This window comes from Impatiens glandulifera, chromosome 9 (assembly GCF_907164915.1).
Source record: "Impatiens glandulifera chromosome 9, dImpGla2.1, whole genome shotgun sequence".
In the NCBI taxonomy this organism is placed as follows: domain Eukaryota; kingdom Viridiplantae; phylum Streptophyta; class Magnoliopsida; order Ericales; family Balsaminaceae; genus Impatiens; species Impatiens glandulifera.
The window spans coordinates 27,200,188-27,268,611 of NC_061870.1; the positions used below are offsets into that span (position 1 = coordinate 27,200,188).

The window sequence follows — 68,424 nt, forward strand, 5'->3', positions numbered from 1 at the left end:
ACTTTTTTTAGAACGTTAGTTCCACTTCTGTTATGAAGTGCGACTAATCGCCGCGAGTTAAGCATTTAGCCCGCAAATACATTTAATCATTTAATTAGGCGTAGAACTTGTTGTTTGACGAGCTCGAACCCAAGATCTTAGGAAGATAGGAATATCTACATTTTGTTACTGCTATGCCAGAAAAAAGGAAAGAAATGTGACCACAAATAGATTAAAAACATAACCCACAAACAATAACTTATTTTTTGTGGTATTATTAAAAATGGACATTTTAGATATAAATAGACTTCATGAAATTAGGATATAATAAAAAAATATTATTTAAAAAATAAAAATAAATTTTAATAATAATTTAATTGACATAATTGTTAAATTATGCTTAGTGTTACAGTTATACAAAATAAGATTTTGTCTGATTTTATACCCGTTTACTTATTATCTATGTAATATTGTAAATAAAAAATTCATAAAATCAATAGTCAAAACCTAAAATTCGATAATTAAATTAGTGACATTAATTTTGTTTTTTTATGATAAATTAACCACGTTTAAAACTTAAAACCGTTAACACAAAATTTCGTTTTTGTATAATTTTTATAATAAAAATTTTAAATTGTAAGACTTGAAAGAAAATATCAATAATCTCAATTGTCACATAATAAATAGCCTCAATTTGAGAATTCGACCTAATCTATATATATATAATGATGCTTAATTTTTAAAGTGTCCGGATTGCCGGGTCGAGAGCTGTGGTTAATTTGGATATTTATGTGAGAATAAATGGATACTTGGGCCGGATTGTGGGCTGACCCGCCCATAAACTTAAAACGGCTAAAAATAAATTTAAAAATGTTATTTGTAGGTTTCGAACTTGCAACCTAACAAAACAAGTAAAACCCTTTAACTAACTAGGCTAACAACAATTTATATTTAAGATTCAACACCAAATTTGATGAACGCGAGATATTTTAACAATAAAAGTTCAAATTTTTAATTAACTAATATATATATATATATATAATGATGCTTAATTTTTAAAGTGTCCGGATTGCCGGGTCGAGAGTTGTGGTTAATTTGGATATTTATGTGAGAGTAAATGGATACTTGGGTCGAAACTTGAGTTGACCCGCCCATAAACTTAAAACGGTTAAAAATAAATTAAAAATGTTATTTGTAGGTTTCGAACTTGCAACCTAACAAAACAAGTACAACATTTAACCAAATGTGATTGAGATGTGGTTTGTCGAGGGATAATAGACCGGTATCATTTGAAAGTGGTTAAAGAAATATGAATCAAATATTTAATTGACCAAAGTGTGAGGTCACAATGCTAATTATTAAAAAATATGAATTAAATATTTGATTGACAAAGTGAAAGTGTAAAGTCACGTAATGAGAGATTCATTCGGAAAAAATATGTGATGAAAAATGTGAGAAAATAATTTGTTTTATCGAAGTGAATAAAATGTGGAATGAGGGCGTTATATTTTTTATTTTAATAATTTTAAAAATTGAATAAATATTATTATAATTTTTTTAATTTATTTTATTTTTATCTTTATCCGTGTGCATCTTACGAAAATTTTCCTAGTTTAATTAATAATGTTAATTTGTGTGTTTGTTAAAATTCAAATTTATTAAAGAATTTTGAAAGGATTGAATTAATTGTAGTTTGAATTCAACCCTCAACAAGCTTTGCTTCATAATCTTTTTTATTATTTTTTTTTATTTCAGCATTTTTAAGTTAATCCAAAAATATTCTTTGATATAGAATTGACGCAGCCTCTTCAGCAGCAACCTCCAACGGTACATTTCCTGTGAAGCACCCTCTACTAATATTATTAATTAGGAGATTTTATAAATTTAAATTCTATTTTATTCTTATCATGAATGGCCTAGACTCAATTATATTTTTTTATTACTTTAAAATCTATTTATTCCTGTTAAATAGGCATGGTCTTATTTATTAACTCTTTCAAATATTTTTATTAGTTAGATTTTTTTATTTTGTTTTTAAACTTGAATTCTTCCACAAATCTTTGTTTTACTTTTATTCATTGTTTTGAAAATCGTTTGGATCATCAACCCGGTCTTTTGGTGTACTTCGATCTAAATGTTGAATCGGATTTTTTTAAAAATAAATTTAAATATATTAATACATAAATTGTATATATAAATCAATTAGGCATATAAAAAATAATCAAATAAATACTAATTAAACTCAATAATTGTCAATTAAATTTATATTATACTAAATATTCATAATTCTCTACAATCAAATTAAAAAATATCCATAATTCTTTACCATCAAAATAGCAATCACACCAAATATCTATAATTCCTTACAATCAAAACAACAATAACACCAATTTTTCATAATTCCCTACAATCAAAAGTTCAAAACAACAATCACACCAAATATGCTCGAGTAGAATTGTATATTCTCAGGCTGCATCCAACTTAGATGATCTGACATTTGGAATAACGATTGATTGTGTTGTTGAAGTTTCAGCTTCTGATTCAGGACGAGTAGTTCCTGAGTTAGACATTCCTAAAAAGTTAAACAATTACCTATCAATAGTTAAACAAACAAATTAATAAATAATTAATTTGAAAGACAACTATAGATTATTAATAAATTGAAGCCAATCAGTAAACCAGTAAGCATATATCCGGCTTAGATCTCTCATCTAGATTACTAATTAATAATTAATATACATCTGACTTAAATCTGTCATCTAGATTACTAAATTAATTGAAGCCACTCAGCAATCAACAAATAAGCAAATCAGTAAACCCAAACATATCAAATTGAAGAACCCTAATTCTATTGTAACTAAATTGAAAAACCCTAGTTGAAGAATCCTAATTCTCATCAGTTATTCTCTTCTAAACCCAAACACATCAGTCCTATATTGATTTGTTTGCTGCTCATAAATGATAAATTAACACATTATCGGAAATACTACAAAAAATGATAAACTTACCGATGAGTTCCAATTGAAGAACACCGTAAATCTGACGAACAACCATAGATCTGAAGAACAGCCAAAGATCGAAAGAATAGTCGTACATCTAAAGTAAGTTAAGGAAACGATTAGAGATATGAGGAACAACTGTCTTTCTTCTTTCGAGCCTGATGAAACTCTCTGTTTAAAAGAATTTATATAATAACTTTTCCAACGGAAAAAAAACGGTTTGAGTTTTAGGTTGAATCGTCCGATCGGACCGGATTTTGATCGATTTAAAAGGTGACCGTTTTGAAGACAAAATTTGAACCGCTCAATAAACTGTTTCAAGGTTGGACGCGTAATTTAAAACATTGCTTTTATCTTTAAAACTTAGTCCTAGAAAGTCTCTTATAATTTAAAATTATACCAATATAAAACTCCTAAGCAATTGTAGAAGAAGAACTCCATCACCCAAAGTCTCTTCCTTGTCAAAATCCATTAACAACTTAAAGAATATTAGAAGAATGTGTATATTAAAAAAACAAATAAATAATTTTATGTATAATAAAACTGAAAATTAAAATTAAAATATTGAATATTAAATTTTAAATATTTAGAAATAAAAAATTAAATTAAAAAAAATTAAACTTTATGTAATATATATTTAAATTAGTTTGAAAATATGTAAAACTATTATATAAACCATTACATCAAAACTATTATACTTTTGTATATTAATTATATTAACTAATAAACTCAATATATTAAAATATATAATTTAATATATAAAAAAATAAAAAAATACTAATATTTTTTTAAATATATATATATATATATATATATATATATATATATATATATGTGAGAGTGACTAATTATATATATTAATTATATTAACTAATAATCTTAATATATTAAAATAATAATATATAATTTAATATATTAAATAAAAAATAATTAAAATAAATATATAAACTTTATCGGAAGGATATAGAAAAAAGTTGTTATAGATTTGAAAGAGTATCTATTAGTTATGATCCGAAAATGCCATGTTTTTAAACATTAAGATTAGATGGAATTAATTATGTCATTAATCAAAAAAAAAATGTCCTCTACCTTACCTTTATTTGGATTTGAGTTACCATTTTAATGATGCTGATATGGAAGCTCTTTATTTAGCTTAAAACCTTGAAACCTTACAAATCTCAAAATGTCAGTAGATTACTAACGAGGGAATGGATGTTTTGAGTGGTCTCCCTCAATTGAAATATTTGTTGATTGTCCAATGTATGGGATCTTAAAAATTCGATGTGTTGGGTGTTTATGATTGTCTTAAAATATTGTTGAGTTTTAGGGAGATGAATTGGCTTGGATGCATTGATGATGTCTTTTCTATAATCTATAGTAAGTTGTTTAAACATTATGAAAGACAAAACATTATAAATCCTTCTTTCATCTTCTTAAGTAAAAAATATATTATATAGTTTCTCAATTCAATTATATGGACAATATTCAGTTTCAGTATTTTTGATTGGATACTTAAATTAATTGATTAGCCTAAAATTCTAGAATTAATAACATATAAATAAAATAATGGTATTTAGTCTCAAAAGATGGTGTTATTTTCTCTAAATCTCCAAATAACTAGGCCAAAATAATTCAATGATTTTTAAAAGAAAACAATAACAATGAAACCAAAGAATTTGAAGAGGAGTTATATCATCAATGTCAATATGATCTATGTTTAATTGATGAAAGTTTTTGTTAGTGTTTGCATATATATTATATACATAATCCTTGCACATTGAATGCAATACCTCCTAACTTTTAAATGGATTATTCTCTCCACTTGTTCATTGTTTGATATGATTTTAGTAGGATTTTCAAGGTTTCTTTTTTATTCTAATTTTCACTTGCAATGTCTTTGAGGTGGAATATGCTACTAATTGGCAATGGTTGTAGTTTGTTTAGAAAAATATTTACTGTAATAATTCTCCCTTAAATTTAAAATTTTTGTAGTAAAATCAAATTAAGATATATATTTAGTCATTTTAGGTTAGACTTTTGTCACATTAATTATCCTTGATTTAGTTGTAGTTGTTGGTCGACCCTCAACCAGTTATTTATCCAAACTTGGAAATTGTTTGAAAACACTTCCTTAATAGTGTGTGGGTTTGCTAGGCCAACTCCACTTCCAAGTACTTTCCTAAAAAACCATATGGTCATGTTTGAAAACATTTTTAAATTTTTTTTATCCAATTTAAATAGGACTCACTCAAAATACACATTTAATTTATTAGAGGAGAAGATAGTAATGAAAAATATATATATATTATTTCTATATTTCTATATTAATTTATTAAAAAATATATATTTAAAATAAAAATAAAAGAATATATATATCATTATCATAAATAAAAAATTATTTATAATATTCATATATTAATTATATGAGGATAACCATTATTTATTATTAAATATTTTCATTATTATGGTAAAGACAAAAATTACTACTCTAGTTATGATTAGCTATGATGATAACCATTTACAAGATAATATTCATAAGGAAGTGAGTGTATTTAGACATTTTTTTTAGTTTTTAAATTGTGACAACCTATCCAATTAACAATTTATAACTCTGTCTATTACTAATTAATATTAAAAATTTCAAATATAATAAAAAATTAATTAATATTGATTGTATTATTCAATTCTAATTAAATATATTTAATTTTAAATAAATGAAATATATTATTAAAATATAAAGAATATAATAAATATAAAATTAATATACATATTAACCAAACTTTTAAATTAAAAACAGAATTTAAAAATAATTAATTTTCAGTTATACTTGTTTCAGGCTCTTTCATTTAGTCTATTTCAAACTATTTAGAAGAAAAGAAATTACAAGTGAAATAATTTATCTATTTTTTTTTTCTGAATTTGAAAACGTTTTATATCTAATTCTAATGTGAACATATTTTGAATTTAAGAATAAATAAAAATAAAATGAGAAAAGAGTATTCAAATTCATAGTTACGCGCCCCGGAACAAGTCAAAATAAGGCAACCCGGATCGGGTCGCGTGAAACCGGCGGTTACACACGTTAAGACCAAATATAAAACAAACCCTTCTTCTTCCTTAATCTCATCCATTACCCTAATCCGCTTCAAATTGTCTGAAAATCTCTCTTTCTTCTTCTTCTTCATTCATTCTGTATAATAATTTGATCTGAAAGATGTTTCGCGTGAGCAATAACCTAGTGGGTATCTTAAACTTCATCACCTTCCTCCTCTCAATCCCAATCCTCTGGGCCGGAATATGGCTAAGCAAGCAAGGCGTCACCGAATGCGAACGTTTCCTAGACAAACCCGTAATAGCACTTGGAATCTTTCTAATGCTCATTTCTTTAGCAGGTCTAATCGGCTCCTGTTGCCGCGTCACCTGGTTACTCTGGGTTTACCTTCTCGTCATGTTCTTACTCATTGTCATCCTCTTTTGTTTCACAATCTTCGCTTTCGCTGTCACCAACAAAGGTGCCGGCGAGAATCTCTCCGGAAAGGGTTACAAAGAGTATCGTCTTGGCGACTACTCAAACTGGCTTCAGAAACGCGTTAACAACCCTAAGAATTGGAACAAAATTCAGAGTTGTTTACGGGACAGCAATGTTTGTAAGAGTTTGATTGGATCTCAAACCCCTGCGGATCAGTTCTTTATGGAACACTTATCTTCTGTACAGTCGGGTTGCTGTAAACCGTCGAATGACTGTAATTTTGAATATGTAAGTCCTACGAATTGGAATCAGACGGGGAATTCAACAATGGATAGCAATCCTGATTGTAAAGTGTGGAGGAATGATCAGAGTTTATTGTGTTATGGTTGCGAGTCTTGTAAGGCGGGGTTGTTGGATAATCTGAAGCGGGATTGGAAGAAGGTGGCGGTGGTGAATATTGTGTTCATTGTCTTCCTTATCATTGTTTACTCAATTGGGTGTTGTGCTTTTAGGAATAACAGGAAGGATAATTACAATTATCAGGGTAGAATATAGAACATTGTGAACTTGTATCTTTTGTTTCTTGTTGTTGTGTTCATTCATTTGTTTATCTTGTATAGCTATTAGCTTCTATTTTATCTTAGGATGACTTTGACGATTATATGTTATTTTTCTTCATTATGAAATCATATTATTTTATTTTACATGTTACAAAATGATATAAAGATGGTGTAAAAGATATATTTGCGAATCGTTTTTAAGTAAGTAAAATTGGATTGTTCGGTGTGAATCGGACTCAAAGATAATATATCCGATTTTAAAAGTATGACAAAATAAAAAGTGCGATCATTCTATCATAGCATTCTTCGTTTAAAAATAAAAAAAATATAAGTCATTATGTACATATATGTTACCTAAAGAGTGTAAAGAGCGAAACAAAACTTTAGGTTCTAATAGTGTAAACCGTTTAAATTAGAAAACAATAAAATGATTTCTAATAAATTGTTAGATTATGTTACCAACAAATTTTACTTTTTATCCCTCTTCGATGAATATTTCCCAGTTTCTTTGAGTGGTCTTGAGTTCGAGTTCGTCAAACGACAAGTTCTGCATGGTTAAATGATTAAGTGTATTTGTGGACTATATGTTTAACCCCTTTATGACCACATTTTTTGTCCCTCTTCTAGCCTAGTGACAACAAGAGATAGATATCTCGAACCTCCTTGAGAGGTCTTGAGTTCGAGCCCATCATGCGACAAGTTCTACGTCTGGTGAAATGATTAAGTGTTTGAGGGTTATGTGTTTAACCCTCTTGTGGCCACATTTTAACCCCACCAAGCCCCAAGGTAGCCTAGTGGTAAGAGTCGCCTTAAGAGACCAAAATGTTACGGGTTCGATTTTATCTTGAAGAGTTTTAAGTTTAAGCAGGAGACATGATTGTGATGTGTCATGCTAGTTCTCCTTCAATTTAAAAAAAAATAAATCTTTTTTTAAGAAAACCAAAATTCTATCTTTTATTTATTTATTTATAAAATAAATAAATAAATTAGTTATTCGTGATGACCCAACACATAAACACTTAGATTAAGTTAAAATATAAAATTTAAAATTCATCTCATATTTAAAATATGTCTAAATTTGGTTTCTAAATAGTTCAAATCTTGAATATTAAGAGATTAAAACCTAACTTTTTAATTAGACACTTATTTTTCACTATTCTAATTTTGGAGTTAGATATATTTTAATAAATTCGAAATTATTGTTTTTTAAAATTCATATACGAACTTATTGTACGGATTATTAAATAAATAATTACTTTTTTGGAGACGTTACATTTATCGGACTCCAAAAATAATTAATTTCGGGCTATAAAATAAAAAAATAGAATAGTTAATGAGATAGATTTAAATAATTTAATCTATTATATTTATTTCGTATTTTTATTAAATAAATAATTATTTTTGGAGATATTCTTGTGTCGATAGTACTGTAAAAATAATTAATTTATAACTAAATAAATCAAAATATATAAAATAAGTGATAAGTTTATATAAATGAATTTATTTGTTATTAATATCATTGTTTGGTATAGAAAAGAAAAAAATATCATCGAAAATGTCGTCGCGACGAAGACTCCACCAGGACCAACGGTAGAGCCCATCGGGCCAAGTCAAAGGTCAGCCGCCCAGGTGAACAACTGAGATACCCAAGCGTTATCCCAAACCTAGTCCTAGGACGTGACTGAGCGACCAAGGCCCTGCCGAGAGGCCCAAGCTCATACCATCTCCTTCCTAAAGTCATTAAAAACTCATAATTTGAAGAAAATATTTAATTTAATAAAATTGTGTTCTAGGGTCATGTTCAATGACAATGGTTCAAAAACATATATGTTGGTGTATGTTATACAAATGGGGTGTTTGTTGTTCTTAAATACGTCATTTAAATTGAATATAAAAAATAAAAACTAAAAATAAAAACTAAAAATAAATTATTCAAAGATATTCATGTTAATCTTTCATTTTTTTTAATGATTGATGTTAGTGTCGACATTCATTTTCATTCTCCAAATTTATATTTTTAAAAATAATTCCAAAGCCTATAAAAGTATTTTTAAAATCATATACGGGCTCGTTGCACGAGAATAATGTCGTATCGATTAAATTCCAAAATAATTTTTATCGGATCATTTTTAATAAATAAAGTGTTACAAATAAAGTGAATAACAAATTGATAAATATGATAAATTTAAATAATTTAATCTATTATTAAACATCATTAAAAATAACTTATTTAAAAAATTTACAAATCTGTTGTTAGAGAAACTAATATTATAAACAAATAAAAAAAATACTATTAGTTATATAATACAAGAAAATAAAATATTGTCCATAAATATTTTAGTATTGAAAATAAGTTTAAATATCAAAACTAATATTCATTGGGTCAAAAAGATCCGTGAAACCTTGAAAAACATTATAGGAGACTTATACAATAAGCTTCTTTATTACCAATTGATTAAATAAAAAGGCTAAATACCCTTATTTAAATCTTAAATTTACCAAGGTACTGTACTAGGTACTTAAGATTTATTTATTTTCTTAATAAATCTATAATATTTTATTTTGGATAAAATTATTATCACTTAAAGTATTTTAGTAAAGTATAAACGAAAATATTGTGTATTTCAAATAGTAAAGAATGATAACTTAAAAAAATAAAACTTAAATTCATAATTTTGTTGATCATGTTAATTAGGGGTGTTGGATATTTGGTTTAAATCGAATATTCGACAAAATTCGAATAAATCAAATTATATTTTTGGTTTCAAATCGAGTTCTAAACTGATTCGAATTCAAATACGGTTTGATTTTGAGTTTATGTTTCAATTCGAAAACTAAACCGAACAGAATTCATTTTTATTATATATTATATAATTTATTACATATTATATATTAATTTATTATGGTTCTCATATTAAATCCTTAATATTCAGCCTAATAATTTAATAAATCCATAATTCCTCATTTTTTTTCTTTTCTCTAGTCCTCTACATTTCTGACCTTTGTGGTCCTTTCAGTTGTCCACTTCTTCTTTAACTTTAAGAATATCAAAATTCTTCACATATTAAGTTATTTCACTAATAATATCACAATTGTCTCCACCGCCATATATTGTCGTCGTCAACATTGTTTTACTTTTGTCGTTCAATTGTCGAATATGGATGGTGAGTCACTATGCTTAGTTTGCATTATTTATATTTTTTTTATAATTTAAGTAGATAAGATCTTTTTAACAACTTATTTATTTTGTTAATTTTTTTAAGAATTTTTTTTTATCTAATAGGTAGGTGATGTTCAATATTTAGTCTGAATCGAATTTGAATTGATTTAAATCGGTTCAGTTTTTAAATTTACTCAAAAAAAAATAAATTTGAAGAACTTGAAAGAAAAATCAAACCAATGAATACCCCTAAATTGTTAGTCATCTTTAAACTGAAGTACAAAATAAATAAAAAGAAATGATTGGGAGATTAAATTTGAGAGAGAAAATTATGTGATCGCAATTTGATTAGCCAAAAATTTAACAAAATTTATCTCTCTTCTCTCTCCTCACATTTTATCATTTTTCCAACCAGTGATTTAGTGACACATCATTTCCTCCATCAAATTTCCTCCATCAAATTTCCTTCCTCTATCACTTCTCTATATCCTCATAAATAAAATATTATCTCCCTCAAATTTCCTCCCCTATCACTCCTTTATATCCTCATAAATAAAATCTTTGCCTTGTCAATGCAGTTTTTTTTTCAATACCACTATGATTGGGCAAATTATACTTAGTGAGTTGTTGTTCCATACTTAAATTCCGAGCCAAACCCAATCCACAGAAATAAATGGGCCTCTTCTCCATTATTTGTTTTTCCTGAAGTTTGATTACATATGGCAATTCTTGAACTTGACTTCTTTGGGCCATATCTATTTTCCTAATAATATCGTCCTTGTATTTGTTCTCTCTTATAAAAGGGACTATTTGTTTAAAACAAATAGGAAAATATAAATAACTTACACTTATATCATGATTTAGATGAAGAAATAAGAGAGATTTGGATGAAATGTTAGTTAATATTAGTACAGTTTTTTTTTTTTATCGGGTCTCTTATTTGATTTAAGAAATTTTAAATAAAAATCGAATTTGTAACTTGTAATTTTGTAAATCATTATCGTCAATTAATGGATTGACGATAATTAATTATAATGGTTAAAATATAGTTACTCAAACAACTTTTAATATATATAATTTTTAAAAGATTATGAATTACCAAACTCTTTAAGTTGTGACCATAAACATAAAATTTATTTATGGAACTCAACCATCCTAGTGTCACTAATTATAGAGTTTTTTAAACAAAGATGATTATTTCTTCATAGATTTAATATAATTCAGAATAATGTGTGAGGTACATCACCATTACTCATCACACAATATTTTTTTAATAGTATATTCAATTTTCTCAAATATTTGTTTGTACAATTATGGACCACACTAAAGTTTATGATGGAAGAGGTCTTTTTCCTGTTTTGGACATAAAGTTTGTGCACATATATATATATAATAATTTTTTAGATTTTTTTATTAGTTCAGGTGGAAAAATAATTATAAAATTGAGAGTGAATGTTATAATTTCTTACATGATCAAGTTTTAGGTCATGTCTAAGCAAGAGAGTAATGAAGGAGGATATAATACATATTTTCTTATTGTCTCTCACCATGGCAACATGAATGTGACTACTAACATGGGACTGATGAAAAACATGATGAATAATATCATAAGTGTAGATAAGAAGATATTGATTACAAATTTAGAATCGAAACAGTCACATTTTTTTTTGCAATGTTTAATAAAAAAATATCAAATTCTTTTAAAAAAAGAACTGCTTGTGATCAGTTCATGTGGTCGAGAAAAGCTCGAAGAAAAAAAAAGATGATGATGAAATGATGATGAGATGATGATAATCAGATCTAGCAAAGAGTTGGAGGAGGAGGGGACACGATCATGAAAACCCTCAAGCAAATGTCTCTTTAATCATGTAGAAAATATTAATGGCGGCTAGTAAGGATGGAGGCAATTGTATTGAGGAGAATGAGACATCACAATATTAATCCCTAGAGAACATATGGGCATGGAGAAAATAGACCCTTCATGTATAATATTGTGTCTAAGGAAATTACAATCACAAGGCCCTACCTACACTTTCATGTGTCCTAAATAATTAGCAAATGCGGTCTTGGTTGCTAGTTGACAACCCTTGTTCTCTAACTGACCCACATTACCCTACCCTTCTTTCTTGTGCCTTGTTTGGTTAATACATATATATATATATATATATATATACATAAATGTGGTTTATTATTCCGTCCCTTCATTTTGGTTAGGTGGCTTGTCATGAATTGCACGCATTGACAAATGATTTATCTCGGAATTGTCAATTATGATGGTGGAAATCTGATGCGATAGAATCCAACCCGCACTAATAAAAGAAAAAAAAGATACCCAACATACGAAAGAAAACATAAAACATATCTGATAAAAGGAAAAGAAAATTTTAATCAGCCTAACTTGACAAAAGCAAGCAATAAAAATATGACGTTTCAAATGTTGTACTAAATATACATGTGTTTTCATATCAATGAAGATTTAATTAAATTAGTAATGAAGAACTCTATATAAATCTAGTAAGTACAATTGTATATTAAAATTAGGCATGAATAATTAAAGATATTTGCCACTAGCTAGCTAGAAGTTCGGTTAGTGTGACATGCACGTGGACATCATGTTCATAATAAGAGATCTAGTTATGGGGGTTTGAAGAAATTGTGCATTTACAAATATATATATATTTATAATTAATCATTATTCATTTAATTAATAACATTTTATTTGTAAATAGATCACATCTTGCCAGTAGTGTTTGACTCGTGCACTTCTTCTTTGTCTTTTATATTGTTAAAATTGGTTGTGTCGTAATTTGCTCAAAATATTATGATTCACAGAATTTATTTGTACCGTACTAACTTGTGTTTATGAATTTATTCGTGTCGTATTGTCATTGTGTTCAAATGCTATTCAAAATGTATAATATATATATATATATATTAAATTTTAGATAAATATGATTATTACTTTATTTATTTCAATTATTTAATTTTAAAATTTAAAATTAATTAATAGGTTAAATATCTAAATACAAATTTTAACATATAATTTTATAAATAATAATTTGTTTAAAATTATTTGTAAAATTTATAAATAATTAACTCAATTAAATTTAATACAACTATTTAAAATATTTTTTTTTTGTTAGAGAAAAAAAATTTACTTAAATATAATATATTTTTCAAATCATTACTAATATATATTCAAAATTAATAATCTAATTAGATTAATATAATTTTATTGAGATATCTTTTCTTAAATGATATTTACCAATTTAATATTTAAAAAATATTTATTTATTAATAGAAATTAAGTAATTAAATAATATGTATTATAATTATAAATATATATTATTATATTATCATATATTTATTTATTAATGTATTAATAATAATTTAAATATTTAAAATTAATATTAAGAACAAAATTACAAATCAATTTAATTTATATATTCAAAATAAATAAAACAATAAATAACTTAAATTAATAAAAGTCACGTTTACATTTAAATAAAGGAGAGAGTTGAGCCATGTAAGAAACAAAATATAGCTTAAATATTTCAACTAATCATAAATTCACAATCCCTAAAAAAACTCTAGTATAATAGTGGTACCATGACATGCCATTTTCTACATAAATTTCACACAAATTAATATTTTAACATTTTTCTCAATCACTAAAAAATAATAATATATAAAATTAATTTGGACACAAATATTTGGTGTCTGGCCAGCCAAACCTCTTCATCACATGCAACTGCTCCCCTTAATTTCTCATATATGTCTATTATCATCATCTGCCAACCAGTAACATCCAGCAACATGTCTTCCACTAAACGACATCGTTCAGTGTTAATTGGATTTTGACCGTAAAATAAATAAATAATTTAATTTTATGAATTAAAAAATGTAGATATTTTAAAAGGAAAGAAGAAAAAATGTTTGGATTATTAATCTAATCATTCACTGAAGTACTCTAAAATCAACGGTACAAAATAAGATTAATAATAATAATATTAATTATTAAGATTTCGGTGCATTTAAAAAAATAAATTACAATATTATCTTTGTTTTGTGTTTAAACAATTTTTTTTGTCATTAACTTTTACCAAATATTTGCTTGGAAAAAAGCTCACTTAGACGTATGTACTTGTAAAACTAGCTCACTTAAACGTATGTACTAATAAAAGGTCATTTAAACGTACCTACTATTAAAAATTGGCTCATTTAGCCTCTTTTAATAATCATAGTTAATTTTTATTTTTAAATTTATATATTTATTAATTAAATATTAATATATTTTTTCTCTCTTCTTTTTCATTAATTAAACTAGGTAATTTATTTTATTCTTAAATGTTTTATTATTTTAATATTAATTTCTCTTTTACATTTCATTTTTTTTTATTAGTTTTTATTTTTTATATTTCTTAAATTCTCATTCTTTTTTAAAATTTAAAAATTTATTTATGAATTTTATGTTTTACTGTAATATTTTTTTGAAGGTTTTTTTTTATTTAATTTAATATAATAAAAATGAAAAAATATTTTTTTTATTTAGTTTAATATAAATAAAAATGAAATTAATAATTTTTTATTTAATTTTTATTCACGACTTATATTAGTAGTAAAGAAATTGTTTTGTCTAATATTTGATTATTACTCTTCTAGTGTTATGAATGAGTTTTTATTATTATTTAATTCTTAATTTTTAATTAATTTATTTTTGTGTTAAAAGGATTTTTATTTTTGAAAGAATTTTCATTGTTATATTCAATTATTAGGATTAAACAATTTAAAAATAATTAATGTAAATATAAAAAATATATATATATAAAAAAAGAAAAAATATAGAGTTAAAATAATTAACGATGAATGTTCATATATATATATATATATATATAAAATTAAATTAAAATAATCAATCATAAAAATACTCATATAATAAAAAATTATAAATAAAAAAAATAAAGAGTTCATTTATTAGTAATAAATGAAATATTAAATGAAAAAGGAAGAGAAAAAAATATATTAATATTTAATTAATAAATATATAAATTAAAAATAAAAGTTAACTATGGTTACTAAAAGAGACTAAATGAGCCAATTTTTGATAGTATGTACGTTTAAATGACATTTTATTAGTACATACGTTTAAGTGAGCTAGTTGTACAAGTACATACGTCTAAGTGAGCTTTTTTCCTATTTGTTTTATTAACTTACTTAATTGGTAAACAAATTATATATCTGCCATAAACTAACTGCTAGTGTAATGAATGTTACGTACATCACTCTGACACAATAAAATAAAGTAATTCTTTTTAGTCCATGCAATATGATATAAATGATAGTAGTTAAGTATAACGATAAAATTAATAATAAAAAAATACGAGTGTTTACTTTGTTACCAAACACACCTAAAACCCAATGAAATTAACAATTTTAGAGCAATTATAGGAACATAAACAAAAATGTTCACCAACGAATAAACATAACATAAAATCTAACATTAAAATAAGGTATACTATAGTTTCGAATATCCCCGTTTATTGTATTATAACGTTAAACTTATTTTTTTTTGGTATGAATATATATATTCTCTTATATATATCCATAAACAAAGCACAATTCGAACTCTTTAATTAAGAAAATGAGAAAAGATTAGAAAAATAAAGTTAAAAAGGCTAAAATCAAACAAAAAGTGATGGGAAATTTACCCTATATAGTGTTAGTTGAGATAGGTTTAGGCAGGGAGGGACATGACCACTGGGTCGACTGCATGATCACGACGTAGTACTACTCCACTCAATATATGCATACTTTTTTTTAAGGTTGAATTGAGAATATTCAAACATATTATTCTAAGGACAAGACTTTGATGTTATTACCACTAAGATATGAATCTCCACCGTTGATCTAACAAATTGAGTTAGGATGCGTTTGAAAATAAAAAATAAAATAAACTTAAAAAAATAACATAAAAATTATGTATAATCGTCATTATTTTTTTCCATTTCTTTAAGAATAAAAAATCAAACAATAAATTAAATTGAAAAAAATTAAAAAATTAGAACGTCATATTATATTTTTGGGTGGACTCCCTAACATAGATCCGACCCTTATTAAATATTTAAAAATAATAATAATTCGTTATTTGAATATAAACAAAACTAAATTGTGAAATAAAAAATACTCATAGATTATATAAAAGATAATATTAGAGATAATTTAATTCAATTATTTTAAGAGTCAATGTGTTTTTTTAGGAGCCAACTACGATTAGAATAAAATCTATAACTAGCATGTATCCAGTGCATTTGCATGAGTAATAATATAAAAAATCGTGAAAAAAATATTACGGTAAAAATGTTTATGAGCGGGTCAACCCATAATCCGACCCAAGTATTCATTTACTCTCACATATATATCCAAATTAATCACAACTCTCGACCCGACAATCCGAACACTTTAAAAATTAAGCATCATTATATATATATATATATATATATATATATATATATATTAGTTAGTTAAAAAGTTGAACTTATATTGTTAAAATGTCATGCGTTTATCAAATTTGGTGTTAAATTTAAAATATAAAGTGTTATTAGCCTGGTTGGTTAAAGGGTTATATTTGTTTTATTATGTTGCAAGTTCGAACTATACCTATTACATTTTTAATTTTATTTTTAACCGTTTTAAGTTTATGGGCGGGTCAACTCTGACCCAAGTATCCATTTACTCTCACATATATATCCAAATTAACCACAGCTCTCGACCCGGCAATCCGGACACTTTAAAAATTAAGCATCATTATATATATATATATATATATATATATTACAATATTGGTATAGTATAGTGTTTTAATATGGTGTTCTTTTACATTTTTACTGTTGGTATAAATTATACCCCTACCCTATATAATTTATACCTCATATCTGGTATAAAATAGTAACTATTCCTCTTAGGTACAACACTATCTTGTATAGTTTAATTTTTAATTTCTTTATATTTTTTATTAATATTATATATAACCTATTATTGTATAATATATTAAATATTTTATTTAATTTAGTTTTAATATTATTATTATTATATATAATCATTTTTAATATATATATTTTTTTAAATAGTCAATATTTTAATTAAAAAATATTTATTTATTTTTATAACGATAATTTTATTAATTATTATTTTCTATATTTACTTATTATTATAAATAATATTTTTATTTTAGTTTATTTTACTAAAATTATTATTAATATTTAAATTAAATAAACATAATTTATCGTTTATATTATAATTAATTTTTTATATTTTAATTAAAATTACATTAATTGTTAAATAATAACAAAACAATAATTTATAATAATAAACAATATTATTTATAATACAAATAAATAAATAAAATAATAATATTAATAATAATTTTAAATTAATATTTATTATTTATACAACTTATACTACGTTCTTATACCAAACACAAAATTATAAACCATATACAACTTATACCATTTTTTATAATTCTTACCAATCATCAATAACCTATACTATTTATACTACCCTATATTATTTATACCTCGTTACAATTTATACCTATATACAACTTATATTCTATATAATTTATACCACTTACCAAACACTACCTTATGGTATTAAGTTTTAAAAAAATATATTATTTATTAAGAATATAATATATAATCAAAAGTTAATTAAAGAAGAAATTATAATATTTTGAATCTTCTGTCCTTAAATATTTTAAAACTTTTTTTATATATTAAGTATGTCAAAACTTGTTTTAAAAAATTAACAGAACGGTTGAGAGTAAGAAAAAATGAGACTTAACACTTGTGAAGGATACGACCAATAACTTTTTTTTTTTCTGAAAAATATTATATGTCACTCGAGATTACCATCTTTCTACCCAAGCAATAATGATTGTTGCCCTTGTTAATTTGTTCTCCTAGTAGAAGGCAAGAAGGTATAAACCAAGCTTATGTGGACTAATTACGGTGTTTTTATCTTCTTCGGTACTAATAAAACTAAACTAGTTCACATATCAACATGTACTCTTTATGAATGGTAGATTAATGAACAATCTTATTCATTTAACATAGAGATCATAGACGGGATGCTTGATCTAAAATCCTACTTAAAAACACTTTTGAAAATTTAAGCATTTTTAAACGGAATTTTAAATCATTATCTAAATTCTTAATCTCAAAATTTTTATAATAAATTGATAAGACCGTCATAATTTACCTACCGTTCATAAAAGACTATGTTGATGTGTGAACTAGTTAGTCCTTTTGTACCGAAAGAAATAAGAGCTTCATGTGTTGCAACTCTAATTAGTCAAAAACAAGTGGTTAGATCTCTGACAAATGATTAATGACAAACCATCCATTACTAGGTTAGAAAGATGGATGCTTTTCTATTTTATTTCTCTCAATAATTTCAAAAGTTATATTTCTATTTTTTCATTTAAGTATTTAAGGTATGAAGATCCAAAATATTATAATTCCTTTTTAATTAACTTTAAATTATATATTAATTTATTTTATAAATTTATAATATATATTCTTTAAGATTTTAACACTATAATTAAAAATTATTTATATATTATTTGTTTTATAAATAAATAATATATTTTTTTTAAAATATTCTATATTAACTACATTAATTATATATTATTTTATTTCATAAATAAATATTATTATTAATAATATCAAATATATTAATAATTAATCATATCTGTGATGTAATCCGTCAACTTTTAATGTGTAATCAGTATAATTCAATTATAATAGTTATATGTTTTAACCTATTTACAGGGCCGGCCCTGGGGTAAGCCCTCGGACTAAAGCAGCCCACTCCCTAAGGCAGCCAATTTATTAAAAATATTAAAATATTAAAATATATTTATTGTAATTTTAAACATAAATGATAATAGCTTGGTGGTTCAAGTTATACGTTTAAAGCTATAATGTGGTTATACCTAAAACAAACCTATTAATCGTAGTTGAATCCCTTCCATTCTTTTTTTTATTTAATATTTATACATTGAAATAATTTGAGTAAAAGAGTTTTACACCATAGATCACATATTTCAGAATGAAGTGGGTCATGATTCATGACTATTGCATGACGTCCTGCAAACTTATTCTAGAGAACAATATTCTAGAGAACAAACTAAATTTGCTATGATATTATTTATTTATTTATTTTTGTCAATAGTTCAATTGTTTATATACCAAAAGGGTCAATGAGTTTCCAATTTCCAATTTCCAATTTCCAAATAAAATAAAAAACAGAATCATCCCTCTATGAAGAAAAGGGCAAATGGGAAAGGGACAAAATGAATGAATTAGTTAAAAGTGTTAATGGGTCAATCTTTTCCCTTTAATTAATTGTTGTTATCTTAATTAGTAATTGAATGGCGTCTTCAACTTCAAGGACCCACAATGAAATTATTATTTATTATTTTTCAATATTTATTTTAATTTAATGGCTTCAAATGATTTGGCTTCACATGGCACATGTAGCTCCAAAAGTCACATGGAACTAACTAAGTTGTTTATCTAATTGCATATAAAAAAAGCTTATATACTTCTTTTTTCTTTTGCTAATTCTTTTGAAAGAACAAATTAAACAATACTCATGACTCTTATTAATTGATTACCTAATATCTGACCGATCAGTGTTAATTGCATTACTTTATATAGCTAATCACTGTTAATTGCATTACTTTATATAGCTAATCACTGTTAATTGAAAAATGACTTAAAATGTACACATTCCTTTTTTTTGGAGGAGAAATATTTACATTCTATGTACATGAAACCTAACTGTCAAATATTGCGCTTTTGAAAAACAAAATTAGTTTAAATAATTTTGTTTACGACCTAGTTTTAGAGCTACGATAAAAACACGGGAAGTAGACTCAAACCTATAACCATGATGACATGAGTTAATGTGCATTACCACTAAGTTATGATTCTTCACAATTGTCGATGCATCTGAATATCAATCTTTTTTATAGTCTTTAGGCTCAGAAAACTCTACAAGAATAAGTTTAATTGGATTTCCGAGTTCTGTGCTCTATAAAATAATTTTTGTAATTAGATAGGATAGGTTATGGAGTTGATTTTGTGTGGTGTTTATATTTGCTTTAATTTCAATTTCCCATATATATATATATATATATAATTGAATATGATCTATTTTTTTATTAGATCTGATCTTGACAGTGCCTTTAAGTGTTGATTTTCAACGGAATTCTTTTTTGAGTAATGGGCATATTAATTTTGAATAGCCGTTAACTTTGAAAATATTGCCAGTTGGATCAATTAACAAGTATTATCGATTCTTTATTTTTCTTGTTTTTGTTCAGAAATTAAATAAATAAAATGCATAGGAATGTACATCACTAATTCAAACATGTAATTTAAGCCTTCATTTAAGCATACCAATTAATGAAAGTATATCATTAACATAAATAGTATTTTTTTTTAATTTACAAAAACTAATAACATTCCACAATCATGACCTCATTTCAATGGAGATTCTTGAAGTGAGTCTCTTAGACAAATAAATAACAAAGTCTTAAAAAGTATTAATGTTATGTTACCCCAACTTAATTCATTGATTTCAATTATACTATTAGGTTTTTTAATAGAGAAATTATTTATAAGACAACTTTCAAATCAAGCTAATATTAATAATAATATATATTAAAAAGCAATATGACATTTCATCAAGGATGATCGTTCCATTTTTATGTCAAATACATTAATCTACCTGTTATAATTAATAATGAAAACATCATTGAGCTTTAATTTGTCTCTTTTCTAAGACTAATATTATGTATATATTTATTCTATTAAAATACAAAATTTTCAATTATATTTTTGCCTTTTTCTATTTAATAAAAAAATAAAATAATGTTTCTCGATCAAAATAATAATTTATATAGGCTAAATAAAATTAATAAAAGTTTATGATAAGAAGGAAGAGATGAGTCAGATGACTGTTAGCCTACTTTAAAACATGTGATCAAATATCAATAAATTTTATTTAAAATAAATAAATAAATTGAATGTTAAATTTAATAAATGAATTTACAAGACTTACTTATAAAATAATGGTAAAGATGAAGGGCTAGTTTTATTAATAATAATTACAAACACGTTTTGATAATAAAAAACAAATAAACTAAATCAAACTAATTTTGATGATTTAAAACTTAGAAGAATTATAAGTAAGAATATCAATAAAAAAATTTTAACTACTTAGAATAATTTAAGTTTACATAGACATCATCCTAAAATATCAATAAAGGCTGAAATTATGAGTTTAAAAAAACAAAATAGATTTGTTTTAAAAAAAAGTCATAAACAGGATAACAATGTGATTAAATGGTGGATGATATGCTTTTATCATTTCCACATATTCTACTTTAATGATTTTTTTACTACATTTATGTCCAGTACAGTTAGAATTCGTGTTATACCAATATTTTTTAAAAAAAAGATAAAAGTTATTTTGTGATAAAAATATATAATGAATTTGTTAATATTATATATATTAAAAATTTAAATTATTTTAAATATATAAACTTAATTTTTTTATAAAATATAAAAATAAATAAATATATTTATGATCTTATTAAAGAAGTAAATTATAATCCCTCCCGCGGTTTTCAATCCGAATTATTCCGTTAGGGATTGATTTTTTTCGATTTGACCGGTGATTGACCAAGAATGGAACATGAATGATATTTGTGTTCTTGTCCCGATTTCACCCCGAACATTAATAAACAAAATTAAATATATAACATCATTAATATATTTATTTATTCATCATATTTTATAAAAATTAAAAATTTATAATAATAAAAATTAAAATTTTTATAATAATATAAAATTTCAATATATTACTATATATAATATTAAAAACATCGTTTATATCATTTTATCAAAGAATTTTTTTTATTTATTTTTTAAATATGGTATAACGGTGCCTCGGATTTTCCAAAACCTAATGGATGAGAATGGTAGTAAAAAAAATTCCGAAGTAAAACGTGGCAGAAATGGTAAATGTAGTCTCTACCCCTTTTTTGAAAATATGGTACAACGGTGCCTCGAATTTTCCAAAACCTAATGGGATGAGAATGGTAGTAAAAAAAACTCCGAAATAAAATGTGGCAAAAATGGTAAACGTAGTCTCCACCCCTTTGTCATCCCTACATGTTGTATATTTATTTGTGTTTTATTAGTGTTCGAGACAGAATCGGATTTAGATCGGAACGAAAACACAAATATCATTCTCCCTCTATCACTAATCAACCATTGATCAAACTAAGAAAAAATCGTCCATAACAGGATATTTTCTATAGAAAATCGCAATATAAATTATAATTCCCTATCACCCTAATTATAAATAAAAAAATGAGAAAAAAATCAATGCTAATTAAAAGTAACAGTAACAGTCATTGGTCAGGGGTGGTAAAAAAAGTGTTATGGTTAACACGTGCAATTGTGGAGGGTTGTGGGCCTGTGGGGTTTCAATGTCGATGATAGTGATGAGAGTAGAGAGATGATCGTGGATGGATGAAGGAAGAAGAGAACTAGCTAGCTAGGGTCAGTCATCAACTCATCATGGAAGAGAAGAAAAGAGAATCTCTCTTCCTCTCCTAACTTCACAATAATAATAATAATAAGATTGAAAGAAAGAAAGAGAATCAGCCATCAACAAAAGCGGAGCAAATGATATGATTGATTCCATTCCAGCTCCTTCCAAGTTCTCTTTTGCTTCTTTTCTCTCCGAGGATTCTTCTGAAATTTCTTCGAACCCTCTTCTCTGCATAACCCAAGATGCAAGAATCTGAAATCGCATTTCTTATTTCTCCAACATTCTCTTAAAAGCTTTTTAGCACAAACCCTTCCCCTTATACTCGTGCAACTTTCTCTTTTCCACGCAAAATCTAAAGATACCCATATATCCCCTCATGAAATTCTCTGCAAAATGAGCGAACTTTTCTGTCCATCAACTCCATCAGACAGAGCGATAGAGCAGGTTCTTTTCATTTACTTACTCTCAACTTTTTACAATTCTCTACTACCATGTTCTTCATAGACCTGCATGCTTGTAATTAATTCTTGATTCGCAACTACTGGATTTGGGGATAATTTCTCCATCTTAGATATCAATAGATGAAAACCCAACATGGAAATCAGTACTTTGTGGTTGTGGGTTTAGTTATTTACACATTGTGTTCAATCTAGGCGAGTAGATGGTGATGTTGATCAACCGGTAATTGCTTTTATTGGCAATTTTGTGAATTAATCTTCTAATAATATCTACTGAAATGTTGATTCATGTCAAATACTTAACATATAGGCTCTGATTGAGATGGCTAATGGTTTGTTCATGTTACTCATGGTTGATTGATGCAAGCTTAGTTATCTTTATGTTAAGGTAATCTTGTTTTTTTGTTTTGTTTGTTAAGGCACTTGTGACATTGAAGAAGGGTGCTCATCTTCTGAAGTTTCGACGAAGAGGAAAACCTAAATTCTGTCCATTCAGGCTGTCCGCGGTATGATCTTGAAAAACAACTACTGTATAGTTAATTTTATGTTTCCAGATATGGCTATTGCAGGACAAAATGATCTCTGTCTTTAATATGAGTAAATGTTGCAGATGAAACGTCCAATTACAATTGATTTTCGCACGATAACTGTACTGTTTGAGCTTATGAGATAAACCTGAGATGTCATTGTCTTTAGGCTCTTCTCTTGAGATTAATTACTATTATGAAAACAAATGGGAGTATGGGACCACTACTTATTCAAGTTCTTTTATTTGGATGTTTGATATCTCTTCAATTCTTGATATTTTTTTATAAAATGGATAAAGTAATAGATGACGACGATGTTCACTTCCATTCTTATCGATAAAGAAATATTGTTTTGGCTAAACTTCGGCTGTCTTTTTCAGGATGAGAAATTCTTGATCTGGTACTCGGGCCAGGAGGAAAAACAATTGAGATTAAGCTCAGTTACAGAGATCATTGGTGGACAGAGGACTGTAAGAAATTCAGACTCTTCAAGCAAATGATTAGTTAGTTCTTATATATCTTTTGGTGATGTATGTAAATTTGTATGGTTCAGACAAATTTTCAAAGACAACTTCAACCCGACAAAGAATCTCATTCCTTTTCAATAATATACGAGAATGGTCAATGCTCTCTTGATTTGGTAAATAACTGTACATTATTTATGTTTTTCTTGTATCAGACGATCATTTGATGTTTTTCCTTTCTTGGTATTCTGTTGTCCTAAAATAGATATGTAAGGACAAGGCTCAAACCGACGCTTGGTGTTTAGGATTGCAAGCTTTACTATCCAGACTACATCAATCCAGACGGTTGTGTACTTTAAAGAACGAAAGAGGATCGCAATCTTCTCTGAACAGCCCGGCTGGTTTTATGCGTAGAAAGGGAAATCTAAGCATTTCCCAGGAGAGTATAATCCTTTCTCAGGTAGCTTTTTCTTGCTTTCTGCATCCACAACTATTTGCTTGTATCTGTTTAACATAGCTAGACATTTTCATGATTTTTGACCTGAAGGTGCACAGTTTGTCTGATAGTCCAGTTCAATCAATCGCTGAGCGGTCCTTTTCTGATGGCATATCGTGTTCTTCTGATAGCTTATACTGTCGGTCAAGCTTATCTAGTCTACCAGGTGATATGGTTAAACTCACTCCGAGTTCACCGTATATGGAACCAGAAGATCACAATAAGAGAGAATCAACCATATTAACAACCATTCAAAAGTCTCCTAATTGCGTTAAGTTTGATGACAGCAAGAAGACAAGAGAAATAACATTTCCAAATAATTCGCTTCCTCCATTAGTTTCAACTTCGAACATTGACAAAAGTATTTTGAGGGATGTCTTCATTTGGGGAGCCGGTATTATACAAGGAGGAGGGTCCGATGTCCTATTATTACCCAAGTTATTAGAGTCAACCGTGGCATTAGAAGCCCACGAAATAGCATTGGGCACGAATCGTGCCGCTTTAGTAACGAAACTCGGAGACGTCTTCCATTGGGGAGAGGGACTCCGAGTAGGAATGAGGAACAAACTTAGTTCCGACATTGTGGGACTAACAGCTGTCGACACATTATCGAGTGTCCCAGTTAAGTCGGTTGTTTGCAGCGAGTATCGAACTTGTGCTGTGACCTTTTGTGGCGAACTCTACACTTGGGGAGACGAAAGCCATTGTTGGCCACGTAGGATTTGCGGTTCACTAGACGGGGTAAGCGTATCACTCATTGCTTGTGGCGAATGGCATATGGCGGTTGTAACAACCTCGGGTCGGTTATTTACTTTCGGCGACGGATCATTCGGTGCTCTTGGCCATGGGGATTGCTTAAGCGTCTCTCAGCCTAAAGAAGTTGCTTCTCTTAGAGGAATGTGGGTGAAGACGGTTGCGTGTGGGTCGTGGCACACGGCAGCTGTGGTTGATAAGCAATCCGACGGTTGTAATGGTCGGGTCGGGAAACTATTTACGTGGGGAGATGGAGACAATGGAAAGCTTGGTCAAGAGATGAAGCTGATCCCAACTTGCGTTTCGCGTCTTTCTGATCACAACTTCGTTCAAGTAGCTTGTGGGAGGACGTTTACGGTTGGGCTAACTAATACGGGTAAGGTATATACGATGGGAAGCTCGGTTAATGGTCAATTGGGGAACCCGGAAGCTAAAGATAAATCCACGACGGCTGTCGAGGGAAAGCTTAAGAAGGAGTTTGTTAGTATGATTTCTTCCGGATCTTATCATGTTGCCGTCTTGACGTCCAACGGCTGTGTTTATACGTGGGGGAAAGGTGAAAAGGGGCAGTTGGGATTGGGCGACACGGAAAATAGAAGCTCTCCGACGTTGGTCGAGAGCCTAAGAGGTAAGGTAGTGGAGAGAGTCGTCTGCGGATCTAGTTCGACGGCTGCGATTAGTTTGCACAAATCTGTATCGGGTACGGACCAAAACAGTTGCAAGTCGTGTGGGTTGACTTTTGGTTTCTCTCGGAAGAAGCATAACTGTTATAACTGTGGACTAGCATTCTGTCGCACATGCTGTAGTAAGAAGTCAGCAAACGCGTCTCTGGCTCCGAAGAAAGGGAAGGAATTCCGTGTTTGTGATCCCTGCTTCAGTCAACTTGATAGAGTAGCGAATTCGGGTAGGTTTCCAAAAGCGGGCAGTTTCAGTCCGAGGCTGTTCATCACCACCCCACGGAAGGAAGTGTTTGACGTCGTGAATGGGAAGACAGTTAGTACTCCAAGGGAAATGAGTTCAATGCAGCAGAAACCACCACCTTATGGCACGAAGGTGGTAGTCGAGTCCATAGAAGATTCCGTTGCTTCTATTTCATGTAGGTTGGACAAATGGGGAAATGTACCTTTCCCTTCATTATTTCAAAATTTTGGTTCCCTAAACAACTTAGGGACAGTAATTGAAAGTCGCTGCGTACCGTCAACCCCAGCCTGTTCTAGATCAAACCGCTCTGTTTCACATTCTGTTCTAAATTATGACAAGGTTATGTCTCAAGAGATTACCAAGTTGAAGTCCGAGGTAAGTCTGTCGAAGACAAATCATTCCCTATATTAATACCCCTCTTGATTGATCTCAATATCTTTAGTTTAATTAATCCCTTTGCAAGGTTGAGAGTCTCAGAAAGTTATGCGGAAGGAGAGACGAGGAACTTAAAGAAGCGAAACAGAAAATTGAAGAGGCTTGGTCGATAGCTAAGACAGAAGTTGCGAAATGTAAAGCCGCGAAAGATGTCATAAAAGCCTTGACGTTGAGGGTATGTATAATATAAATATAATATGTTTCTCCTACAGTTTTGTTTTTGTTTCCTAATTTTGGTATTGGCAGCTTCATTCTATGATGTCGTCTCAAATAACATCGATTGGAGAAGATGACAGTCTTATTAAGAAGAAGGTAGGTGAGGTGGCGTTGAGGCGACAAGTGGAGGAGAGTGTCTGCAACTCTCCAATGATGTTCTCCACTAAACTTAAATCCCTGCGCACTCATAAGGATCTTGGCGAGCCAACAGACGAATCAACAGCAACAGCTGTTAATAGGAATAAGAAAAAGAGAACTGACGAGTTGGGAGAAAATGGATTATTGAAGGGCTTGCCGGGCCAACAACAAGAAGAATGGGTAGACAAATACGAACCGGGCGTGTATGTAACACTCACAACTCTGCCTTGTGGACAAAAGGACCTCAAGCGAGTGCGGTTCAGGTAATACAATTCTTTCTAGATCGCATTCTCTAAATGTATTTTTCATTGGAATGATTTGCAACCTCGTGTTATTGTGTATAGCCGAAGGAAATTTACAGACAAGGATGCAGAGAAATGGTGGGAAGAACATCAATTGGAGGTTTACAGGAAGTATGAGATTGAAGAAGAAGAACAGATTCGAAGCTAGATATGATATGAGATTACTAGTAACAAATTAACAGTAGCTATTATTATTATTATTATTATTATTATTATTATTATATATAAATGCCATGCAACTCTGATAATTCTTTGTATAGATAGGACCATTGGACCACATTATTGTGTTACTACTCTACTTTGTTACTTCTGCAGTCTGCATGCAATTTACTCATCATTTTCAATTTTCCTGTTAATTTAGAACTAACCCAGTTTGTAAAATACATATAAATTTCACATGCCCAGAATTTACATGATCACTAACGTGAATACAATACTTTAATTTATTCAGTTGGGTTCTATGCAAAATTAGAGGTACGGAAATTAGCAACTTAACCCTTCTAGATTATATCTTCATGCATATCAATAGTGTCTCTATTTCTCTTTATCCAGCTTGATATGACCATTCTGAATTTGTTTTTCTATATGCTCTCTTTTCTTTTCTGATTAATTATTATGATTAATTATTATGGATATTATTTATTTTGTAATTATTTCAGTATTAAAAAAATAAAATAAATAATAAATGGTTAGTTAATAATTAAAATATTTTATTATTAATATTATTGTTTATTTTTAAAAATAATAAAATCAAATAAAGAATAATATAAGAGATATATATTATTATTAATTTTATTTTATTTTATTTTGTGAATTTAGGCCAAAGAAACAAAACAATTTATAGAAAATAATAAGAAGAAAAAAAGGCCATTTACCATTAATCAAACCCTAAAAACAACAAAAGGATGAAGAGTTATTTTAGTTGCTCATTTTCGCGGTTCTTCAGCAAACCAAATGACGAAAGGGTCATTTCCCGTTCCTTATTCATTTGACATTTTCCTTGCAATCAATCACATTGTTTTTTCGCCTTACGGGGAAGCAAAACAAGAAATGCCAAGATCAAACACAACTCCCGATTTCCCGGTGAAGATCTAATTTTTTTTTCATAATTGGACACTGAATCACTGAATGCAAAAAAAACCGAAAACTAAGAGCTGTTTGATCTTTTTTATTTATTTAAATATTTTTTTTACATAATTTTTCTTTATCGCATCACTGTCATTCTAACAATTAAATCACTCATTTCATCACAAAAATATTAAAATATCTTACTTTATCTTTAAAAAAAAAGTAAATTTTAAATAAAATAAGACATTATAACAATTTAACAAATAAAAAACCAAAATAAATTACTTTTTCTTTTTTACAAAATCCTAAAAAAATCTAAAAAGGGATGCCCTAAGTGATAAAGACAATCAAACAATATATATATAGCTTTTGATATCTTTACTTATTTTGCAAAATCAGAACAATTTTCAATTAAAATATGCTTTGGTCATATTAATTAATTTATCGAACATAGTAGAAATTAGGCGGTTGGTAAAATTAAAGATTTGCTTGCTTCCACGTGACATTTCTGAGTTGAGTTTGAGAAGTATGTGATTGTGATCGATCTCTCGTTCTAGATTATGATTGGATGGATGCCTATTCTTCTTCACTTTAATACAAGAAGAAACAAAAAGATCATAAAAGAAGTTAAAGCACTTTGATTAATTGTTCAAAAGTAAATTAAAGCATACTATTTATTTCTATGTGTATATGTTTGTGTATGAGAGAGAAAAGGATGCCGCACCAAGTCATCCTGTCCTGCCACGTGGAAACCCAACTTTCACGTGGCAAAAGCTGGCCCCACACTATGTACCACCCAGCTAGCTATTAGCATGGATTATCATATTTGATTTACTTTTTCTTTTTTTACTCAATAGGTAAGATTAGCTAGAAACCATATATACATATGAGCCAATATGAACAACTTTAGTTTGATTTATTTATTGAAAAGTGATAGAGAAATATAATTTAACATATATATAATGGAGTTAATGTAATTATTAAGATGGGCAAAGAAAGCGGTTAATAAGGACCACAGCTGGTGGGACATACAAACTTTTAAAGTAAAAGAATAGAGGTCTTTTGACTTGACCGAGGACCACGACTAACGGTTAATTAAACTGGCGCCTATTTATTTATATATATATATATATGTGAAAGGAACAATATTAATTAAAGGAGAGACAGACAGAGAGACAGCCGCCATTTAATTTGTTTTACAAATTAAGGATCGATTTACAAGGAAGGAAGCTACGTATCCCCATCATCAACGACGTCGTCTCTCTCTCTCTCTCTATATATATCAATGCATGGAATCGCTTACCGCCACGTGGTAGCTCAGATTCCAACAAAGGACAAGATCGAAGCATGGCATAAATCATAATAATAATATTATTATTAAGTAATTAGGTAAAAAAGATAAAGGAGGTGGTGGAAGGTGCTTAATTTTCCTTTTGATCTTTTTCAAAATTAATTTATGCTCTTTTTGTCTTCTTATATCTATCTATAACTATAAGCCCCCAATCATATCTCTCCTTTAATACGTACCCTCATCTTCATCTTCAACCACCGGTCTCTTCTCTCTCATTCATTCATTCTTTAAGAACATATATATAGAGAGAGAGAAGGAGATGGCGCCGGTGTGTTTGCCGCCGGGATTCCGATTCCACCCAACAGACGAAGAACTGGTGGCGTACTATCTAAAGAGAAAGATAAATGGACACAAGATCGAACTTGAGGTCATCCCCGAAGTTGATCTCTACAAGTGTGAGCCTTGGGACCTTCCAGGTACGTACCTAGCTACTCCATCTCTTTCTTCCATCTCATCATGCATGTAAGAAAATAATTAGGTTTAACGAATGGAAATGAAATGAATCAATCAAACTCTTGGGGATTTTAATTTCATTTTTTTATAAATTATATCTAATAATTCTAGAAGAAAAGTATATTTATTATATATATATTGAAATGGTGGAGTAAATTAATAGTATTCAAATAGAGGAAAGGCCGTTAGGGTATATATGACAAGAATTTGACATGAAAGACGTTTTTAATTTAGGAGTACGTACTTGCAAGTGTGATCATCATCGTGAAGAAATAACAAAAGCATTAATTTTAAGGATCTTTTAATTACTTTTATCTAGAAAAGAAAGAAAAATTAAATTACATAGATCGTTTCCGGGTGTAGGTCCCCATATATATCCTTTCTTAGGACCTGTTTCTGTTTTTGTGTGGGCCATATGATATTTAATTAGGTCAAAAAGAGCTGCATGCATCAAAAACATGTTTATCATTAGTTGCCTTAATCTTTGTCTCTTCCTTCAGATCCATCATGGAATTCCTGATAATAATATATACTATTAATTCATCTTTCTTTTTTTCACTTTCTCAAATAAAATATATAAATATGCATATATAATTAAACAACTCTATAATGTAACAGGTAAGTCTTTATTGCCAAGCAAGGACCTTGAATGGTACTTCTTCGGTCCTCGCGATAGGAAATACCCTAATGGGTCAAGGACCAACCGGGCTACAAAAGCTGGTTATTGGAAGGCCACGGGAAAAGATCGACAAGTTAACTCTAAGACTAGATCGGTTGGGATGAAGAAGACTTTGGTTTATTATCGGGGTAGGGCTCCTCATGGGGCTCGTACTGGTTGGATTATGCATGAGTATAGGCTCGATGAAAGTCAATGTGAAATCCCATCTGGCCTTCAAGTAAGTAATTCATATTTCCATTATTTGATTTCTCTAAATCCCTATATATATATATGAGCATTTCACACTCTTTGTATATACATATGTAGGATTCGTATGCATTATGCAGAGTATTCAAGAAATTAAATCCAACCGGACCCAAGATTAATATTAATATTGATCAGGATCATTACGTTAGTAATAATTCTAATTCGTCTAACAATGTCGATCAAATATCAATTAGTGATGCCAACTGGACCACGTCAATCCCCATGTCAGATCATGCTTTCACCACCTACAATAACGTTCATATTCCATCATTTGCAATTTCATCTCCATCTATTTCCTATCCTCCATCAAAGGTACTACTCATTACTTTTATTTAACAATCGAAAAAAAGAAAAAGAAAAGTGAAATCTTTAATGTAGATAACATGTTGTGGCTATTGTTTTTTCTATCCTTAGGTAGTTGCACGGTTGCAACAACAAATCTCGCTACCCCCTTTGGAGGTGCATGACTTCCCGCAAAACGGAGTCACGGATATGAGAATATTGCCACATTCGAGTTCAATTGGGGGAAGAGATGACATTGTGGAGGAAATTCTTTCCCACGAATTGAATCTTGATCAGAATTCATGGGCAAGTCATGGTTATGACAACGTGTCTAATCATGATTTCTCATTCAACCCGTATGGGGACGTCAAGATTCATGAATCGGCAAGTTCATCGCGGTTGATGGACAGTGTTAGCAATTTGGACGAGGAATTCAATGCCGAGAAGCCGATTGAGAACTTGAGATGGGTGGGAACTACGAGAAAAGATTTGAATATTGATATCGGAGAATACAATTGTGTTCCCGTGGAACATATTTCAAGTTTCCAAAGAATCAACGAGCATTTTGACTTTCAAGGTACAAATAATCATAAGAATTCATGTCAAGGACTTAACAACAACAACACGAACTTTTCACTTGGATTCATCGAAGGTGATAACAACTTAGATGGAAGAAGCTTTCTAGATGAAGGGGACCTAGTTGATGATTTCTCCAGCACTCCGAGTTTCGATGTGTATGAGAAAGTCGAGGTTAATCATGGGTTCTTCATATCAACGTGTCAAGTATCCGAAACATTCTTTCACCAAATTGTCCCTTCCCAAGTCGTCAAGGTTTATCTAAATCCGACCATGATCACACAATACGATCATGATCTTGTTCCAAAGAAAATAGGGTTTTCGGAGAAGCTGGCGGAGTGTGTCCGAAATAATTTGAAGCTAATAGTGGAGACGATGAAGCCCATAATGAACAATGTTATGGCTCTCCTTGTGAGTTATAATTTCCATTATGCATTATTAGAAGATTCAGAGGATGAAAAACATAGTATGCATGAAGACTCGTTTAGCTCCGTGATAGAATACGTGAATTCATGTTCTTAATGTTATGAATTCGAGTTTTCGTAACTAAACAATTAGAAAGAAAAAATCATATATAGTAAAATACTTTGCATTGATGAATTAAGCAAGCATGATTGTTGTTTATGAACTTGTGGCCAATCCTCACTTGATCTGTCTTAATCAGCCATATTATTTGTGGGGGACTTTGTGTGCACCATATGCCAACCCCACACCATTAATTAATTAATAGTAGCCTTCCTTGCCTTTTTTTTTTCTTTCTATTTTGTTCTTTCTTAAAATTAATTTATTTGTTTGGTAGCCTACATTGTGGGAAAGATGTAGAAACTGCATTATTTGATATTTTTATCATACTCACATCATTAATTGTTTGTCTTTTCATCATTGCAATGTATTGTAAGTACATTTATAACTAGAGGAGTTTCTATTGTGATTTATATGTACATTTTTATCATAGACACAAAATTTGATATTTTTTTGCAAATTTTTTTTGTTGAATTGACTCAAATAAGTTTATCTAATTCATGTCAAATATTTGACACTATATCAAATTATATTTTGTTGTTTTTTTTTTTTATCTCAAATATTATTTTGCTTATCTTAACTAAACATTTTGTAGTACCTACTAGTAAAGAAATAAATGTGTATAATAATAATAATACTGGGGTAACATGCCCATACCTACTTCTATCCCTTTATGGGTGAGTAAGTATTATTATCACTATTATAATAATAATAATAGTAATAGGAGTAAGCAGTAACAATGGCCTAGAAAAGGCACCACTTTCTTTTTGTCTTCTTCTTCAAAATTATATGATTAGTGTAACGATATAATTATTGATAATTAACAATAATTTGAAAAAATATAATTAAGTTAGCATAAATAGGACATTCACGTGATGAAAGATTATCAGTCGATATCATGTGATGGACTCATTTTTACCCACCCATTCATCCATTCACGGGGACTTTTTATTTATAACTTGATATTTTTAATTTATTTGAAAATTTTATCAAAAAAAACAAAAAAGAGTTGCAATAATTTGAATCAAACTAACCATTGATGGGAGAAAGTTGCAATGCATAATACTGCACATGGACATGGTGAAAGTGGTGCAGGAAACACTATAGAGCTAAATAGCTAAATGGGAAGAGATGAAAAGGAAAATGACAAATTGAAGAGGAAGAAGAAGAAGTGCTTTTTGCTCACGGGTTTGGTAAATATCTATGATTTAAATCATTAAACAAACAAACAATTTTCTCCCTTTCTCCCTGTCGTTTCCCCAACATTTTGATCTAATTTCATACATATGCTTGTTGGGTTTTGATTGTCCGAACCAAAGAAAGCATCATAACCCATTTTGGTTAATTAATTGGTGTTCTGAAAGTAAACACTAATTCATATCTTCAAAGATGTCTTCTTCTTCTTACAGTCGTTGTTTACTGCAAATTCTAATGTCTAGTTGGTTGCATATAACAATGTTCATTATTATTATGGCCGTATGCGGCGGCGGCGGCGGTGGCGGCGCCGTAGTAAGTGGTGCTCCGACATTGAATGTTGGCAACATATCAAAGGTGTTGGATTCTTCATATTTCCACATTTACTATGGCCAGACCTTCAAAGTTATCAAGAACTCCCTTGATGGCATAAGTTATCTTCTCATCCAAAACAATTCCAAAATGGCAGCAGCAAAGACCAAATATTGCACATCAAGAATCAAATCATTCATCATCCCACTTTCTAACTATTCAATTGACACTGATTTCTTCCCAGGTTTCTTCTTTTAAATGATAATTATTAGCTAGCTAGCCATGATGTATTTCTGAATCATGTGTTTGTTTGTTGTTGTTGTTGTTCATATCTCACACATGGACTACCAAATTCCAGTTTCTTTCTTCGAGGTAAGCGCAATTTGAGTTGGTTATTTGACATGTATATATTATAAACATGGTTGAATTTTCAATCTATGTATATACAGCTTCTTGGATTACTTGGAAGATTAAAAGGAATAACATCTTCAAGCATGGTTACTTCAGAATGTGTTCTTAAGCTGTATAATGAAGGACAAATTGAGATTATAAACAAGACTCAGTCTCAACAAATTAAACAGTTTGCAGCTTATTTCATTAGCAATAATGATGAACAATTCCAATCTTGTAACTTTGCTACTTTTCTCCCTAATGGTGAAGACAATCCTCTCCAGGTAATCAATCACTAATCAATCCTCTTTTCAATTTTATTTTTTTAATTTTGTTTCCTTCATTTTTGTAGAGAGCAGAGTGGATTAAGTACTTGGGATCTTTTGTAAACATGGAAGTCAGAGCAAATCAAGTTTATGATTCAGTAAGAACTCTGATAACCATTTTGTTTAATGAATGCACCATTCTTAATTTTCTGATTTCTTTCTTGTACATAGATTAAAGAGAATTACTTATGCTTAGCAAAGGCTGCTGCAAGTAAGACCACCACCCCATTCAAACCAACTGTAGCTTGGATTGAGTATAGCGATAATGTATGTATGCATGTTCATTTCGCGTTTCAAACTGTATTTCCATTGAATTCTTATCTTCACATTTAAACAGTGCTGATTTCTACAGGGTATTTGGTCATTCACCCAAGATGCATACAAGTTGAAGGTAAAAAATTAATTAAATGTTTGGATCATGAAAGTTGAGTCATTATTGAACATATTCTGGAAAATGCAATGCAATGCAGTATGTAGAAGATGCTGGTGGGGAGAATATCGACGAATCAATCAACAAAATTACCTACAATATTTCCACCCCCGATGATTTGGAGTCTCTCCACGCCATTTTATGCGTAAGTTTATATATCTTTCTTGAAAAAACTGTTTGTTTTTCAGGCTGCCTGTGACTGAGCAATTTAATAACAAATTGTAGACGGTAGAGGTAGTTATCGATGAGACATACACATCTGATCCAGCAAATTACTTGCTTTCGAACTTTCTTCAAAACATCAATGTTGAAGATGAGTCTTGTTTCTCCTTCCTTAATCAAAGTATATGGAGATACGATAAACGAATACAGTCATATAGTCTAGGTAAATACTCAGATGCCAATTTTTTCATATTTTTATTTCATCCTCCTCTTACTTAATAACAGATGATTTCCTTTTTTTCTTTTTCAAAAAAGACTGGTATGATGGAGCAGTTTCACAGCCTCAAGTTGTTCTAGCAGATCTTATTGAAGTTCTGTTTCCATCTGGAAGTTATGTAACATCATATTTCAGGAATCTAGCCAAGGTCAGCCAGCCAACATTAATAATGTTAACAATTAGTTTCTTTTAATGACAAATTCTAATACTTGAATTAACATTATTAATGGAGCAGGGTGAAAACGCGACGAACATTGAATTTGCTACGTGTGATCGAGATATCTCAACTCCTATGGAGCCTAAGATTGTTCCCTGCAAGTAAGGTACTTGCTATATGGGACTTTGTTTAATTTTTGTGTGTTTAGTGGGGATGGAAAGAAAAATGTACTTTTTTTTTATTTTGCTGAATCAAACAACTTGGTTATGTTGAAATTTATTACATATTTTACAATCATATGATGATTCAAATAAATCCCATTGCACTTTCTAGCCTTGAGCTTACTTCCGGGATCCAGTTAACCTGGAATTTAAGGTTAATGAAGTTAGTTATGATCATTGAGAATTCAAATTCAAATTCAAAATCAAGAGAAGGTGCAGGTGACATGCCTGCTTGAGAGCTTTGGTTTAGGTTTTTCCTTAGGTTGTTCATCAGGCTTTGTTTCAACAGGTGTTGGAGTTAAACTTTTCGCCTTCAAATGAAAAAGTCGAAAACAGTAAATCGCGAAGAAAATAGATTAAAAAAATAAAATTTGATGAAAAGAAATGTACCAGTTTCCTGAATTGGAGATTGTAGAGCATTTCAATGTATCTCATCTTTGCTAGTTTCTGTTCTTTATTTAACTGTCTCCAGAAGCCATATATTGATCCCATTTTCAGCACCTTTTTTGCATAGATCTTCCATGTATAGCTGCATTCACCAATCCCACAAAAACAAAATTATATTTTAGAAAACCACATAATCAAAAGATCAAATTTTTTTTGACAAACCATTCTTCAATTCTTAGTAATCCAGCATTTGAAATCTTGCTCCAGTAACCCGAGTCATCTTTGCATTTCTGGAAGAAATCAGCGATCTTATCTCCAGCTTGATCTCCATTGGTCGGATCAATATGGAAGCCAGAAACACCATCAACGATGATCTCGGCTGGCCCTCCCTGATTGGTAGCGAAAATGGGCAATCCACAGTTCATGGCCTCAATGACCGTGAGACCAAACGCCTCATAAAGCGCCGGTTGGACGAAAACACCTTTTGTGTCGGCGATACATCGGTAAAGCTCTCCATTCCGGTTCCTGTCCGTCTGTGCCGCGATCCATCTTATCTTTCCCCTCAGTTTGTATTTCTCAATCAACACGTGCATTTTCTTGATCTCAGCCGCTTCTTCTCTGTCCTTGGATTTCTCAGGATCAAAGAATCCGGCGACCACCACAAGGTTGGCCGAGGTATTCAGCCGTTTGTTCTTCCCGTACCACTCTGTTAACCCGGATATGTTCTTCACTATGTCCAATCTAGCCATGGAGAACACAATAGGCTTTTCCCTTTCTTTCAAATAACCTCTGTTCTTATTAGAACACCATGTTAGATTCTTGTTTCTTCTATAAGCATTTCAACCCATTTAAAAAACTTGCTTACATGTGTTGATCGTTCTCCACGTTACCAAAGAGTAGCTCTTCAATGGCGGGACGAAACTGCTTGAATCGTTTCTCAGTCATTGTACAAGGGAAGTACACGGATTGATCAGCTCCGGGAGAAGCAATATTGAACTTAGGATCGAACACGTTTATGCCCGACACTACTCGATTAAGCCCTGGAAGAGTAAACGCTGCATGGCTTTCGTATTGCCCTGGCCTATCCTTGCTGCAAAAAATGACGAATTTGATGATTGGGTAGTTAAATTTCAAAAGTTAGTTGTATTTTGTCTAATTAGTACCTTCCGGCGATTTCTTGGTAAGTGCTGGTGATTATGAAATCTGCTGCGTTCATTGCAATGGTATCGGCTGTGAATTGGCATGAGAAATGGTATTTTTTGTCCAATTCCTTCCATTTTAAGTCTGAATCCTCGTATTTAGTTTTCTCCAAAGCATGCGCAATCGTCCCCTGTTTATATGATCGTGATTTTTATGGTTAGTAAAGTGAAAACAAAGCTCAAACCAAACCGATATTGAACAAAAGATATACCAGAGTTATCCCGAGTTTGTTAGCCATGAGAGACGCCACCAAGTTCCCATCTGTGTAGTTTCCAATGATAAGATCCGGTTTTCCTTTCATTATCTCGAGGATTTTCTCCGTTGCATCCTGTCAATTCTAACATGTTTAACTATTTGAACGAATCGTAAGTACATTTCTTGGTATTCGAACGATGACATACATGCGTGAACTTTTCGAGGTAAGGGTATATGTCGAAACGGGAAACCCATTGGCGGAGGACTCCATTTTGCGTGTTGAAGGGTACACGAAGGATGTAAGAGTGTTTTGTGTTATCGATTGGTTCGATCTCTTGGTTGCACTTGGTCCCCTTAGACTCGGGTATAAGTCGAGTTACCTTTTGAATCATAATCAAGAAGATTATAATCAAGATTTTAATGTAAGTAATCATTATAGATTTAAAAGAGAGACTTACAACTAGTATCTGAGGCTTCACATTTAAGCCTTGATCTTTGATTCTTTGCAACAACTCTTGTTCCAAAGCCACAACTTGGTCCAACACATACACAACCTGCCCTCCAGTGTCGGGCAAGCCAAGAACATCGGACTGACCAAAGTAACCGTGAACAGAGAACATGACAACTTTAAAAACAGTTGGAAGTCTACTAAAGAACCTCTCCATGTTTGACGGGTCAGGTGCCTGGAGCACTTCAGACAATAATCTCATGGTGTCTTTAGTTATTCCAACGTTACTTCCCCATCCTTTCTCGAACCCCCATGTCTTAAACCTCGTCTCGAAATCCTGAAACAGAGTTTCATTGGGAAGCGACGACAGGGCAACGTCGGCAAGGATTAACGCATTTTGAAGTTTAGTAGGGTTGTCAAGGGTCTTATTGATCATCAGTTTCTACAAGAAAAAAATTGAGTTAAAATAAGAGAAACCAATTATTAGTTAAACTATTTATATATATACCTCTCCTTCGAGATTCAAGGATTGAAGGTAGTCGACAAGCGGTTGAGAGCTGCCGTAGAGCTTTGAAGAAAGGTGTTTCGAGATGAAACTCATCCCACTTCCAATGGAAGATGATAGGTTCATTCTAGGGGACTTGAAATCAATAGCCCCGAAATCAATTTCAAGTGAGTTTTCATCTTTAGCCCTGCATTTTTTATAAATAAGAAAACTTACAAACATTGAAACATGAAAACATTAGTTAATCAATTAACATATACCAATTCTCATCTACGATCATTTCTTTGATCTTCAAGTATTCTGTTGCGGTTATTCCCTCCACAGAATTTAGATCATTGGAGTTAACCTTAACGAATTCCCAGAATCCAGGATTAGGCCTAACAGCAAAGGCGATAAGAGGAGGAACCACTGCAGCCTCCTGCATGCATGCATGAATCATGATCATATGGTTATGTATTGTGTCTTGTTTGAGTAATGGCATGGATATATAACTAAAGAACCTGAGTGTTGCACAAGATGTAACCAAGCAAGCCATCGAGGACTCGAGCCCTTTCGGTTTGATCTACGATAACATTCCTCATCTCGTCCATTAAGTGTCGAAGTTTCATCAATCTCTTGCCCTTTTCAGTATACTTGATCAAGCATTTCTTCATATGATAAGGGTTTTCGCCTATTGCGTCGGGCATGCTGTCGGCTATGGTTGTTGATCGCTTCATGACAGGTGTCGCCACGGCAGTGGAAGTGGAAGCCATTTCAGATCTTTAGTGTCGTTATTTCCAATTAAGGTTGTTAGAATTGGTATTGAGAAGATCTGGAATTTATACAGGTATGATTGATCCGTTACTTATTATGTATAAACTTTTATTTAAAGATGGTATAATAATTATTCTTAATTTCCTAGACAAGGAAAAAGAACATTCTATTAGCCGTGAAGAAAGTGCAAAAGCAAAGAATATTATTATTATTATTATTTATATTAAATGATGAAACCATTTTATTAACTAATATAATTATTTTAGAAAAAAAACTTATTGGTTAAAATTCTTAAGATGTTAAAGTTATTAATAGAGTTTAACATTTTTTTTTCTTAAATATATATTAGCTATCCTTTTTTTAATTATTTAAATTCAACTAATATTTTATTAAAAAAATATTATTTTTTATTTATAATATGAATAAATTTTACTATCTATAAAGAATATTTAAATTTATAATTTTTTTCAATTTAAATCAATTTAGATTTTAATATTGGCTCATTAAATATATCATGACTTTTCTTTAAAAAAAATTATTTATATTTCCATGTGTACTTGACACACAATTTGATTATAATTTAATAATAGTAAAAAAGTGATAAATTAATCATTAAATTTAAACTTTTTTATTATTAGTCAAATTTTCAATTATTTTTTATTAATTATTTTCAGTTATTTCCTTATTAATTATTATTTTTTAATTATATAAATCGTCTAAGATTATAATTATTAATATATATATATATATATATTCACCTAACTTATTTATATATATAATATATCATGTCACAAATTTAAATATATTTATATATATATATATAATTAAATTTAAATTATAATTTCAAAAATATTTAGAGAAATAAAATAATTAATAAATATTTTTTAAATTATATAATTTATTTTAATCTATATATCCATATATTTACATTTGTGACATAATATATTATATAAATCATATATATATATATATATATAAATAAATAAGTTAGGTGAATATATATATTATAATTATATTTTAGTAAAATATTTTATAATTTTAAATAAAATAATATTTAAATAATTTATAAATATAAAGTTAAATATTTTTTCTAAGATTTTATTCCTATTATAAATTGAAAAATATAATATTTTATAAATTTTATTTAATAAAAGATAAGTTGAATTTTAATGATCAAGTGGAGGAAATATGATAGAGAAGAGATGTGATATAAGTGAGAAAAAAAAGTTAATATATTTAATAATTTAAACTGTAAGAGATTAAATAAATTAATTTTAAATAATATAAATGTTTAAATAAATTTGTAATAATTTATTCGATCTAGTTATAAAAATACAGTTTTAATTTTATTATTTTATACATAAATATTAAAAAAATTATAAGCAGTATACAAATAATTTGATTCTTCATAATAACTTGAATATTTAATTTAGGTTAAAGTCACATTTTCTCGACTGAATTCACGTTATTTTGCAATCGTGTTTTAACTATTATTTTAACTAAGCGGTCAGACAGGTCAACTCAGGGCGAAACAGACCTCTCCATCAAAATTCATTGTTTGATGGGTCGACGGTGGGCCTATCCACCATCCCGGCTGGCTGAAAATCCTCAATCCAACCCAACCCAAGAAGAGTTGCGGGTTAGATGGGTCAGCCCGCGGGTTGTTTCACTACAAATAAAAATAAATAAAAATGATTAATAGTTCTAAAAAATAAGAGCTCAAGAACATGATCAAATAGTCATAATGATTGCACAAATCAGTAGCTCAAGTAAAATCTTTTGGTCTATTTTCTTAGACTTCATATTTTCATCTTGATCAAGAATCATTTGTTCTACGTCGTGAAACTTCAATTTGTTGTAAGTTTTAACATGACGCCACAATGTAGAAGTCCCATAATGTTTACCCCACATTTATACTGTTTTTTCATCCATTACACTCAGCTTTTTCTATATTATCAATGCCCTTCATTTTCTTAAAATACATCCAAATATCATAATATTCCCTACACTTTTTAGATGACCTTTCATAATGCTTAGCACTTTCAAATTCATCAACATCCTAATTAATACCTTGATTTTGAGAGGAGTCTATTTCGAAAATGAATCTGTTATTTAACAGAATATTAAGTTTCAAACTTTCAGTGTGAAGTTTCTGGAACTGGAACCAAGTTTGAATCCACAAACCCTTGAAAACGAGAACGAATAGAAGAAATGTGGAAAAAATAAATAACCGGCCAATGGAAGAAGTATTGAGTATTGATTGCTGCAATCTGGAACCAGGTTTGAATCCACGAACCCTTGAAGGCGAGAACGAAGAAAAATAAGGAGGAATAAATAAGTAGCCGGCGGCCGATGGGCAAAGTGTTGTCTGGGAGTAAAAAAACTAGGGCTATATATGCGGCATATGCCTATAAGACTATAAATCAGATTAGATTTTTTTTGCCAACCCAAGCCCGACCCGCCTAGGCCCGCGACCCGAGTGAGCCGGCTCATGTAGGCCCATTTCCAAATGGATTGCTAATATTTCAACTCAACCCGTCTAAATTGTTTGACGGGCGGGTCAACCCAACGGGCCTATCCCAAATTGACGGCTCTAATTTTAACCATTAAAATTGTCAAACTGCTCAAATACTCTCACTTAATAATAATAATAAAATAATTATTTCAATTAATTATTTAATTATGATTTGAATTTAATTTTGATTATATTGAATTTATTATTCAAAATAATTATTTTTAAATTTATAAATTAGATAACTAATTACAAACTTTAATTTTTTTTAAACCTCAAGTAGATAACTATTCTACAAGAATAAAAAATAACTTTATAATGAGATAAGCCTTATATATCCATTTATTCTTAATAGCATATCAATTTATCTTTTATTTGTACCTTTCTATCAAAAGTATAAATTTTCAACCAACTTTATCTTTCTTAGTAAAAAAAAATACTAAATTAGAGAACATCTAGTAATCTAGGAGATTGATAGCTGTTGATTGAATTTTTCATTCAAAGTGGAAGCAAGAAGGTGAATTTCTCTCTTTCTCTTAGTTTGTCACTGGTATTATTTTTTGTTTTTAAATTCAACAGATTGAAAATTAACTTGCATTAAGTTGTTGGTGTAGATTTCTTTCAAGAACATTCCATTCAACTGGAGATGTCGGCTTTTCTTCTAAGGGTGGTGCCCCCAGCTCATCCTGAATCAATCAGACAAGGAAAAAGATTTCTGAAAACCATTCCTCAAGGTTCATTAGGAACAAGGAATGACAAGAACAAGATGGGCTGGAACTACTTTGTTTCTTCCTCCTCTCGATCCTCTGGTGCAGATTTCAGGCCTTCTTATATAGCTGCGGCTGTTTTAGAGCCTGAAATTGGAATCTCCTCTCAGCAGAAGGTTTATGATGTGGTTTTGAAGCAAGCTGGTTTATTGAAAAGGGTGCAAGAAGATGGTCATGAAGAAGTGATCATCAAACCTGATGTTGTTTTGCCAGGGACCTTAAGCTTGTTGATGAATGAAGCTTATGATCGTTGTGGTGAAGTTTGTGAAGAGTATGCTAAGACATTTTACATGGGTTTGACATTCTTATTCTCTACTAATTTATTTCTTTACTTCAAGATACCATTTTTTTTATTTTTTTTTTTGGGTTTTGGGTTTTTCAGGTACATTGCTGATGACTTTGGAGAGGCGAAGGGCGATTTGGGCAATTTATGGTGACTTTTTTTCTTTCATCAATAAAACTTTGGATTTGTCTTTTTGGGTGCTGTATTGTTTAGATTGATTAAATGATCAAATCTATTTTTATCACATTGTCAAAAAGACAAAAATATGATTTACAAACTTTTTTTTCTTAAATAAGAATCAACTAATTGGTAAGAAAGGAACTTTAGTTACACTTTACATTAAGTATTATCGCATTTTATTTTTTATTTTTATTTTTTTTAATAAAAGAGACTAGCATTACCACACATGTTATGACATATATTTCAACTTAAGTCGTTTTAAGTGAAAATTAAACTCGTGATATTTGTTCTCTTAAGAATCACTCTTACTGGATTATTATAACATTTGTTAAATAAAATAAAATCATTTTTAACTTTTGCTTTTATGTGGAAAATCGTAAATTAGTAGTAAGGCATAATAACTCATGTCTTCAACTTCATGTGTTTGAGTTCTCAACGACATTTCATATAATATTAGGCATTATCAAATTGGTTTGTTAATGTCAACGAGAGTTTTAAGAGATTTTCGAGTACACTTTAAAGATCAAATAAAATATCCAAAACTAAAAAGGTCCAATTGTGTTAGCTTTTATTTCTAACAAATGTCTCTTTATGATATAGTTTGGTGTAGGAGAACAGACGAGCTTGTTGACGGGCCAAATGCACCGCACATAACACCAACGGCGTTGGACAAATGGGAATCGAGACTGGATGACATTTTTCGTGGGCGTCCATTTGACATGCTTGATGCTGTATTAGCAGACACTGTTTCCAAGTTCCCTGTCGATATTCAGGTCAAAATCAATGTGTTACTTCACTTATATTTGACATTAATGAAGTATGAACTAACAAATGTAGATATTGGATCTGCATGCAGCCCTTCAAAGATATGATAGAAGGAATGAGAATGGACCTTAGAAAATCGAGATACAAAAACTTTGACGAATTGTACCTGTATTGTTACTATGTGGCCGGGACTGTGTCCCTCATGAGTGTCCCTGTTATGGGCATTTCTCCAAAATCTAAAGCCACGACCGAGAGTGTTTACATCGCATCCCTAGCTCTGGGAATCGCAAATCAGTTGACCAACATCCTTAGGGACGTTGGAGAAGAGTAAGCAATTAAGATTTGATCATATATAACTTTTAAAAATGTCTAATACAATATGATACAAATGATAGTCGTTTAAACATAATCAGTGCTAGAAGGGGTAGAGTATATCTACCTCAGGACGAGTTGGCTTTGGCTGGGCTATCGGACGAGGACATATTTGCTGGAAAGGTAACCGATAAATGGAGGGATTTCATGAGGAATCAAATAAAGAGGGCTAAAATGTACTTCGATGAAGCTGAGAAAGGAGTTGCAGAACTCAGCTCGGCTAGTAGATGGCCAGTAAGTGCATCTATATATGGCTAGCTTATTATTTTTTTGGTAGTGAAGACTCGAACCCATGACTCTAGAAACGTTGTTAAAATGATTGTATGGATGCAGGTGTCGGCTGCATTGGTTCTGTATAGGCAAATACTTGACGAGATCGAACAAAATGACTACAACAACTTCACAAAGAGAGCTTATGTTAACAAACATAAGAAGATAATTACATTACCGTTTGCATATGCCAAAACTCTCGTTCCCTTCGTTAACAACGTCCAAGCATAATGTTCCTCGACTATATGGTAAGTTGTTCGATACAAGCATTATAGATTTTCGATTGGCTTTTATGTGAAGAAGAACTCGTGTTTTAAAGGTAATGGATTCGACTATTTATGTGGACTATTTAGAAAGATTTTGTTTCAACTTTATGATCATATATGATTAACTCCAGCAAAACCATTACTCCTTTATTTATGTTTTCTTACTTTTTCTTAAAAGATCAAAGGTTTCAATTGTATTATCATTAAAAACGATTTAAATTGAAGGATAATATTATCTTCTTCAACAAAAACAAAAAACTTTGGTTTTTTGCAGGAGAAATAAATTATTTGATTAGTATAGTTTAATTTTAAGAACCAAGATTATGACTAATATATTATATATTTTTCAAATATAAAGCAAACCAAGAGAATATTTAGTTATATTAACTAATCCTCTCATTTAATAGCAATTAATTTTTTTAACTAGATTGATAATGTAAAATAGTCAAGCAAATACACTTAAAAATTATTAAATAAAAAGGATTGGATTATGTAAAAAAAAATGATTCTTAAGGAAAAATTGAATAAAATTATAAGATTTAAGAAACGGGTAAATATGTTGTATTAGAGACTATAGTAAACACATGATAATAAGAAATATGACATTTATAATAGTTTTAAATAATGATTCAATTATTTTTCTTTTTTTTTTATTGCAGATTAAGACATTAATTTTTTTTTATAGTACATAAATTATGATAGTTCAAGTATACAGAATTTTATTTAAGAGAATAAATTTAATTTTAATTTTACTAATTAGAATACTATAAATTAAAGTGGGATCATTTGACTCATTTCCTATTAAGTTGCGATAATTATATCGAGATAATTAAAAAAAATAAGAGAACATTAAATAATACATTTTGTAACTTAAAAACTAAATTTTACTTGAGAATACTATAATCTTTAATAAAGCAATGTCATCAAAAATATTTTTTTCAAATTTTTTTTTACCTCTAATATTATATGTATAGTCAATATAAAAACTCAAATAAAACAACTAAATACGTTATTGTTCGATTGCAAAAGTATTTGGAATAAATCAAATATTCAAATTTATCCTTACAAACGAGAAGATGATCAGTTGGAAAAAATGGTGGATATCCTTAGCAACACAATTAGAGATGAAAAGGAATAAATAATCTCAAATTCAGAAATCAAAACATGGACAAGAACCAAATTATTACAGTAAGCATTGCACAAAGATTCCGAACAATGACCAAACTAACCTAGAAGAAAAGTTGCAAAAATAAAGTAAGTTAGAAGAGAATAAAAACATATTCACTCAAACCAAATCAATATACATGTGATATAATCATAAATAAGAGTATGGAGAAAAATTATATTGTTATGATATTTTGCCTACCAAGTGAAGAAATTGTAAGAGAGATGACACAATATTGAAGTTGTTGATGTCACAATTACTAAAATGGAGATTTTTAAATTAATAATAAAAATAGAGGAAATAATACACATCAATATGTAATTATTATACTTTCTGACTATCAATTGACTATTATAAACTTGAAACATCAAAGTTGAATACTTACTAGAATGTGAAATCGTTAAAATAGATATTTTTAAATGTTTAGAAATCAATAAAAGTTTTAAAATAGCTTGAATTAAGAGAAAACTAAACTTTGTAGCACACATTGTATTGCAACAATTTGAAAAAAATAAAAAAATCATCAAATGAACTTAACATTTTAACAAATTCAAAATATACTTCTCACTTATTATAATCATTAAAAATCTACGTACCAAATTAATAAAATTAAAATAATTATTTCGATTTATTTTCAAATAAATAAAATCAAAATAACCCCAAAGACAAAACTCAATTAAATAATTAATTAGATTAATTATTGTGATCATTAAAATCTAATTAATTAAGAATGATAGACAAATAAAATAAATAAAATTATTTAGAATAAATTTTGTACTCATACTATCTGAAAATAATTTTAGAAAAATCAAGAGATTAAAATAAATAATTTAGGATGATATGTGGTACCCATTTCATCCCAAAATTATTTATTTAATCCAAAAATATAAAATATAAAAAATTAGAAATTATTTTTCATAATTATTTTAATATTTTGTGTGTTTTAAAAATATTAAAATTAAAGTCAAAAGATTAAAAGAAAATCAATTTAAAATAAACTCTTAAGGTTTTAAATAAAAAAATAAATATGTAATCGGGTGTAGTCGAATCTAGAAGGATCGTTATAGCCGAAACCACAACCATTAGATAGGCACTGGATTTTCATCCAACGCCTCAGAAGCGTTTGCATTGCTCGCTTAAGGAACGCGCACCCACGTAGCAGTGAATCAGCTAACGCCCCTTAACTGAAACGCGACGGAACGCCTAGATCACAACGAAACGCTGACGGAACGCCAATAGACCACACCGTGTCCGCGTTCTCGCCCATAACAACGTCGTTTCATCCCTCGATTGCCTTATTCCTTGTGATCGCCGGAGGATAAGAACAGGTCCCATCTTTGATTTTTCAAAGATGGAACTCCGCCTACAATCAACCTTTTCGACTAATTCAAAAGGTGAAATGATCACCCTATTTTGGTGATCATTTCCCCTACATCTATAGGCATCATCAGTGCTTATTCCGGCAACTGGCCGAAAGAACATCCAAAATATCATAAATGAATTTGGACTGATTTAATCCACTTGACTCTCTCAACTGACTTCGGGAGGCTATAATAGTCTCCCTTAGCAATTCTGAAGCCAAGAGATTCAATCTCAAGCTTTCAATCCGAAGAAAGAAAACCCCCATTCAAGCTCAATGCTTCTAGATTTTTGAAGTTTTCACCACATGCCTTAAAGTTCGGATCTGAGCATGCCCAAAGCTTTCTTAAGGTCTAAGGAGTGTTCTCCTACATTTGATAAGCTTTCAAATCATCTTTTAATTCATACTTTCAGTTTAAATTGAAATTTTTATATTTCCATTTTTATAAGCTTGTATGTTGTCTGGTTCTTGAATTTGATCATTGAAATCGATCATATGATCATTTATGAGTTTTATAGTCAGAACCGATCAATCGGTCTTAAAAAGAAAAACTCAAATTTGAATTTTAAAAAGTTAAAAAACAGGTTTTATGTTCTTTGGTTAATCCCCAAGAACAACAGCTTAAAAAACTTCCCAACACATGTCTACTGATGTTGGGAAACTGTTTGGATCATGTTTGATCCATCCAATCATATTTGATCAAAATAAAAAAAATTCAAAATAAATGAAAATTTTGAGGTTTTGAATTGGTCCCATTGAAATATCAATGTTAATGTTTTGGTATCAATCAAGTATATGGAGTATAAGGAAGCTATTGTCAAACTCATTTTACTTCAAAACAGTTTTAAAAACCAAAAACTCGAGTTTTGGCTATAAACTGTTTTGAACAAATTGATCAACACACAAGTCGAATGATACCTTGGAATGATGATTTTAATGTTCCTAGGAACTTTATAAAGTTATCCAAGTTCTTGGATCAAAGGATCTAAGTCTCCATCAAAATTGCAAAACCTATCATTTTGATGTTCTTGAAGACCGACAGGTCAAACTAGGACCAAGAGATCCGACCGAGGATCCTCGGTTAGAACCGAGAGGTTTGTCCGATAAATTTTGGCCAGGACCAAGAGGTCCGGTCGAGGATTTTCACATCCGACTGAGAACTCCCAAACCTATGACCGATGACTTCCACCTAGGACCGAGAAGTCGGACTTAAGACCGAGAAGTCTCACACCAAACCAAGAGCTCCCGAACCTAAGACCGATGGCTTCCATCTAGGACTGATGTGTCCGACCGAGAATTTTGACACCCGACCGAGAATTCTAGCCAAGGACCGAAAGGCCTTAGCACCCCGACCGAGGGACTTCTGTACCCCGATCGAGGATCCTACACCCAGATCGAGTCTCCAACTAGGACTAAGAACTTTTTAGCCCCGACTGATAAAATGAACACAGGACCTAGGACACCAGTCCTAAGGCCTATTTGGTTCTTCTTTTAAAATTCTAAAATTATTTTTGTAATTTTGAAACTCAAACTATTTTATAAAAATCTCGAAAATTTGGAAAATATTTTCAAAATATTTTTAGGATATTTCCATAAAAAATATTTTAATAAAAACTCGTTTGGGATTTATTTTTAAACTCTAATGTCTTTTAAACTAATGTTCTTCAGATATTTTTCTCCCTAGTCATTATCGGTATTTCAACATGTACCAATGTTTAAGTAATTGTTGTTATAATTTTTTAAATACGCACAAACCTATGCATGTCTAAGACCAGAAGAATAATCGGTTAAAATAGAACGTTATACAACCGATTTTCAAAATCCAAATTTATAAGTAGAGACCGTTTTTAAAAGGGGTATTAAGGATGAAGCACGAAAATGCTTTCCTGAGTATCACCAAGCTACGAACTTAAAGAATTTCTAGTTAAAATATTTTTGTACACATATGCCAGATTATTGATTTTCAAAAATCAATTGCCAACTCTGTTTTCAAATAAATAATTAATCATTTTTAATTAATTTTAAAAAATAAGTTTCTGAAAAATCAAATTATAATTTGATTACTGCAAATCCCCAAATTATTTAAATTTGAATCCAAATTAATTATTTGTAATTAATTTTAAAAGGTGTCAGGAATTATTTAAAAATTTTAAAATAATATTTTATTTTTATAAGATTTTTGAAACGCAAACCAAGGTGAAAATTCTCGAATCTCGAACTTCCACGGAACCAAAGAGTTTTCCTGGGGTTATACTTACCAAAATTGTTTCAATAAAATTGAGCGAATTATTATCGAATCTGATTTTTGACAATCAACTGAATTAATATAGCTAAGATAAAATGGAGTAGAAATAAAAAATTGTGAGAGACAACATTTATGCTTCATGAGTTTTTTTTCCTTTCTCACCTAAATGATATATTCTTTCTTAGGCTTGTTTTATTTCAAAATTTTGATACAATTTACAGGTTTTTATTAACGGTGAATTATTATTGTATTTTTTTCGTATACAATTTATATTAATTTTGATAAAAATAAAATAAAACAAAACTATAAAACATTATGTTTAAAAACATTGCTATGATAAATTGTAGTAAATCAATAATGTACTTTTCCACAACCATAAAAACATTTGTGGTCAATACTGATTTGTGTTTCAACATTTGAAGATCCCACAGTGAAGCGGACCACATAATATAAATATAGATTGTAGTACATATTTAGATATTATTTTGAATCATGGCATTACAGTTGGACGTTACTGAAATTAATTTTACCAATTGGATATTCCTTCCTTGAACCAACAAACAAAACTTGCTTGCTTGCATTAAATTAATTAGTGATTGACCAATATTAATTAACATCTTCTTCTAATTATTTCATCGTAAACGTCACATGTTTTCCCACGAATCTTCAACTAATCACTCAACTCTATTCTTTTTTCTACATCACTTTTATTTTAAAATATTAAAGTGAACAATTGACCTCAATTATCAATATCTAGTACTGCATGCCCTGTTCCTTTTTGCTAATATTATTGAATTATAAATTATTTGTTACTTTAATACCACTAATATAATTGTGTTCACATTTCATACTGGCTTCAATAGTGTTCACATTCACTTCAAATATAAAATGCTCTCATGGATACATGTGGCAGAGATATATATTAATTTAAATTTATTGTTTATATTAAATAAGATTTAAACAACCCATTAATAATAAACTAAACATTTTTAATTATTAAATTAATTGGTCCAACTCTTCATCTAGTTAAACAGATTATTTGCTCTAATCTTATTTTTTAAACGTTTAAATATGTTTGGAGTTGAATTTTTTTATCTCACCTTTCGAGGGCTTGTTTGATTTAGCGTTTATAAGTTGAGTTTGGACGTTTGCGTAATAAGTTGCTACAGTAACTTTGCAATTTTGCGTAATAAGCTCACGCAAAAAATTATAATCACACACTTTTACGTTTAAACTCAAATTTCTCTCTACCTCCCTTCTCAACGTTTAAGATTATAATATCAACTTTTAAGATTATAATTTCAGCTTTTTTCCGTCTCATCAATTTTAAATATTTTTTTATTCATTCTCTCTCATCTATTTTATTCATTTTTAATCCTTTTATTCATTCTCTCTCATCAATTTAATCTCTCTAATTATTTTATTCATTCTCTCATCTATTCCATATATTTATAATATTTTTATATATTTATATAAAATTATTATAATAAAAAAACATACATTTAAATATATTTTAATTTATTATTTATAATATATGTATCTTAATGTATAAAATAATTAAGTAAAATATAAAATATAAATACATTATATACTAACATAAATTAAACTAGCCTTAATTATCTAAAAGTATCAAATTACAATTAAAATAAATTATAATACGAATAGGGTGAGAGAACTCGAAAATAAATGGACAATTGAAAAATTAGATCAGAGGGAGAGTGTGGAAATATAAAAAATATATATAATAATAATAAATTATTTTTTTTATCATTTATTTTAGAATATATTATTTTTTAATTTAAGTCATTTATTAATATTTAAAATTATATATTAATCAAAAAAACTTATAAAAATTAATATATTAATATAATTTATTTTGAAATATATATTATTTTTTAATTTAAGTAATCTATTAATATTTAAAATTAAATTAATAAATATATATATATATATATCATTATATATAATATTAATTATTAAATAATATTATAAATATAAAAATAAATAAGCTCGGCGTATCAACTGAATCAAACATAGTTAAACTTAACAATTAAATAAGTTAAGATCATATAAACATGTACGTTAAACTTAACGATTAACTTAAAATAAGTTAAGATCATATAAACATGTACCTGAGAATAAACTGGATAAGTTTATTGACGCTGAATCAAACTAGCCCATATATTCTCAGTTTAATTTTTTTTTTAAATAAATAAATAAAAAACTGGTTTTCCTTTTTAAGAAAGACGGGACGGTGTGATATGGTCAGAAATCAGAAAGCATTAAATTGTAACTTTGAATGTGACCATGTGTCGCAGACTGCCTTCCACAATTCACATATTAATTAATTAAATTTTTTTTTTTTCTGAACCTCGTTTTCTATTAAGAAAAATAAAATTTGGAAGAAAAATGTGAAAGAAAATGATAAACACAATTGAAAAAATAAAATAAATATTTATGTTTTTATATTTTTTTTAACTAATGATATATATTACATGATTTACATCATTCTTTCCTAATTTCTCTCCCTTAAAACAATTTGTTTCACGTAATTGATTAAGTTGTTTGCGGACTATGTGCTAAATACGCGGGAATTAATCATATTCCGAATGAGAAATGAAACTCAACATTCTCAAAAAAAAAATATATAAAAAATATTAAAAAAAAATAACAAAAATATGTATTACAAAAATTATAGTGGAAGTAAGAAAAACATAGGATGTAAAAACATGCTATTTGTTACCAATTTCTAACATTACTATGTAGATGCATTAATTTATGTATATTTTTTATTTGATTTAAACTTATGTGATTTTAAGAAAAAGTAATTATTTTATATATTATTAACGATCTCAATTAAAAAAAAAAGATTTTATCAAATGAAATTAAATAATAATATAGATAGAAATTAAGAAAATGTCATCTATATAATGGTAGATAAATTTCAAGTTGTATAATACTAAGAAAATAAAATGCAAATTTTTGGTTGAAATAATTTATCAATTGTGCTCGTTATTTATGATAATTTAACTTATTAGGATAACTTAGGTAATTAGGTTACAAATTATCCGTTCGAATTTGATTTTCACTAAAATTATTAGGTTAAAGTAGAATTTTTTTATAGTAAAATAATTTAAAAAAATTTAACCCATTATTTATAACCTAACTCTATATATATATTTCCATTTTTAAATATAGAATATTAACATAATTACGGAAAATAATCTTTGCTCTATTATGAAAATTTTCTCATTAACTATTTTTATTGGATCAACATATTTCTACATAATAATATTGTAAAGGGTCATGAAGACATTCTTGTTTAGTTACAAAATTTCTTTACCGTCATTAAAATGATTATAATGGAGAAATTTTCTATTTAGATTTAATTAAAGTAAGGTTTTATTTTAATATTAATGAAGTGAGTAGTGGTTGATAATAATAATATATAGAGAAAAAAAAAATGTTTTCTAGATGGTCTTCTGTAACAAGAAAACTTAATATTTCTTTCCTGTTCAGTTTGGAAAATGAAGGACAAAGTCTTTGCATCTTCCAGGAATATGAAAGGCCAATTTCCTACCTGAACAAATTAAGCAACAATTTATTTATTTTAAATGAATGGTCAAATTCAAAAGTAAGGTATGTTTTCATGTAACTACCTTTTTTTTGGGGGGAGTCATACAATAATAAATAGTTTTATATATTATTCTAATACACTTGTTAGTTAATTATCAAATAATTAATTCTTTTGCACAGGATTACTGCGTTGTTTGTTAATTCACTTACATTAAATTCAATATTTAGAATACACGGTTCAGTTTGTTTAGATATATATAATTCAGTTTGTCGGATAATTCAGATATTTGTATACATTTGTTTAAAAACATATTATTATAAAACGTTTTAAAATCTAGTTATTAGAAATACAATGCTTTAATTATTAATTTATTTAATCTAACATAAGTTATATTTAAATTTATTAATATATTTTATTAAATTAGTTTTTAGTAAAGGATGAAATCATTTAAACTAAATAAATAGTACTTGGATTTTGTTTTGGATGGTTTTGAGTTAATCTAACAAAACATTTAGAATTAATTAAGTTTCTATCTAAATAGATTAAGATTTTTTTTGGTGTAGTTCAATTAGTTTTGTTGAATTAATCAAATAATTCAAGTGAAATTTCACCCCTTAATTCTTCCTAAAAAACAATTTTATTTTAAATTTAGATTATTTTTAAATTATCCAATATCAAACAAACTTAAAATAAATAAGTACAAGAAGTAACACTCCAAATTATATATACATTATTTTATTTTTATTTATTTTTTAGAACGTTGATTCCGTTTCTCCTTTGGAGTGCGACTAATCCCAACGGATTACACACGTAACTCGTAAACACACTTAACCAAACACAGAACTAGCCGTCTGACAGACTTAAACCCAAGACTTCAGGAAGGTTGGAGATTTTTCCCTCTTATTTTATTTTATGAAATAGGTTAACATGAAAAACTCATAATCATTATGTGTATATACATTAAGTTGTTCTTAACCATAATTATAACTAAAATGTTTTTTAATCAACATGATTTGCTTCTTTTAAAGATAATCTACTATAATAATACAAGTAGTAAGAGTTTTGTATAATAAAAAAAATAGTTTAAAAATGGAAAGAAAGTCCTTTTGAAATTATCTCTTTCCCCTCCACGCGGATAGACCACCCCTAGACCGGTTTAGTAGTCCCTCTCATATATATAAATATAATGAATGGTCAAATTCAAAAGTACTATTATGTTTTCCATGTAACTACTTTTTTAATACGGAGTAGATACAATAAATAGTTCTGGCCAAATTAATTATTATTTACACATATTTGCCTATTACTGGTAAAATAAATAGTAAATTAAGGAGACATTTTTGGTTAAGGTATGATGTAGACATAGTACAAAGTACAAACTAAACCACGGTAATTTAATAGTAGGATAAGTTTGATTCAACTTATAAGTTTAACTTATTTATTTTATATTTGTATTTTAAATATTTTGTTGATTAATTCTTAGTTATTTAATTTAATTTAAAAATAACTTTAATAAAAACACATACAATATCTAAATTAATAATAATTTGTGCCTAAAAAATAAAAAAATATGTCAATTTAATTTTAATTAAGATTGTCTTTAATTGAAGCTAGGAATATGACTTTATTTCATGTTTGTTTGGAAAATCTAAAATATGATATGAATATATAATATCTAATATTAGTAGTGGTTCTTGGAAATTATGGAATGAGAATTTTATAACATTTAAACTTAACAAGAAAATGATTCCACATTTCAATAATATTCTAATGGCTGCATAAGAGAATATTTACCAACAAAAACGTTGACTTGACTGAAATTAAAAGTGGAGCATCATATTCAGATATTGTTAACTTAATTAATAGACTTAAGCTAGAGCTAAACAACAAATTTTAAATTTATCTATTATTACAAAAGTTTTTACATCTATCCTTACTCTATTATTATTATTATTATTATTATTTTAAATCCTGTTTTTATACACATAAACATGTTTGGATTAATAGTTAGTTTTTTTTTAAGTTATGAATAAGTTTTTTTTTATTATTGTATTATTACAGCAATGAAATTATGGTTTATGGTTTAGACATTTATTATATCATTTAATTTATTAACCAAAATATTAAAATATAATATATTTTAAATTATTATTTTTTAATTTATTTATATATATCAATACCTTTTAATTTTTTTTTATAAAAAATAACCGTTTTATCCTCCAAATTATGAAATAATAATAATATATAATAGGTAAAAAAGGGTCCTATTAAATAAGTCAATAGTGGCTATTTGTTTATAATTTAAGAAAAGCTTACGTTTGAAAATAAAAAGAAATTAACATCAAATATCGTTGCAGTTTCTACGTGAAATTCCTCCCCATTACTCCTCAAATACTGAAAATATAAGAATTTGTTCCATTATAAATACTCTATCTTCTTCGTTATCACTCTTCATTCTTCTTCAAACTCAATCAAACCAGACTTTTCTCTCTCTATATCTCTCTCTCTCTGTTTCTTGATTCTCTTTCTTCATTCATTTCTCCACCAGCCCAGCCAGCCAGCCAGCCAGCTCGAATGGATAACATGGGTAAGTGCGACGCCAACTACACTCAGCTCACTCCCCTCACCTTTATAAAGAGAGCCGCCGCCGTTTACGCCGACCGTCCTTCCATTATTTACCAATCCACCCGTTTCACCTGGAGCCAAACCTATAACCGCTGCCGTCGTCTTGCCTCCTCTTTCCGATCACTCAACATCGTCAACAACGACGTCGTAAGTACTCAAGTTGTAACCTTTTCCCCTTTTTATTTCAAATGTATTATTAAACTTATAATGTTTTTTTTGAATAGGTGTCGGTCCTGGCGCCCAATGTCCCTGCAATGTATGAAATGCACTTTGCAGTCCCAATGGCCGGAGCGGTTCTTAACGCGATCAATACCAGGCTCGATGCCAAGAACATCGCCACCATTCTCCAACATTCCGAGGCTAAATTGTTCCTCGTCGATTGTCAAATGGTTCCTCTGGCCCATGAGGCTTTAAAGATACTCCTAAAAGAATTGTCATCTCCGATGCCTCTGGTGGTTGTCATCGACGATGTCGATTCCCCAACCGGCATCCGCTTCGGGGAGTTGGAATATGAACAACTCATTCGTAAAGGAAATCCCCAATTCGTCGCGACCGAGGTCATTAACGAATGGGACCCAATCGCGTTGAACTACACATCCGGAACCACTTCGGCACCGAAGGGGGTTGTTTATAGCCACAGGGGAGCTTTCTTGAGTACGATGAGCATGCTCCTCGGATGGAACATGGGGACAGAGCCAGTTCATATGTGGTCACTCCCTATGTTTCATTGTAACGGGTGGACTTTCACTTGGGGCGTCGCGGCTCGAGGCGGGACTAATGTCTGCATACGCAACACCACCGCGGAAGAAATGTACAATAGCATCGCCCTCCACGGCGTCACCCACATGTGCTGCGCCCCTATTGTTTTCAACATCTTACTCGAGGCAGAGCGAAGGAAACTGACATCTCCTGTTCAAATCTTGACCGGTGGAGCCCCACCTCCGGCTGCCCTCCTCGAGAAGATGGAGAGGCTAGGATTCAAGATAGTTCACGCCTACGGGCTTACAGAAGCCACAGGGCCTGCCCTGGTATGCGAGTGGCGTGACCAGTGGGATGTACTGGCGTTGGAAGAAAGGTCGAAATTGAAGGCAAGACAGGGGGTCGGGGTCCTGACTCTGGAGGACGCGGACGTTAAGGATATGGTTACCATGAGAAGCGTGCCGCGCGATGGGAAGACGATGGGAGAGATTGTTCTTCGTGGGAGTAGTATTATGAAAGGTTACTTCAAAGATCCGGCTGCCACTGCCAAGGCGTTTAAGGGTGGTTGGTTCTGGACAGGGGATGTTGGTGTTGTTCATCAGGACGGGTATATAGAAATTAAGGACAGGTCCAAGGATGTTATAATTTCGGGGGGAGAGAATATTTGTAGTATCGAATTGGAAAATGTTCTTTACGGGCACCCTAATGTTGTAGAGGCTGCGGTTGTGGCAATGCCGCATCCGAAGTGGGGAGAAAGCCCTTGCGCGTTTGTCAGTGTAAAGAAGGGTTCAGGGGCATCGGAATCGGAGATACTAGATTACTGCCGGAACAATTTGGCCGGATTCATGATGCCAAAGAAGGTGGTGTTCATGGAGGAGCTACCCAAGACTGCAACCGGAAAAATTCAGAAATTTGAACTCAGAGCTATGGCAGAGAAGTTCAAAATCTCCGACCACCATCAGCAGCCGCAGAAGCAGCAGCAGCAACAGAAGAAGAATAAGAAGAAGGAGTATCCGGCAGCCAGAAAAGAAGAACAAGGGCATCACGATCAGATTCTTGCACTGTCTCGTCTTTAAAATGTTATCTAATATTTATGAGTTTATAAGTTAATCAACTTGATACTTTAAATTTGATATAATTATGCAAGTATTGAACATGAAATATAGTCTGTAGTCATATGTCAGTTCAATGTAATTGAAATTTAGCTAAGAATAATATATGGCTAATACTGTATTTTGGGTTTGTTAGGCTAGCTGGAATTTCCCAGATATTTTAGCTTATATGAAGTGTGTTGAATTATATCTTGTTTTTTTCTGAAACAAGTCACAGAAAAAGAAAATAAAATTTTTATATATTCTAACTCACAACTTTCATTTATAAACAACTAATTCAGTTGCATAAAACAGGCAATGCAGTTGCATAAAATTTTTATAGGTCTTTATTTTTTAATATTTAATAATATTATATTATTAATATTATTATTTTTTTCTTTTTTAATATTAAATATATATTATAAAAATAACTTTTTTTTATCTTTTTTTAATCTATGTATTATAATATATTAATTATTTATATTTTATTTTATATTATTAAAATTTTAAAAAAAAATATTTTAAGGATCCCAAAATTTAAATTTGTATAAGCCCCAAATTCATATTATCCTTATTAAAAGAGTATTTCTTAAAAAGATAAAGGTCAACTGTTGGAGTTTAATAATTTAGTTTAATTTTTTATACTACCTAACAACTTCTTAATGAGTTTAATAATATAGCATAGTTTAATAATATAGCATAATTAGGATTTTAAAAAAAATAGTAAATAAAAATTACAATAATTAGTGACTAGTTTAAAAAAGGAAAGTCCCATATTATTGGAAAGCTAGAATAGAATAGAATAGAAGTAGTTTGATTTTTTTTATTTATTCAAAATTTATATATATTATATTATTTTTTTCATTAATTCAATTTCAATTCATTAACTTAAATATCAAAATATCTTTTTTTAAATATATAAAATTTAAAATATAATTATAAAAAATATATTATATTAATTCAACTAATTAAAAACTTATTTTAAAGAATTTATTTAAAAAGCTTTTTTCCAAAATGGTGGCATTGGCCTAGCTTGTCTCCATTTCATTTTTCTGGGCATGACTCATGCATTTGTACAGTCTTCATTCTTTTTATAAAAGTTATGAATTCTTTTTATGCCCGCTTAAAATATTCTAAAAAATATAACTAACCACCATAAAAAATTACATTAAAAAATTCACACTATAAAAATTTTCTTCAAATTAAAAAAAAAAAGAAATAAGACAATTACAATTTTCTTCCTCAAATCTATTAATGTTGTAATTAAAGCATTACAGTTTTTCACTCGCCAACAAAAGCGGTAAAAGTTCGAACTTCTATGAACGTACCAATTACGATCACCAAGAATATTCCAACTTGCTAATACTGAATTTTTGCGGTTAGAAATTTAGGCCCGTCGCTCCAAACGGCTCCTATTGCTCCCTCGATGGACATGTGTTCCTGCTTCGCAATTACGCCGGTCTCAACCAAATCGGAGCCCGATCACGCTTGGAAAAAATAACTTTCTTTTCACGGGTAAAATCTTTCCTTTCATTACTAATCAAAGTCAGTCAGTATAAGTTGTTACATATGTTAAAAAACAGAATTTCTTGTTAAAAAATTTCATTCTTTTTATTTTAGAACAATTAAAAAAATCTCTAGAATATAGGCTATTCTGCTGAGCAAAATTGTGAGAAGTTTCATCCCATTAATCAATTTTACTTAGTTTGATATGTATAGTTTATAATATGAGATTACTTGCGTTTCATAATAATTTATTATATTAATTTTAACTAATAAAATAATAAATTATTTATATTATTTTTAATAAAAATAAAAATATTAGGCTTATAAATATATAATTATATAAGAGAAATGATTAGGTGAGGGAATTTGGTGAGGGAATTTGGTGAGGGAATGATGTGGCATAATTTTATTCGCTGAAAAAATCAAATAATTTCTCTATTTTCTCTCTTTCCTCTCACTTTTACATTTTCCAACCAATGAAGGGTGATGCCACGTCATTCCCTCACCAAATTCCCTTACTAAAATCCCTCACTCTATCACTCCTCATTATATAATTAGTTACATATTATTAATTATTATTAAAAAAAATATTAAAATAATTATTATAAAAATATATATATATGACATCATATATATATATATATTATTATTACAAATATAAAAATAAATAATAAATAAGTTGAGTGTTTAACTATATGAAAGATATCTGACATTAACAAATAAAATAAACTGAATACTATGATTGTACCTAGAAATATACTGAAACTAACAAGGTGAGTATAAATTGAATCAATCAACTTAATCTATTTCTTATAACCCTTGATTTGTGACAAATACAAGTAAGATTAAATCGATTCAATAAAGAATTGTTAATTTTGATTTTTGCATAGGTCAACATTTTTGAACAAAGAGTATGAAAGTTGTTGAATACTTCTCTTGCTGAAGTAGTATGTTCCTCAAATCCATTTAGTGTTATAAATTTTTTTATTTTATCTTTTAAGGGTTTTTGAACATAAATAGAGGTAGGACAATTTATCTTTTGAATTGTTCGAGCAACAATTGATGTATGTCTTATGACTTCCTTGATGACATAATCTACATAAATGTGGTGATTGTTATAGTTTTGCAAGTGCTCTGAAGTGAAAGTAGATGCACGACGATTTATCTTTTCAATGGTTTGAGCGAGGTGAAAATTGAAATGTTGCATTTATGTATTTTTTATGGTTTGATATTTGTAAAAGTATATATATAACACATATATTTACTAAGGAACGTAAAATTCTTCAAAATAAAGGTGGTTTATAATATAGATTAAAATAAAAATTTATCAATTTTATTTGTTCACCAAAAATCATTGCTAAATACAAGTAGTATACCTATTGTTTTGAAAACATAATAAACGAGATATAAATCGATAGGGAAAAGAAAAATATACTTTTTACAATTAACTATACAATTTTTAAATTTTAGTTATAATTTATATGTCAGTCAATTGATTTAACGATTCTATAGTCAGAAAACTGAAAATCAAATTGTTGATTCAAATTCAATTGATATATTTAATAAATTGTTGATCAATCACATTGATACAACTGATTGAAATATAAGGACGTTTCAGTTTAATTGTAGTGACCACATGAGGGAAAGAAAACAAAATTGTACCCGCAAAGTTAAAAATAATGATATTAAATAAAAAAAATTGAGATATTGCAAAATATCTAACAATTACAAAATTCTTAAATACAAAATATCTAACAATTTTAATATATTGTGTTAGAGTACAATCTATCTCTGAATAAATAATTAATTATAACAAAAATGGTAAACTAAAATAAATGAAATCAATTTTTTTTCATTTTCATTTTTTTTTTCAAATCATAATCTTAACAAATTGTTTTAACAATATTTTATTTAATTTATTTATTATCTTTTTTATTACTCTAAAAAATATTATATATATTTTAAAATATATAAATTTATATATTTATATATTTTATTATTTGATTAATTTCCCTATTATTACTTCAAAAATATATATAAATAAATAAGTGAAAAAATATATAAAAATATTTTTTGAATTTTTTTTTACTTAACAAGTTATACCCACCCCTTAACATATTTTCTTCAGAAATTTAAAAATTTTGGAGGCTGACAAATGGGCTAATATTGCTTTACTTTGTAGTCAGGCTTGTGGACTTTTTTTCTAAACCAAAATTAAGAAAATGGAATAATTAGATGTCTTATTAGAATCTTTGCCATTTTCTTAAAATTTAAATAGACAATTTTAAATTATGTTTAAATAATTAATTACTATTTTTTATCGATTTAAAAAAAAAATGAGTTTGAAAACTTAGAATCACTATTGAAAGCTGGTTGGATAAAATCTTGAACTATTATTGTAAAATTATTGAGGTCCACACAGTTTCTCCCGTTTGCTTACGCTAAATAAAAAAAAATATGATAAAAAAGAAAATCTTAATATGATTATTATTTTTAAAAGAAAATAAACATATTCATTTCTAATCTAAAGGAAATAAATCTAATTAACATTAAAAACAAACTAAAATTCCTTAATATGAATATAAAAATATTTTTATGTTGAAATTTCATTATTTTTGTTTTATCATATGTTTATGTTTAAGGTGATTTAATTAATTAAAATTGTTTTACATAACAATTCATTTAATTAAGAAAAAATTATTAAACAAAACAAATAAAATCTCATTATAAAAAAAACATTTTCTTTTAAAAAAAATATTTTGTTACTTAAGGTGATATTACATGATAAATGCCTTAAATATATAAGTAGGACAAAACATTTGTATTTTTATAATTTAGATAAATTATTACATTAATTTTATTAAAATTTAAAATCATTTTTTCTTAAAAATTTAATTATTTCAAAAATAATTGTTTATAAACTATTAAAAAAAATGGGGTAAAAATGAGTGTCTACACTTTAATCTTTTTTTATTAATTAAATCATTAAATTTATTAGTTAATTATATTTTATTTTCATTAAATATTAACACCCAATAAACCAAATTTTCAAAAACAAGAAACCACAATGTATCAATCTAATGGTAGAATAAATATGAATTAAAAATAACAATTTAATTTATACAATAAATGTTGGTTCTTACCATAAAATAGAGATTTGATAACAACCCTATGATGTTCTCATTCTTGACGGCCTCATTTTTGTTTTCATTAATCAAAGCAATTTGCTATCCATCTAAAACAAGGACGGCCATTTCTAATAATCAGAAAGGACAATGACATTGAAATTTGTTTTCTTCATAGTTCTAGTTTTTCTGTTTAAAATAAAAACAAAATTAGCCTTATAACCAGAATACAACATTTAACTAAATGTAGCACGCGTCACATGCCCTACGGCCCATGTCAACTTTAAATAAAAGAATGGTATACATTTAGTGAGCAGCCAACAACTATTGACATTTGGTTTTCCATTTAAATCTAACAAGAATATTGAGACAAATGGTCTAGTTGGTTGGTAGTTGGTGGTTCCTTGGATTCTTCATTTGTGAATGAGTCATTTAACCAACATTTAGTTGTGAACATATATTGAGTTATCCAAACTCTAATCCTACATACTCTAAACTCAAAATATAAATTTAGATAAGTTAATTTAATTCGAATTAGGATAAATTTGGGTTGAATTTAATTCGAATTAGGTTAGGTTACAAAATTATCAAATTAAATTATTTTAATTAATATCTCACCCTCTTTTATTCCAGGATTTCTTTTACCAAATATCTCATGTTCCCCTTGTTTCCTCTCATAAGGAGGGATAAAACAGTCTTTTTACAACAATTTTTTTTTTCCCACTTTTACTCCTTCCCTGTCAGAGGGAATAAGGGGAACAAGGAATTTTGACAACAGAAAATCCTAACTCCTTTTATTCTCTTTGTGTTTGGAGGAAGTGATTTTTTGAATTTTGTTAGATTTTTTTTTCTTCTAAAAAATTCTTATTTGATTAAAAGCAGGAAAAAACTGATTTTATTTATTTTTGACCAATTATTCTTTATTTCTCTAGAGTTTTATATAATAATTAATTTATATTAAAAAAATAAGGAATAATTTTGATATTTTAAAAGATAAATAAATTGATTAAATTAATGATGTGATGGTTGAATTTTGAGATAAAATCTGACTTTTATATTAAAAATTTGGTCTGACTCCTCTACTCTGCTTGCTTCGTTATCTAGCTCCCTACGAATGATGGTAAAAAAAAAAAAAAAAAAAAAAAAAACAAAACAAACGTGGTCTATATAATTAATTTTGGGTTAAAATAATGATAAGAAAGTCAGATGTCATTAAATAAAAAAAAAAACTTACATTGCCTTAAAAATGTGTAAAATATATTAAACCGGTCATAGATGTTTAAACAGGTACATTTTTTAAAATATTTATTAAATGGATTAAAAATATGTTAAATTAATAAAAATACGTGTTAATAGGTCAAATAAATCAATAATTAAACCAAGATAAAATGTGTTAAAAAGGTTAGGGCCATCGCAGAAACAATTTGACCGGATACATGATACCAAAGAAGGTGGTGTTCATAGAGGAGCTACCCAAAAGTGCAACCGGAAAAGTTCAGAAATTTGAACTGTCTCGTCTGTAAAATATCCTATCATATTTATGAGTTTATAAATTAATCAACTCTTGAAACTTAAAATTTGATATAATTATGCAAGTATTGAACATGATATATATATATATATATATATATATATATATATATATATATATATATATATATATATATATATATATATATATATATATGTCAATTCAATGCTCTAATGCAGAGTCGGTTTCATATATTTTTGTTGTCCTAAGTATAATTTAAAAAATGGATAAAAAAAATTATTTTTAGTGAGATTTAAACACATAACCAAATATTAAACCATTAAGTTACAATATTTTATATTTAAAATTAGAATACATTTAACTAAATAGTTTACTATTTTTTAACAAAAGAGGGATTGACTACCTAACCTGGTTCAATGTAATTGAAATTAAAAAGCTAAGGCTAATGCGAAGTGCCGGAATGGGATAATACACAAATTTAAATTGTTTGGCTTCTTAATTTTTTTAATTTAATTTATTTTAGAATTAATAATTATAAAATTTATAATTAATAAAATATATATTCAAATTTAATATAACAACAATCATTTTCTTCAATTCTTTAAGATCACTAATAAATTGTTCTAATACTTCGTCTTCTACTCTTACATTATTATTTTCTTATTTTCATCTTTACTCAAAAGTAGAGAATTTTAACTTTTTTTTTTTGCATTCAACAGTTTAAAAATTGAACTCATTAATGTTTCAGTTATTATCTCGTATCATTTCTTAATATTTCTTTTACAAACACCGACTCATATTTTTGAAACTTTATTCGATTTATATCATTTATATTATTCTTCGTCATTTAAACCTAAAATATTTAAACTAATTTATAAATTCTAAAGTTAATAATAAATTAATAAATTAAGTAAGATTATTTAACTAAATGATAGGGTCAGGTGATATGTTTTTCGTAATTTTTAAAGCTGATATATAATCTAGTGTCTTTATAATAAGAAAAATATAATGATAGATATTTTAAAGTGATAAAAGATTAAGAAGATAAACACATAAAAATAAGAAAAAATTAAATAAATAAGTGCGTCAATAACATCATTACTTTAAAATGATGATTTTTATGATCTTTGTAAATTTGAAGATTAATAGAAGAGAGAAGTTAAATTATACTAAAAATGTAGATACGTACAATATTAGCATAGAAAATGATGATAGCAATAACAAATATTTAAGATTAGAAAATTATTAGATTAAAAACTTGGAATATATATAGAAAATGATTGCGCAATATTAGAATTTATGTTAGAAAATTTTGACTAAGGTTAAAAAATAACGAAATTATTAGAAAGAAAAAATAAATAAGTTATAATATATAATTAAGGGCAAATTATCTAGGCGACACTTTAATTACTTAAATCGCTCACTTTTGGCCCTCAAATTAATTTTTGAAACAAATCGCCCCTTCAACTTTTATAAAGGTCATTTATGGCCCTTCCGTCAACTTTTTGATTAAACATAACGGCTTAAGCTTAAAATATTTTTTTTTATATATTATCTTTAATCTTATTTTTAATTATTTATATATATAATTATTAAATTGCTGAAATTATATTTTTATCATTAATTATTAAATTTTTTATATAATATATATATATATATTATTTAAGGATTTATTATCCTTATATAAATCACCCATGTAATTTGCCACTATATAAATATAAAAATTAATGATAAAAGATATATATATATATATAATATTATATATATATATATATATAATATTATATATATATATAAGCGATTTAATAGTTATATATAAAAATATAAAAAATAAGATTAAAGGTAATATATATATATATAAAATATTTTAAGCTTAAACCGCTATGTTTAACTCAAGAAGTTGATAGAAGAAACATCAGTGACTTTCTAAAAGTTGAAGGGGATTTGTTTTAAAGATTAAGTGACTTTCTAAAAGTTGAAGGGAATTTGTTTTAAAGATTAAGTTGAGGGATCAAAGTAAATGATCGAAATAATTAGAGGTCACCTGGATAATTTTCCTATAATTAATAATAATATAAAATTTGGACCTAAGAAAATGGGCCCTTGTCCAAGGGTCTCTCATTAGTTTGGGATGTTAGTAGAGCTGATATGAGTTTTCAATACATCTTTTTTAAAACAAGTGAAAGATCAAAACTAATAACTTACTGTGATAGTCATCTATATGTTATCTAGTTATGTGGAGCTCAGGTCCGACCAACGCAAGGTCCTGTGAGGTAGTATATTGGAGTCTCGAATGACACTCCCAATATGCATCGACCACGATGTCCTATTCTCGCACATTGGCTTACCATCTATCGGGTTGAACTTAAGAGTCATCTTCTGTCCCGCTTGCAATCTACCGACTGCTGTATTTTTATTCTTACCCCGCCTCGTTCTCAAAATAGATTCTAAAATTAAACACAAAATTATATAGTATCATAACAAAATACGTAATCAAATAATGAGCGCGCATATCAGCTAACCTAACATACCAAAATAATGAGCAGACCCTTGGACAAGGGCCCCCATTTTCTTAGGGTCCAAATTTTATATTATTTTTAATTATAGGGAAAATTACATTGCTGACCCTTTAATTATTCTGATCGTTCATTTTTTATCTCAAATTAATTTTTTATTCAAGATAGATAAAAAAAAAAATTAAGAATATTTTGATCTTCAATCAAAAAAAATAATTTTTTTCAAATTTTTAATCAAATAGGTGTTTTTTTTAAACCCAAAAAAATTAAGATTATTTTTTAACAAAATATTAAGAAAAAATATAAAAAAACCTATATATTATTTTTTTCTTTCATTTTCTTAAATATTTTATTTATTTATATCAAGCTCATCCTAACTTTGAGTTCTAGATCCGTTTAGACAAATATAGTAAGATTATGTTGATGCAAGCATACCAATATTTTTGAACAAATGTATGAAAGTTGTTGAACATCTCTCTTATTGAAGTAATGTGGTTCTTTAAATTTATTTGTTATAAATTTTATTATTTTATTTTTTTTAAACTTTTAACGAAATTGAGGTAAAATGATTTATCTTTTGAATGGTTCAACAAATATATGACCATGGATGTATGTCTTATGACTTTCTTCATGACATATATATTCTACATAAATGTGAAGATTGTTATAGTCTTGTAACATCTCTCAATGAAAGTAGAGGTAATACGATTTCTTTTTAAATGGTTTGAGCGAGGTGAAAATTGAAGTATTGAATTTCTGTAATTTTTGTTGGCCTGATATTTGTCAAATGGAGATTATTGGATATCACAGGTATATTTTAGAAGGAATCTAAAATTCTTAGATAGAAGTGGTTTATAATATATGTTAAAATAATGATTTTATCAATTTTATTTGTTCACCAAAAATCATTACTAAATACAAATAGTGTACATATTGGTTTGTAAACATAATAATAAACTACATATAAATCGATATAGGTGTAAACAAACAAACAAAAATTAGGAAAAATACAAATATACTTTCTACTCTTAAATGATTATTATTTTTTTTTTACTATTATAAGATAGTTAGTTGTCAATACCATTAACTATACAGTTTTAATAGTGATAAATATCTCTGTCGATTAACTGACAAATCAAATAGTTGATCAATTGATCAATTTAATAAATTGTCGATCATTGATAGTCACAACTTATTGAAATAAAAGGACGGTCGTGTTTGTAGGGTATTTTTTGTCCTTCATTTATGAATATATATGATGGTTTTAATTTGGTTTGGTGTAAAGCCTACCAATAAAATTAAAGCAAAAATATTCAGTGAGTGGACACATCCCATGTGCCAAGCAAGGTAAGGGATAGTTTGATGTTTTTTTTTTTTGGTGGGGGGGGGGTGTTTATTTAAAAATTCAACGATCTTTTCATCTATTCTTTCAACCATTTAATTAAAATTGCCCTTTATTAACTTTAAAAAAAATAAAGAAAGAAAATTAAAATATATACATATAATATTTTAATAGTTTAACCAAAAACTAATTTTTTAAAAGTATTTATCAAACAGCTAAAAAAGAAAATCTTGAAATTGTTTATATATATATTTCCTCAAACAATCCCTAAACTCATATATATACCACTGAAATCTTGAAATTGTTTATATATATATTTTAAAACCAAAATTATGAAAAATGGAAAAGAAATACCTGGCCAGTACTCTCATTAGAATATTATAGCCATTTTCTTGAAAATTTTAATAGACTATTTTAAATAATGTTACAAATAAATTTGAGAACAAATCATTTCTTTTCCTAAAGTTATTTAAACAATTTTTAAATAATTAAAATTTCTTTTATCTTTTTTCAATTAATTAAATTAATTTTTATTATACTTTTCATTAAATATTAACACCTTTAAAATGTTCACTCAATAAATCAAAATTTTCAAAAACAAAAACCCACAATGTTTTGAATCTAAATG

General features: G+C 28.4%; 7 protein-coding genes across 8 annotated transcripts; 6 read left to right on the forward strand and 1 right to left on the reverse strand.

Annotated features, from left to right (window-relative positions):
- The first annotated feature begins 6,142 nt into the window (after positions 1 to 6,142).
- On the forward strand, positions 6,143 to 7,017 carry LOC124915612 (tetraspanin-8-like). Its single transcript, XM_047456370.1, has one exon. The coding sequence runs from the start codon at positions 6,193 to 6,195 to the stop codon at positions 7,000 to 7,002; it is 810 nt and encodes a 269-aa protein (XP_047312326.1). The 5' UTR covers positions 6,143 to 6,192; the 3' UTR covers positions 7,003 to 7,017.
- A 15,791-nt stretch (positions 7,018 to 22,808) lies between these two features.
- Positions 22,809 to 27,835, forward strand: LOC124915458 (PH, RCC1 and FYVE domains-containing protein 1). The gene is made up of 9 exons (XM_047456171.1): positions 22,809 to 23,238; positions 23,672 to 23,758; positions 24,160 to 24,249; positions 24,333 to 24,419; positions 24,509 to 24,703; positions 24,791 to 26,788; positions 26,877 to 27,023; positions 27,095 to 27,465; positions 27,547 to 27,835. The coding sequence occupies exons 1-9, from the start codon at positions 23,188 to 23,190 to the stop codon at positions 27,650 to 27,652; spliced, it is 3,132 nt and encodes a 1,043-aa protein (XP_047312127.1). The 5' UTR covers positions 22,809 to 23,187; the 3' UTR covers positions 27,653 to 27,835.
- A 2,259-nt stretch (positions 27,836 to 30,094) lies between these two features.
- On the forward strand, positions 30,095 to 32,861 carry LOC124915622 (NAC domain-containing protein 96-like). Its single transcript, XM_047456379.1, has 4 exons — positions 30,095 to 30,339; positions 30,995 to 31,272; positions 31,362 to 31,613; positions 31,716 to 32,861. The coding sequence occupies exons 1-4, from the start codon at positions 30,183 to 30,185 to the stop codon at positions 32,679 to 32,681; spliced, it is 1,653 nt and encodes a 550-aa protein (XP_047312335.1). The 5' UTR covers positions 30,095 to 30,182; the 3' UTR covers positions 32,682 to 32,861.
- Positions 32,862 to 33,702: 841 nt separating this feature from the next.
- On the forward strand, positions 33,703 to 36,261 carry LOC124914368. 2 transcript variants are annotated; one of them, XM_047454905.1, is made up of 11 exons: positions 33,703 to 33,874; positions 34,121 to 34,431; positions 34,546 to 34,559; positions 34,637 to 34,861; positions 34,930 to 35,001; positions 35,075 to 35,170; positions 35,256 to 35,294; positions 35,374 to 35,478; positions 35,559 to 35,718; positions 35,811 to 35,920; positions 36,008 to 36,261. In XM_047454905.1, the coding sequence occupies exons 2-11, from the start codon at positions 34,137 to 34,139 to the stop codon at positions 36,092 to 36,094; spliced, it is 1,203 nt and encodes a 400-aa protein (XP_047310861.1). In that variant the 5' UTR covers positions 33,703 to 33,874; positions 34,121 to 34,136; the 3' UTR covers positions 36,095 to 36,261. The 2 variants fall into 2 exon arrangements, with proteins under 2 accessions (XP_047310861.1, XP_047310860.1); XM_047454904.1 differs by having other exon boundaries at positions 33,704 to 34,431.
- LOC124914367 (sucrose synthase 6-like) lies at positions 36,146 to 39,689 on the reverse strand. Its single transcript, XM_047454903.1, has 12 exons — positions 39,386 to 39,689; positions 39,146 to 39,303; positions 38,889 to 39,072; positions 38,391 to 38,822; positions 38,139 to 38,312; positions 37,949 to 38,065; positions 37,701 to 37,867; positions 37,403 to 37,627; positions 36,760 to 37,326; positions 36,541 to 36,679; positions 36,379 to 36,461; positions 36,146 to 36,292 (listed from the first exon to the last, which is right to left on the reverse strand). Exons 1-12 carry the CDS (start codon positions 39,635 to 39,637, stop codon positions 36,271 to 36,273), a joined length of 2,520 nt encoding a protein of 839 aa, XP_047310859.1. The 5' UTR covers positions 39,638 to 39,689; the 3' UTR covers positions 36,146 to 36,270.
- Positions 39,690 to 42,796: 3,107 nt separating this feature from the next.
- On the forward strand, positions 42,797 to 45,018 carry LOC124916116 (phytoene synthase 2, chloroplastic-like). The gene is made up of 6 exons (XM_047456851.1): positions 42,797 to 43,188; positions 43,300 to 43,350; positions 43,991 to 44,153; positions 44,237 to 44,472; positions 44,559 to 44,751; positions 44,851 to 45,018. Exons 1-6 carry the CDS (start codon positions 42,797 to 42,799, stop codon positions 45,016 to 45,018), a joined length of 1,203 nt encoding a protein of 400 aa, XP_047312807.1.
- Positions 45,019 to 55,836: 10,818 nt separating this feature from the next.
- LOC124913672 (trans-cinnamate:CoA ligase, peroxisomal-like) lies at positions 55,837 to 57,926 on the forward strand. The gene is made up of 2 exons (XM_047454083.1): positions 55,837 to 56,172; positions 56,250 to 57,926. Exons 1-2 carry the CDS (start codon positions 55,975 to 55,977, stop codon positions 57,798 to 57,800), a joined length of 1,749 nt encoding a protein of 582 aa, XP_047310039.1. The 5' UTR covers positions 55,837 to 55,974; the 3' UTR covers positions 57,801 to 57,926.
- Positions 57,927 to 68,424: the final 10,498 nt, after the last annotated feature.

Coding starts and splice junctions, on each gene's coding strand:
- LOC124915612 (XM_047456370.1), top strand. CDS start 6,193: ATGTTTCGCGTGAGCAATAACCTAGTGGGTATCTTAAACTTCATCACC.
- LOC124915458 (XM_047456171.1), top strand. CDS start 23,188: ATGAGCGAACTTTTCTGTCCATCAACTCCATCAGACAGAGCGATAGAG. Junction 24,250..24,332: donor TCATTGGTGGACAGAGGACT/GTAAGAAATTCA, acceptor TGTATGGTTCAG/ACAAATTTTCAAAGACAACT. Junction 27,466..27,546: donor CTCAAGCGAGTGCGGTTCAG/GTAATACAATTC, acceptor TATTGTGTATAG/CCGAAGGAAATTTACAGACA.
- LOC124915622 (XM_047456379.1), top strand. CDS start 30,183: ATGGCGCCGGTGTGTTTGCCGCCGGGATTCCGATTCCACCCAACAGAC. Junction 30,340..30,994: donor TGAGCCTTGGGACCTTCCAG/GTACGTACCTAG, acceptor ATAATGTAACAG/GTAAGTCTTTATTGCCAAGC. Junction 31,614..31,715: donor TTTCCTATCCTCCATCAAAG/GTACTACTCATT, acceptor TTCTATCCTTAG/GTAGTTGCACGGTTGCAACA.
- LOC124914368 (XM_047454904.1), top strand. CDS start 34,071: ATGTCTTCTTCTTCTTACAGTCGTTGTTTACTGCAAATTCTAATGTCT. Junction 35,719..35,810: donor AATACAGTCATATAGTCTAG/GTAAATACTCAG, acceptor TTTTCAAAAAAG/ACTGGTATGATGGAGCAGTT. Junction 35,921..36,007: donor ATTTCAGGAATCTAGCCAAG/GTCAGCCAGCCA, acceptor TTAATGGAGCAG/GGTGAAAACGCGACGAACAT.
- LOC124914367 (XM_047454903.1), bottom strand. CDS start 39,637: ATGGCTTCCACTTCCACTGCCGTGGCGACACCTGTCATGAAGCGATCA. Junction 36,680..36,759: donor TTACTAAGAATTGAAGAATG/GTTTGTCAAAAA, acceptor TGGTGAATGCAG/CTATACATGGAAGATCTATG. Junction 36,293..36,378: donor AAACCAAAGCTCTCAAGCAG/GCATGTCACCTG, acceptor CTTAAATTCCAG/GTTAACTGGATCCCGGAAGT.
- LOC124916116 (XM_047456851.1), top strand. CDS start 42,797: ATGTCGGCTTTTCTTCTAAGGGTGGTGCCCCCAGCTCATCCTGAATCA. Junction 44,473..44,558: donor CTTAGGGACGTTGGAGAAGA/GTAAGCAATTAA, acceptor AAACATAATCAG/TGCTAGAAGGGGTAGAGTAT. Junction 44,752..44,850: donor GCTCGGCTAGTAGATGGCCA/GTAAGTGCATCT, acceptor GTATGGATGCAG/GTGTCGGCTGCATTGGTTCT.
- LOC124913672 (XM_047454083.1), top strand. CDS start 55,975: ATGGATAACATGGGTAAGTGCGACGCCAACTACACTCAGCTCACTCCC. Junction 56,173..56,249: donor ACATCGTCAACAACGACGTC/GTAAGTACTCAA, acceptor TTTTTTGAATAG/GTGTCGGTCCTGGCGCCCAA.